At 34.6% G+C, this 72089-nt stretch overlaps 1 non-coding gene and 1 pseudogene across 1 annotated transcript; both read left to right on the top strand.

The window, feature by feature from the left end:
• The first annotated feature begins 53787 nt into the window (after positions 1-53787).
• LOC143638704 (small ribosomal subunit protein RACK1 pseudogene) lies at positions 53788-58272 on the top strand (annotated as a pseudogene).
• LOC143639562 (small nucleolar RNA SNORD96 family) lies at positions 57419-57497 on the top strand. The gene has a single exon (XR_013154711.1). It is a non-coding gene; the product is annotated as a small nucleolar RNA SNORD96 family (small nucleolar RNA).
• Positions 58273-72089: the final 13817 nt, after the last annotated feature.

Raw genomic sequence — 72089 nt, 5'->3', positions numbered from 1 at the left:
TATATTCATTTTTGGCCTCTGTGCTATTCCACTGGTCTGTATTTCATTTAGTTTATTGTAAGATCTCCTAATAGGTCTTTCTAGTATAAAACTGTTTTATATTCCTGCCCTTAAGAATGACTTCAGAATTATTTTTTGCTTACCAATCTTTGACTGAACATATGAATTTGACCTATGTCATTTAGGGTAAAGCCCTTCACTTTCTGAACATGTGAACAAAGGTGATCTTTATATTCATCCATTATTGTTTTGCATACAATATTTCCTCTGCCTTGAATGCCATTGCCCCAAATTTAGCCTGCCTTAATCCTTTCCTTTCTTTGTGAATAAGGTCAAATAATTCTCTCTGGGTAACTGTCATATATCCACACCCTAAGATAGGTTAGGATAGCCTGCTTGACCTGTTCATAGCCCAAAGGTCACATTTTATCATAATAAAAAAACTTATTTTATTAAAAGTGACTGTTTTCATTAATTGCTCTATAACAAGGCTACACTCCTTAAGGACAGGGTTTATAACTTAATTATGTTTTATCCCTAGTGCCTAACACTGTGGCTGATTCAATATAATTTTATTTCTTGAATAATATCATCAAAGGTTGACAAACTATTAGGTAATACAAGCAAGGGGAAAGAGTACCAAGGACAAAAATGATTCATAAAAACTGGGTTACTTTACTGCTAATAATAATTCTAATATGAATCAACTAATAAATCTGTAAAACTACATATTCTCTGAACTCACCCCTGCATATTCTAGTTCCTTAAATCTGGGATAGTTTCCAGGAATCTGCAGTTTTGCAAGTACTCAAGTCATTTTGACATGGAGTTTTCTGCATAAAATTTTGGAAAATATTAGTTTAAAAATAAAGTTTCGATGTAATTTGTTGTCTCAGTAAATTTTCTAAATGTCTGTTTCTTATTATTCATTGTTTCGGGTTTTTTGGCTTATTTGCTAATCTTTGGTGCACTTAAACACAATTCTATCAAATTTAATCTTGCAAGAAAAAGTCCAATCCACCTTCCAACATGATATTTGAAACAAAATAATTTTAACTCCTTTAAATTACTGGTATGGGTCTGTACTCCACAAACACATCACAAAGAATTAGATTCTCAGTCATAGACATCTTAAGCAAATGAAATTCAGAGAGTCTGTAGTAATTTATATATTTGAATATTATCCTCTTCAGTATGCTTCCAGAATTAGTTAAAATATTGAGACTAAATCCCCTTCAAATAAGGTCAAGTTAGAATGGACTTTTTGAAAGATTTAATAGTCTGCTTCTTCTCCAGATTTTAAGAAATCTAGAAAATACTACTGCAATAGCTATTTTAATGATTTAGTTGAGAAAGTTAACACCGATCTTCTTAAGTTCCTACTCAGTTGAACTAATGTCAATTTCATTTGTATATGATTAATGTCTAAGGTATTTATGTGTTTTATTACTTCTCTACCTTTTGAAAAGCACATGGAACCAAGTCTTGAAAGGAAATAGGACACAGATATTCTATGTTATGCTCAATATATATTTAGAAGAAATTCCCTTTGTAAACTAGGCACAATTATATCTACATGGAAGGAATTTAGTAGCTTTAAACACAAGTCTTTTCTGGCAAATATGAAAATAACTTCCAACTACATAAATGTTTAAAGAATAGAGTTGATTATTTTTAATATGAGAAAGTAGTGTTGATGGCAAATCTCTTTTTTTGGGGGGGAGCGGGGGAGTACCAGGGATTGAACTCAGGGGCACTGAACCACTGAGCCACATCCCCAGCCCATTTTGTATTTTATTTAGACACAAGGTCTCACTGAGTTACTTAGGACCTCACTTTGGCTGAAGCTGGCTTTGAACTTTCAATCCTCCTGCCTCAGCCTCCAGAGTCACTGGGATTATAGTCATGTGCCACTAGGTAATTCATAGGCAAATCTCTTTTTAATGTCTGGAATTAGACATTGTGCAATCAAAAAGAGGATTGTTTGTTTTTAGATACTTTACATAAAATTAGGCTGCAGTTTTATCAGGCCTTTTATCCTTTGTTTATGAATTCAAGTATTGAATAATCAAGTTTTGTTACATTGATCTGATTAACAAAGACAAATTTGAATATTATCCCACTAAGTAATTCATACTCATCAAAATTTCCCTTATTTTAGTCAAGAAATAAATTGTGAAATATAGACTAGTGAATTTAAGACCATAAAATGGAGATAAATAATTCCACTATAGAAAAAATCCAATTAAAAAAAGCAACAAATGGAAAGGAAAACAAAGGAATAAAACAAAATATCTCAAACACCCAAGGAATAAAAAAAAATATGTGCATAAAATGTAGGAAACTATATATGAAATTGATAATTTTCTAGGAAAGTATAAATTACCAAAAGCAACTCAAAGAAATATGGGATATCTAAAAAGACAAAACACATGAAAGAAAGATTTTTTAATATATATTTTTAGCTGTAGTTGGACATAATACCTTCATTTTATTTCTTTATTTTTTTATGTGGTGCTGCAGAGGATAGAACCAAGTACCTCACATGTGCTTAAGGAAACACTCTACCACTGAGCTACAACCAAAACCTGAAAGAAATATATACATATTTTTTTGTACCAGTGATATAGCCCATGGGTGCTTAACCACTGAGCAACATACCTAGCCCTTTTGTAGATTTTTTTAAAGACAGGGTCTTCCTGAGTTGCTCAATAAGTTTCTGAGGCTGGGTTTGAACTCTTGACACTCCTGCCTCAGACTTCTGGTTGCTGGGATTATAGGCATGTGTCTTGCCTGGCTGAAAGAAAGATTTTTAAGTGTAAAAATAAATTTCTTTCTAAAAGACACCAAGCTAAGAAAAAATGAGATATTTCATTTATTTTGTTTCTATGAGGCATTTTATTTCTTCAAAGAAGAGATCCTTTTCTATTCTATTTAATCTTTTAAAACATAGAGAAAGAATTAAATTATTCCAATATATCCTTTGTAGTTAGTATAGCCCTGAGGCATAGAAACAATAATTTAACTATAAGGAGATTGTATTCATGATCATACAAAATGGAAATGTGAAGATGACAGGCTAGAGGAAGACTGCATTCTGTGACTCCATGACCTGGGATTCAAGCAATGGGAATATGGTTTTTCTGTGAGTTATTAGAGGATGCCTGACAGATGCTCCTGTGCAGGAATCCCAACCACTGTGGCTGTGCATGTCCCCAGCACTCAGTGCTAGTGCAGGACTCCTGGCCACTCTCCCACACAGGACCACCAACCACGGTGCCCAAGCAGTAACATCAGCATCAGTGCCCATGTCGGATACCTGAGCACTGCCCACACACTGGACCTCTAGCCACAACTCCCTTGTGAACCCCCATCTACCAAAGTAGGGCTCCCATGGTCACCTATATCTTGGGACACTGCAACCACTGCCATAGTCCCCTACCCACAATAGCCTGCACCTGTGAACATGGGACAGGGTCTGGAGAGAGCCACTAGCCAAAACACTGAATGCCACAGAGTTGCATCTCTGAACATGTTACCCAATTGCACCACCAGGCTTGGCCTGACTGGACACCCACCTCCATCTTGGGACGCCTTTGTCACCATCTTAATTGGGGCAACTATGAGCTTGGGACACCTGATGGGACATAGTAGCAATATCAAGGTACATTTAGTCTCCAACTCCCCCTCTGCCCTGCAACCACTAACCCATCACAGTGACTGCAGCTATGTGGCTGGTCAGTAGCTTGCAAAGTCTGGCCCTGAACTGCCCAATACACAAGAGCTCTCCACACAGGTACACAGCCCCCAGAGCACAGTCTACAAAACCTCTGGAGAGAGATGTTCCTGACTAGGAAGTAGAAAGGGAGGGGGTGAGTGAGATATAGTTTAGAGACTAAATTAGAGACCAGGAATTGTGAGGTCTACAAGTGAAATAAGGAGCTAAGACCAGGTGCCCACATCTTAACAGCGGGCCCTAAAGAAGCTGCTTGTACCAACCCTCCCACCCTAATAACCTTCACCATCCTGAGGGTGGAAATACCAGCAAACAACAGAAAACCCCACCTATTGGATGAGAAGGGAAGCAGGAAACATACTGAATGCCAACAAAAACAATCCTTGTATCTTCCTTTAAGATTTTTTTTTGTTTTCTCTTTCTAATCTTTTCTCTATCTTCTCCCACCCTCACATCCCAACATTTGTAAAGCCAAATCACTTTTTTTCATATTTTCCTGCTACTAGTCAACCTCTTTCATGCTACCTAAGATATAATAACTCTATCTCCTCACCTCCTACCACCTCAATATCTCATCCTACACTTCATCCCCAGTTTTCTCTCCACCATCAGAAACTGTAGATCCATTAGCACACCTACTGTTTATATTGTAGATAATATTTGAACTTGCCATTTCTGGATATTGTGACACAACTATAAATGTCTTAAGAGGACCTATTTGGTTTAAGGCTGTATATTGTTTTTATTGGACCTGTTAATATTGATCTCCCCCTTAAAGCAGAGGTATTAGAACCCTGCAGGGGTACTATAAGCTTGTAAGGTAAAAACTATAACATCTTGGATTGGCAGTTGTAGATGGAAAGACTCATGAACAACATGAAAAACAAGGGAAGAAAGTGCCCCCAACAAACCAAGATATTACATTATTATTATGATGGCCAGCACAACAGAAGAAATTACAGAGAAGGAGTTCAGGATGTATATAATTAAAATGTTCTGTGAAATAAAAGATAATATAAGAGAGCAAATACAGGCAGCAAAGATCATTTTGATAAAGAGCTACAGAAGCAAATACAGGAAGCAAAAGGTTACTTCAATAAGGATATAGAAGTTCTGAAAAAAAAAACAGAAATCCTTGAAATGAAAGAAACAATAGATCAAATTAAAAGCTCAGTAGAGAGCATCACCAATAGATTAGATCACTTGGAAGACAGGACCTCAGACAATGAAGACAAAATATATAATCTTGAAAAGAATGTTGATCAGTGAGGATGGTAAGAAACCATGAGCAGAACATTCAAGAATTATGGGATAGCATAAAAATTAAAAATTAAGAATTATTGGGATAGAGGAAGGCATAAAGTTACAAAACAAAGGAATAAACAATCTATTCAATAAATTAATATCAGAAAAATTTCCAAACATGAAAAATGAATTGGAAAATCAAATACAGCAGGCTTATAGGACACCAAATGTGCAAAACTCACAACAGATCTACACCAAGGTACATTAAAATAAAAATTCCTAACATACATAATAAGGACAGAATTTGAAAATCCAAAAGAGAAATAAATCAGATTACATATAGGGGAGACTAATTAGGATATCTGCAGATTTCTTGACCCAGACCCTGAAACCTAGAAGAGGCTAGAACAACAAATACCGAGCTGTGAAAGAAAATGGATGCCAACCAAGAATCTTATATCCAGAAAAATGAAGCTTTAGAATTGATGACAAAAGAAACATTCCATGATAAACAAAAGTTAAAAGCATTTACAAATAGAAACCCTTCACTATAGAATATCCTCAGCAAAATATTCAATGAGGAGAAAATTAAAAACAATAATGAAAATCAGCAAAAGGAGGTATTATACTAAAGGAAACACAAATCAAAGAGAAAGTAAGTCAAGTTAATTACCAAAAATAAAGAAAAATGACTGGGAATACATATCATGTCTCAATAATAACCCTGATTGGCCTGAACTCATCAATGAAAAGACATTGACTGGCGGATTGGATTAAAGACCTTTAAAGAAAACCTAATACCAATACTCCTCAAATTATTCCATCAAATAGAAAAAGAGGGAACACTTTCAAACTCATTCTGTGAGGCCAATATTACCCTGAATTCAAAAGCAGATTATGCTGCTTTCAAGAGACTCATCTCATAGGAAAAGACCTCCACAGACTAAAGGTGAAAGGTTGGGAAAACACATACAACTCACATGGACTGTGGAAATAAGCAGGGATTTTCATCCTCATATCGAATAAACTTCAAGACAAAGTTAATCAAAAGGGATAAAGAAGGATATTACATACTGTTTTAAGGAAGTATACATTATATATATAATGTATGTTCCAAAATATGGAGCATCTATGTTCAACAAATAAACCAGAAAGCCTTCTTCTCAAGTTCAAGAATCAAATTGACCACAACACAATAATTCTGGATGATCTTAACATACCTCTTTCACCACTGGACAGATCTTCCATACTATAGAATTCAATAATACAATTAATAGCTTAGACTTAATAGACATCTTTAGAATATTTCATCCATCAATTATTGACTATCCTTTCTTCTCAGAAGCATATGGATCATTATCTAAGATAGACCATATATTATGCCACCAAGCAACTCTTAATAAATACAAAAAATAGACACTGCCTTGAATCTATTAGCTCATAATGGAATGAAATTATAAATCAGTGAAAAGCTGAGAAATAGAAACTACTCTAACACGTGGAGACTAAATAATATGCCAATGGATGAATAATGGGTTGCAGAAGACATTAAAGATGAAATTATAAAATTCTTAGAGGTAAATTAGAATACTCATACAAATCTCTGGGACACTATGAAGGCAGTAGTAAGAGGAAAGTTCATTGCATGGAGTTTATTCCTTAAAAGATGAATGAAATATTTGAAAAAACTTGACAGAAAAAAGTTGATTCTTTGAAAAGATAAATAAAATTAATAAACTCTTAGGCATGCTAATGAAGAGAAGGAGAGAGAAAACTCACATTACTAACATCCATGATGAAAAAGAAAATATCAAGATGGACACTTTAGAAATAGAGAAGATAATTAGAGATGTTTTAGAAAATTTGTACTCCAATAAAATAGAAAATACCAAAAGCATTGACAAATTTCTACAGTCATATGATTTACCCAAACTGAATAGGGAAAATATATACAAGTTAAACAGATCACTTTCAAGCAATAAAACAGAACCCTAACAACCAAGAAAATCCCAGGACCACATGGATACACAGCTGAGTTCTACAAGACCTTCAAAGAACAACTAATACCAATACTCCTCAAATTGTTCAATAAAATGGAAAAAGAGGGAACATGTACAAACTCATTCTATGAGGCCAATATCACCTTGATTCCAAAAACAGGCAAAGTCATATCAAAAAAAGAAAACTTTAGACCAATATCTCTAATGAACATAGATGTGATAATTCTCAATAAAATTCTGGCAAATCAAATACAAAAACACATCAAAAAGATAGTTCACCATGATCAAGTGGGGTTCATCCCAGGGATGCAAGTTTGGTTCAACATACAGAAATCAATAAATGTAATTCATCACATCAATAGACTTAGAGATAAGAACCATATGATCATCTCAATAGGTGCAGTGCGGAAAAAGCATTCAACAAAATACAGCACCCCTTTATGTTCAAAACACTAGAAAAACTAGGGATAACAGGAACATATCTCAAGATTATAAAGGCTATCTATGCTAAGTCCCAGGCCAACATCATTCTAGATGGAGAAAAATTGAAGGCATTCCCTCTAAAAACTGGAACAAGACAGGGCTATCCTCTTTAACCACTTCTACATAACACAGTTTTCAAACACTAAGCAGTTAGAGAGATGAAAGAAATTAAAGAGCTACACATAGGAGAACTCAAATTGGCACTATTTGCTGATGATAGGATTAGATACCTAGAAGACCCAAGAAGTTCCACAAAAACTTCTAGAATTAGTAATGAATTCATCAAAGTAGCAGCATATAAAATCAATACCCATAAAGCAAAGGCATTCATGTATATCAGTGACAAATTTTCAGAGAGGGAAATGAGGAAAACTATCCCATTTACAATAACCTCAAAAGAAAAAAATACTTGGGAATTATCTAATGAAAGAGGTGAAAGATCTACATAACGAAAATTACAGAACCCTAAAGAAAAAATTAAAGATGACCTTAGAAGATGGAAAGATCTGCCTTGCTTTTGGATAGGCAGAATTAATATTATCAAAATGACCATACTACCAAAAGCACTATACAGATTTAATGCAATTCTGATTAAAATCCCAACGACATTCCTCATAGAAATAGAAAAAGCAGTCATGAAAATTCATCTGAAAAAACAAGAGACCCAGAATAGCTACAGCAATCCTTAGCAGGAAGAGTGAAGCAGGTGGCATCACTATACCAAACGTTAAATTATACTACAGAGCAATAGTAACAAAAACAGCATGGTATTGATACCAAAACAGAGTGGTAGACCAATGGTACAGAATAGAGGACACAGAGACTATCCCACAGAATTACAATCAACTTATATTAGACAAAGGTGCCAAAAGCATTCATTTGAGAAAAGATAGCCTCTTCAACAAATGGTGCTGATAAAACTGGAAATTCAAAGTGCAACCAAATGAAATTAAACCCCTATTTCTCACCATGCACAAAATTCAACTCAAAATGGATCAAGGGCCTAGAAATAAAACCATAGACCCTGCATCTAATAGAAGAAAAAGTGGGTCCTAATCTCCATCATGTGGGATTAGGCCCCAACTTCCTTAATAAGACTCCTTTGGTGCAGGAATTAAAATCAAGAATCAATAAATGGGATGGACTGAAACTAAACCGTTTCTTCTCAGCAAAAGATACAATCTGTCAGCTGAAAAAAAGAGCCTACATCCTGGGAACAAGTCTTTACCCCTCACACATTAGATAGAGCACTAATCTCTAGGGTATATAAAGAACTCAAAAAGCTAAACACCAAAAAAAGTTACTAAATATATACAAATAATCCAATCAATAAATGAACCAAGGACCTGAACAGACACTTCTCAGAGATGATATACCATCAATCCATAAATATATGAAAAAAATGTTCATCATCACTAGCAATTAGAGAAATGCAAATAAAAACCACTCTAAGATATCATCTCACTCCAGTCAGAATGGTAGCTCTTATGCATACAAACAACAATTAATTTTGGCAAGGATGTTGAAAAAAGGCACATTCATACACTGCAAATTGGTGCAGCCAATATGGAAAGAAGTATGGAGATTTCTTGGAAAATTTGGAATAAAACCACCATTTGACCTAGCTATCCTAGTCCTTGGTCTATACCCAAAGGATTTAAAAACATCATGCTATAGAAACACAGCCACATCAATGTTTATAGCAGCACAATTCACAATAACTAAACTCTAGAACCAACCTAGATGCCCATCAATGGATGAATGTATAAAAAATGTTGTATGTATACTCAATGGAATATTACTCTATTACTCAGCAATAAAAGAGAATAAAATCATGGCATGGGGCTGGGGATGTGGCTCAAGTGGTAGTGTGCTCGCCTGGCATGCGTGCAGCCCGGGTTCGATCCTCAGCACCACATACAAACAAGATGTTGTGTCCGCCGAGAACTAAAAAATAAATATTAAAAATTCTCTCTCTCTCCCTTTCTCACTCTCTCTTTTAAAAAAAAATCATGGCATTTGCTAAATGGATGGATAGAGAAGATAATGCTAATTGATATTAACCAATCCCCAAGAAACAAATGCTGAATGTTTTCTCTGATATAAGGAGGCTGATTCATAGTGGGTAGGGAAGGGGAGCATGGGAGGATTAGATGAACTCTAGATAGGGCAGAGGCATGGGAGAGGGGAAGGAAGGGTTAGAAATAATGGTGGAATGTGATGGGCATTATTATTTTTTTATTGAGTTTTTTCACCACTGTGACAGAAGGACCCAATCAGAACAACTGTAGAGGGGGAAAGTTTATTTGGGGGCTCACAGTTTCATAGGTCTCAGTTCATAAGACAGCAGGCTCCATTCCTTGGGGCTCACACTGAGGCAGGACATCATTGCAGAAGAGTGTAGTACAGGAAAGGAGCTCACATGATGATCTGAAAGCAGAGAGAGGTCTCTACTCACCAAATACAAAATATATGCCCCAAAGCCAGGTGCCCAATACCCTACCTCCTCTAGCCACACTCTACTTGCCTTCAATTACCACCCAGTCAATCCCATCAGGAGATTAATTCATTGATGAGTAAAGACTCTCACAACCCAATCATTTATCCCCCAAACCTTCTTGCATTGTCTCACATGCAAAATTTTGGGAAACACCTCACTTCCAAACAATAGCATTCCACTCCTGACCCCCAAAAGCTCATATTCATCTAACAAAGCAAAATATGTTTAGTCCATTCCCAAGATCCCCCATGTAGCCAGGATTAGACAGGCAATCAGTATAGATAGGTAAATCCAGTCAGATCAGATCAAGGAGGCCAGTTTTAAGTGAGTCTGGCAAGGTGAAGACTGTCCCTGAGGGATTGCAATGTTAATTCCTTCAGAGCCCTTCCTCTACCTTTATCCAGTACCTGCTCCAACCTATTGCTAAGGCTACTTCATCCTGCCCTTCCACCTTAAGTCCAACTGTTTCCCACCTTTTGGCCCTCCCACCAAGCATTCCTGGGCCTAGTCAGGAATGAAGGAAAGAGAAAGATAAGGGGAAGAGGGCAGGAGAACAAAGGAAGCCTAGGACACATACAAAGAGCAGAACACATCGCTTCTGGGGATACCAGGATACCAGCTATGGCCCCCTTCTCCCTCCCAGGAGAAGTCTATGTTACCCCTTTTTAAATAAACACTGCTATATATGCTTGCCTCAATGTGCTTCTCTAATGTTCAAACTTCAACATGTGGGGAAGCAGGACTCCAGGACTCATCACTGATAACTGGCGGTATCATCCATAGTCTCAACAATTCCAAGATTGCTCAAAGTTCAAATCCAAAGCCTTCTCTGAGGTTCAATGCAATCTCACATTGTGAGCGTCTATAAAAAAAAAGCAATTTACAAATATGCAATATATAATGCTACAGAGTAAATATTTCCATTTAGCAAAACAAGGGCATAGAAAGAATGGATGGAACCCAAGGAAGATGAAATCTAGGTGGGCAAACACGTTCTGTAGCTCCATGTGTGGCATCTGGAGCACATGGCATCATGATGTCCTCTTCAAAGGGCTTGTGTAGCTTCACCTGAAAGGAAAGTGACCAGGACACTTGGAGAGACCAGGAGATCTTTATTGTGGTGATATCTGATTGACCAGAGAAGAAGAGGAGAGAGTGAGAGGGCCCAGCAGGAGACAGCTTTTATAGCCCTTTTCTGTGCTGCTTAAATCTAATAGGGTCTCTGGGTCTGCAAGTTGCCTTGTTGGCGTACAGTGATTGGGTCACACAGTAGTTGCTAAGGGTGTCATCTCTGCCTGCAAGCAGATTGGGCATGGGCTAGGCACGGGTTTCATATCCAAACACAATAAGAGGAAGTAAAGGGAAAAGGCACCAAATAACAGTCCCAACAGGAAGGGCTAAGGAAGGGTTGGTGTTGGGTACTCAGTTTACCCTTCAGCTAACATTTATTTAGCCTTTCCTGCAGCTAACACCACCCATCTGGCCTTGTTGGTTACAGCTCAAGTGGCCTTTTTGTTGGCTTATCTCTATTCAATTTCTGCTGCTTTGCTAGGACACATTATTGACAATTCTTAATCTTGGGAGTCTCCACTGCAGTGTTAGCTTCCTCCACACATCTCCATGTTTGCCCTTTCAGGAATTTCCCACAGGGAATCCAGCCATGCTGCACTTTTCCTGACCTCCCAGACCTGTTTTTGAAATCATGGTGGAAACCTCTATGACCCTCTAACTCTAGCATTCTGTATTCCTGCAGAACCAGCACTACATGGTTGACACCAAGGTCTACTGCAATCTTGAGCAATAGCCAAGGGACCCTTGCTGCAGGGACACTTGCTGCAGTAGCCTCTGAGTGCATGGTTGGCTGAGCATGTTGAACAAACTTTTTAGTCCCCCTTGTGCAAAAAGTACACTTCACAGGTCTCTTTTTAAAGAATTTTTACTTTTATTTCCTTAAGCCTGAGATGGCTGTGACCTTACTAACTCCTGAAAACCCTGAAGCCATCTTTCTTATTATCTCTGGACAAAGTCTCTAGCATTTCTTTAGTGGTGGTGGTAACATATTTAAGGACTGCAACTTCCTTACCCCAGCTTTATTCCCACTTTTCAAGTCCAAGTTTTTCAAATCTTTCTGCTACAGATTACCACTATAAATTTGGCTAAAAATGGCCAGCAATACCCATGCCACTTCCTGAATGTTATGCTGCCTAGATATTTCGTTTGCCAGATTAAGAAGTCCATCACTTTGAAAATTAGCTTCACAGAAAGTCTCAGGCAAAATGTAGACAACTTCTCAGCCAGAACATAACACGAATAACCTCTATTTCAGATTCCAATAAAATCCTCCTTTTCTGAATCCTCTTGAGCCCCTTCTTTACTGTCCATGGTCCTATTGACATTGTAGTCTTCTGACCTTCTATCAGAATGGGTCATCAAGCTCCACTTACAACAATCTAAAGCATTTTTAGCTTGCACAGGTAAATATCTCAAAGTTCTTCCCACCAACTCCAAAGTGCTCCAAAAACATCTGAACCACATGGTCTAGTCACAGCAAGGACCCCACTTCTGGTACCAATTTCTGTTTTACTCACCTTTTTCACCACCATAATAAAAGGACTGAACCTGAACAGCAGTAGAGGAGGAAAATTTTAGTTGGGGGCTCACAGTTTCAGAGTTCTCAATCCACAGACAGCAGGCTCCATTCCTTGTGGCCCCAGATGAGGTAGAACATCATGGCAGAGAGTGAAGTGAAAGGAGGCACCACACATGAAGATCATAAATCAGAGAAAGAGACTCCATTCATCAGATATAAGTATATACCCCAAAGGCACACCCCCAATGCCCCACTGCCCCCAGCCACATCCCACTTGCTCTCAGTTAACCCTCAATTAATCCCATCAGGTGGTGTTTCACTGAATTGATTAAGGCTCTCCTAATCCAATTTGAGGATAGCCTTAGGCCTTAGCCTAAGCAACTTCACTTTAGAAACTCCAGTTTGAAACCTGCAGTCCCACCAAAGCATGCTTAACAAAGCCCTCAAGTGTGGCCCTTAGGCATAAACAAGTCACTTCTCCCCATCCTGATAAACTCAGAATAAAGCCTCTGGGAGTCTGTGGCAAGGCACCTGATAAGAGGGCAAAGTGAAAGATCAGGGTGGAGACCACCAAACCAGATGTTTTAACCCCAGGGTAAATGATGTCACTGAGAAACCCTGTGGCAGCTGATAAGGATTGAAAGGGAAATCACAATCCCCAAAATTTAGTATAAATAATAGAACAAATGAACAGACATTCAGCCAGCCAATACTGATGTCCTCATACTGAGATCCTGATGAGGACCTGGACTGACATCCCAACTCTTCTCATCTGCCTGAACCTCTGCATTGTGCTCACCACTCTCACACTCTACAGCCACATCTTGACCCTGGGGAGAGCCACAACTTCTCCCTATGACACTTTCCTCAGACAGCCATCAGCTCCATCCCAGGAGAAACTTGCCTTGGTTCCTGATCTGATTACTAAGGTCTGAGTGAGTGTGCATCTGCTGGATTTAAAGCCTAAGGCTTGAGACTTTTGATCTGACACTTGAGCTTAGCATCCAGAGAAAATTGTCATTAGCCTGTCATGATTAAGTGTGTTTGCAGTGCTTAGAGTTAATCTAGAATTGTTTGCTGTGAATTGATTATTTCTATTGTAGAGCCTAGCATTAAGGATTGTCATTTTCTTGATTAAGAACCTATAGAGTGAAGTTATATTGAGTGACTTGAGGGAATAAAGCATTGAAAAGGACAGAAGTGCGTGAACATTTCTTTATTTCTCCCCTTTGACTACATAAGTCACACCTTTTGCCATCGTGACACCCAATCATTTCTCCTCTGAGAAATGCATTGTCTCACATGTGAGCTTTTAGGGGACACCTCACATCCAAATCATAACAGTGATCTTCAGAAAAAGCATTTCTGTAATTCTTGGAGATATAACTTGTACTAGCTGCTATACTTCATGGAATACCATATTTTACCTAAAAAAATAAATAGCTGAGACAAAACTGTTTATTCATAATTGATTACTCCATAGGAATTTTTGTCAATATATATGAAATTAACTTGACATGCCCAGGATATTATATGATAGTTGCTACTTCCAATAATAATATTTGATATTTCAAGCAAAAGTTAGAGTTCTGGAAATTTCATATTTATCCCATGACTATCAGAGCTCTCTAGTACTAAAACTTTCATCATGAGATAGGTGATATTAATAAATGTGAAATGGTATTTTCTTCATATGGATGTGCAGGTATCATAATATCATACAAGTAAAGAAAATAATCTATTCACCAACCAAAACATTCATTGATATGGTTTCAAATTTCATATCATAATTACCTCTCAAAAAATCCTACTTGTTAAGTTTTATTATTATACCAAAGAATATCCAAAATTATTTGAAAAGGCAATTAAAATACTGTTTATTTTTCAACTAGATATTTGTGGAAGGCTGGATTTTCTTTATGTGCCAACCAAAAGAGCATATTGTTATAGATAAAAGGCAAAAGGAAATATGATAATATCAGTTATTTCTATTAATTTAAACTTTAAAGAAAATTGCAGAAATATAAAGCAATATCAATTTTCTTAATTAAATTTCATTGGGAGAAATTGTGGTATATGTACACAATGGAATATTATTCAGACATAAAAAAGAATGACTTTATGATATTTGCCTGTAAATGGATAGATCTGGAGACTATCATGCTAAGTGAAATTAGTAATCCCCCAAAAACCAAAGGTGAAATATTTTCAGTGGTATATAGAAGCTAATCCACAACAAAGGAGGGGGGAAGGAAAGAGTAGGGAAGACAGTAGAATAAATCTAACATATGAAAACACCTAAGTGAACCCCATCACTGTGCCTTCCTATAAGAATGGGGTCCTAATTAGAATGAAATATAGTCTATGCTTGTATAGTTTCATCAAAATGGATTCTACTGTAATATATAGATAGAAGAACCAATACTTTTTTATTTTGAAAATATAGCTTCTTCATAACGTATATTATTTATGTTAACATGACATGAGTTTATTATTGTTATGTGTAATTAGATAATAATTTTATAATTTTTAATTTTCTAATATAGTAGATAGAAAGGGATATAATCCCTTGAAACAAAATCACTTTTGAGTGCTTAATAAATATTAAAAAAGCCAATGAGTCTTGAGACCAAAATATTTAAAAATTGCTAACCTAGAATATTGCTCTTAATCATCTCATAGTATTACAAAACACTATCATTTAGCCATCATTCTTCTGAATAAATTTAGGTTTTTGTCTTATCTTTGTAATAAATTGAAGTACAATTTTCGTTCTTCTAAGTATTTCCTAAACAGATCATTTTCTTGTGTGACCTTGTATACTGTATATCCCATTTATAAATGACCCCATTGAAAGGATTTTTTTCGTTTGAAGCCCTATTCAAATATAAGCATTCAGTTTCAGTGCCACCTGACTAGACATGAGCCCCACAAACAGAAGCCTTTTCTTCTCTGTCTCATTGTCCCCCTGCATTGCTGTATTCTTACTGCCTGGAATAACTTCCCAAATCCTCATCCCATTATTGCTTTTGTGGAAATACAGATTAAAATAATATCTGACCCATGGTATGCACTCATTGAATTATATATTGTTATTAGCATTATTACTTATTCTCTGGTTCAGAAATTCTTTCCTCAGCGACATACAATCTCCTAAGACACTCAAAGATATTCTTCATTTGTTACAGTGCTTCAAATGCCTAGCATTTCTTCTCAGTTCTTTATTTCAATCACCCTGTCTCTGCTTACATTTTTCATTTGTTCTTATATGCTGTATATTTCATACACCAGAGCTCAAAGAATTTAAATCATACTTGTCTTCAATTCCCAATCTGATAATTCTAACGTGTCATATGTGTGTCTGTTTGCAATGCTCTATTGTTTTCAAACTCTGTTTTGGGCCTTTCAGCATGCCTTTTCATTTGTTCTTCACACCAAGCATTGATGTACTGAAAGGATCTGCTATAAATAGTCCTTTGATAATATGGCAGTAAGGTGTGGGAGAGGGGAAATATTCTTTAATTCTGATTAGATCTCAGTCTTTCATAAGTCTGTGCCTGAGGGCTATGAATATGACTTTCACAGAAATGCTTCTTCCTTCACCCGCTAGCCCTTAGCTGGGATAGGACTACTGGAATAGACTGGAATTGGGTATTTTCCTCTTCTCTTTGAAAGGCTAAAGTTGACTGCAGTTAGATTTTTTTTCCTCCTCAGGTCAGTAAGGGTTTGACACAACCACAGCAGGTTAGGCTGTGGCTAGTGACTGCTCTCTCTGCTAGAAGCACATAGTGATATTCATTGTGAAAACTTGGTTGAGTCACTGTAGTTAAAACCCATACATCTGTGAGACCCTCCTTGAGGACTAGGGCCTCCTGGGGTTTTTAAGTTTCATACTTGTCCATACTGAGACTCCAGCAGGTTGTCAATTATAAATCAGGTTTTTCCTCTCTGGAACCCATTTCTGTGGAGATTTCTGCACCTGAGGTCCCCCCACCCCCAGAACATTGTGATTGTCTGTATCTCCTGTTTTGGGGAGCAGCAGTTTGCCCTGTAACCTCACTTCTCCTTCAGGTCTAAGAAGGGTTGTCCTATTTTAAATTTATTCATATTTTATTTATTACACAAAATGGCCCCTTCCAAGCTGTTTATGTATTGAAAGTTCCTTCTGCTTTTTTACTTAAAAATAGTAGAATTATTTGTACTTGCATATAAATATTATCAGGTTGTATATAATAAATCTTCATAAAAATTAAAGTATGCTCCTATAAAATCCAAGGAAATATTTTACAAAAATGCTTTCATTAAATATCCTAATGTCTATCTCATAAAATTTAAAATACTATCTGAAACAACCTAAAATAGGAACATACTAACTCAAAGATCTGAATCTAAAGTTCATTTTCTGCATTCTGCAACTGTTTTTCCTTGACAACACCTTTCTCTGTTCTGGGCTCCAATGTCCTCCTCTCTATAACTCTTAAAATCCTTCCTTCTCTAAAGCAACTATCTGAACAAATGAATCAAATGGTATCAATAAAACAATTAAAGATGTAGTAGGGGATTTGAACAGAAGGTGTTACCCAATTTTATAATCATAGTGATCTCTAGGAGCTAACATTTTAGGGGATATCTCATTGAAGGGTTCAGGTAGGTGTGAAATATTTGAATGTCTTTTGGTTTGAGGGAAATGAAAGAAACTACGCAGTATCTTGCACCCAGTGATATTCATAAGGGAATCGTTAGAGATGGATTTAGAAGGAATCAGATCATGTGGGGTACAGAAGGCAAATTAACACATAATAAAATTTACTATGTTAATTTTTAAACATACACATTCATGTTGTTTTGGAACCAGTCTCCAGAAGAGTTTTTGTTTTGCTAAACTGAAACTCTATTTCCATTAAACAAAAACTCCCCACTGACACTACCACCAGCCCTGACAATTATCATTCTAATCCTGTATCTATCAACTTGAGTATTCTAAGTACCACATATAAGTGGAAACATATAGTGTTTGTCTTTTTGTGACTGGATTACTAAACTTAACATACCATCTTTCTCTGTTTTCATCCGAGTTGTATGACATCAGAATTTCCTTTCTTCTTAAGGCTGAATAATACTGCATTGCATGTATAGAAACATGCTTTAGTTATCTAGAGTGGACACTTCCATTGCTTCCATCTTTTAACTGTTGGGAATAATACTTCACTGAGCATGGATATACAAATATCTCTTTAATACCCTGCTTTTGGAGCAGATATCCAAAAATGAAATCACTGGCTCATAGGCCAATTAATTCTATTTTCAAATTGTTCAGGAACCGCCATATGCTTTCCCATAACAGCAGCATCATTCCACATAAACCAACACTACACAAAGGTTTCAATTTTGCCGCATTCTCATCAATAATTTTATTTACTATTTTTTTTCCTGATAGTAGCCATCTGGATGGCTATGAGGTAGTGAACAATAATTTTGAGTGAATTAATGAGTGCTTAAAAATTAAAATGCTTCTTAGCAAATGTATCTTAATTCCTTCTCTTAATTCTTCCATTATTTTCTAGATAGCTATATATTTTATTTGCTCCATTATGTACTTTAATCTTTGTTTTCTTAGACTGTCTGAAAGTACTTCTGAAACTCCCCATATACAAGTAATTTTAGATTTTAGGACTTTTCATCTTTTCTTGGTAATCATTGTACAAAGATAACAGGATTACTCAGCTGACCTCCTTCACAGTCAGCCCATGGCATGTCTGAGTAGAATAAAAGTTTTAAATTGGCTCCAGACCTTGTTTTTCATGTGTAGGTGGTTCTACATCATTATGTTGGCAAGAATATATTTAATAAAATATAATGGATAAGATCCATCTTATGACTTTTCCAAGCCAGTCAAATTTTGTTTACTGAATATGCATTATAAAACAAAAATAGGGAAAAACATAATCTGTAGATGCTTTCTTTAGAGAGAATGAAATATTGCTTAAAATTATGCTGTACAGCCAAATAAAACTTGAAGATATTTATTTAAAAATTTCAAACAAAATTATTTCTTAAGAATCTGAGTAGTATTGCTTGTTTGCTTTCCTAAGTAGCATTATAGGTGAAACTTTTAGTTGAAAGTTTATTTGTAAAAGGAAATGAAAGAGTTTCCCATAAATACATGTTCATACAACAATTCTTCATTTGGGATTTCTATTTCCACAAAGCTATCAGTTGCCTCTAATCACTTTTGATGGACTATATAGAGGGACTTGTTATTTTAGAGTGGTAAATTTACTTTTCATCTCTATTTCTAGAATATGAATTCCTAACCAAACAAAAAATGTGAAGGGCTGATAAGATATTTGAGATAGTAGGCAAGGTGTAAAAAATGCCTTGCTCATGTTCTAAATATGCAGGGAAAATAGTATTGGGTCTACTGAAACTAGTAGAAAAGGTAGGAGATCAACTTGGAAACTGTAGTAATTTATGAATTATATACCAACTTGGAGTAATCTATTTCCTAAGACTTGGAAATGCATAATACCAACTAAGCTATTTTTCTGTGTGGATTTCTATTTAATTTTTGTTAGCAAATGTGCAGTATCTTAAAATGACATTTTTTTCATTAATGTACCAAAGAGAGAACTTAAACATATAAAGGAAATACATTTTAAAGAGAAAGTTATATATATATATATATATATATATATATATATATATATATAGAGAGAGAGAGAGAGAGAGAGAGAGAGAGAGATACACATTCACATATAGTCTGTATATAAAATATATAAGGTATATATTATATAATAAACATTTATACCTATAATATATAACACATATAAAAGTTGTGTTTATATATATATTTATTTATATAGATAATATATTTTAATATATTCAGCAGATTTCAATAATGATAAAGTATGTAGTCAAGTTTAGCCTAACCTAGGTAATACTCTCACAAGTTCACTTTGGTCAATCAGTACTGCAAAGGAAACAATAATGTGCAAAAAACAAGGTATAGAATGGTAAAAAATATTCAAAATTATGTATCTAAGAAAATTAATATCCAAATCATAAAATGAACTCCTATACCTCCATAGCAAGAAAAAAGAAAGCAAAGTAAATCATGGGCAAAGAATTGACATTTCCCCAAAAAACACATACAAATGACCAACAAGTATGTGGAAAAATGCTTCATTTCACTAATTAACAGGGAAATGCAAATCAAAACCACAATGAGATATTGCCTCACTCCAGTAAGAATGGTTATTTTCAAAAAAGACAAAAATAACATGCTGTAATAATGAGGAGAAAATGGAATATTATATACAGTATGTGGGAGAATGTGAAGTAGAACTAGTATCTGTCCAGCTATCCTACTTTTGAGTATACATTCAGAAATACTGAAATCAATATGTTGAAGGTGTATCTGTAGTTTAATGTTTATTTTGTAGTGTTATTCAATATAGCCTAGATACAGATCAAACTAAACGTCCATCGGTGGATGCATAGATAAAGAAAAAGGCGTGTGTGTGTGTGCACAAGCATGTGCGTGCACAAGCACATGCGTGCACGCACACACACACACACACACACACACCCTAATATACTATTAAGTCATAAAACTAAAGGACATCTTGGCATTTGAAACAACATGAATGAACCAGAAAGGCATTATGCTAAGTGAAATAAGCCACATATAGCAAGACAAATGCCACAGCATGTCACTTTTATGTAGAATTCAAAACAAACTCAGATGTGTAGAATGAAGAATGGAGGTTACTAGAGACAACTTGCAGGGCTGTGGAGATGTTGGTTGAAATACACCATTTGGTTAGATGAGTTCAAGAGATCTATGGTACAACATGATGATTACAGTTGATAACAATGGATTATATTTTGAGAATTACTGACAGTAGATTTTCAGTCTTCTTATCATAAAAATGTGAGGTAATACATATGTTAAATAATTCAATTGAGCATTTCACAATGTATACATATTTTAAAATATCATATATTTATATATTTATTTTTAACTAAAATAAAACAAAAATATTAATGTTAAATAAAAGTATTCAGGAACATTGGATATTAATTAATAAAACATAAGAAAAGTTTACAGATTAGAAGTATGAAATATCTCTGCAACTGGAAGTATAAAATTGATAATGGAAAATGAAGAATTTGTGCAGAAAAATTTCCAAAAGTACCATTGGTTCCCTACGTTCCAAACTTAATACCACTCACTATTCATCACTCCTCAATTACTCTGGAAGAAGTATGAAAATTAATTGACTTGGGAAGATGACCCAGAAGAGATCTGGATTAAACAATAACATACTTTAGAGGAAGAATGTATATAAATGAAATTGTCTAACCCAGTCTTCTTTGTTAGCTTTGACTGCCAATATTGTAACTTCCATAAAAGAGAGTGTAGCATTCATCTCTCAGAAGCCTTACTGACAAAGGAAAAGACCTAGAGAAATAATATTTGTAAATTCTCCAGTAAAATGTTAGGGTGCTAACCTGTTATCCTACATTAAAACTTCCTGTAAGCATTTCTCATACAAGAATGCAGAAATTCCAATGAACTTTGTTTGACTATTAGTTTGTGGAAAAAGTTTTTCAGAAGAGAAAAAGGCACATGACTCTGAGACAAGTAGGCTACTTTCTCTCCCAATTTTTAGTACTGGACCAATGATACAGAGATATTGCATGGGGAAAGGATATTCTTGGAAACAAAGACCTTTGAAGCATTCCTCAAAGGAATTTACTTTATTCAAAATGGACTGTGAGGATGTCCAGGGCTAATAGTAAACAATTAAGAGGGACAGGGATAGCTCCATGAGAGCAGTAAGTTAAACTATAGGCCAGCTACTTCACCAAACAAAATTTGGGAAAGAACTCTCCTTGGGTCAGATCAAACCTGCAAGACTGCCTTTAAAGAACATCACTGCCAAGTGGTCCAGAGTTAATTGGATCATACTATGGAGCAGTTTATGCTTAGGATATTACTAAAAATAATGAAGCAATCAGTGGCAATTAGTGTTACTTAATAACTGGGTTAATACCAACAAAGGTTAACAGTTTAACATTTAAAAAGGGAAATAAAGAAGCAAATAGTTTTCGCACTGCTAAAACCACTGTCATGGCAGGGTGAAAACATGCATGGCTCAGACTGTACCTTCTGAGTAGCAGCATTACAGTCTTCACAATGCAAAGGAGATAGACCTCTAAAACAGCCTATCCCAGTGACTAAACAAATGATCAAGGAAAACAAAAACAAGCTGGTAAGGGTGTGGATCAGTGTCAAAACTAACAGCAATATATATATTCATAAAGTAGATATTTCAATAAAAAATGAGACATGCAAAGAAACACTAAAACATATTAAGCAACATAAATTGCCTATGTAAAGATATACTTAACAAACATGAATGTTTGGCATCATAAACCATCATAAATTTGTTTCTAGAACTAAAGGAAAACTTGCTGAAATAAGTAAGGGAAGTTAGAATAATAATATATCATCAAATGCTTATATAAAATAGATAGAAATTATTATTTTTTAAAGAGAGAGAGAGAATTTTAATATTTATTTTTTAGTTCTGGGTGGACACAACATCTTTGTTTGTATGTGGTGCTGAGGATCGAACCTGGGCTGCACGCATGCCAGGCGAGCACACTACCTCTTGAGCCACATCCCCAGCCCAAGATAGAAATTATTAAAAGGAAAGAAATGTGCAATTGAAAGCTTAACAACTGAAATTAAAAATCCATCATATAAGGATCAATAGTACATTTGAACCAATAAAAGAATCATTAAACTTGAAAATAGGTTAATAGATTACACCATCCAAGATACAATAAATGTAAAAAAATTAATAAAGAAACAGAAAAATATGTTATACAATTAAGTGCACCAGCATATGTATAATGAGAATATTAGAAAGGACTGGAAAGAAAAAATGGTCACAGAAATAATACCTGAAAACCCTTATGTGATGAAAAGAGGGTGGTGTATATATACAAGGAAATATTACTCAGCCTTAAAGAAGAATGACATTATGGCATTGGCCAGTAAATGGATGGAGCTAGACAATATCAAGCTAAGGAAAATAAGCCAATCCCCCAAAACCAAAGGCTGAATGTTTTGTCTGATATGTGTATGCTAATTCACAATAAAGGTGGGGCTAGGAAAAAATAGAGGTATTTTGGATTAAGCAGAGGGGAGTGAAGGGAGGGGAGAGGATATGAGGGTAGGAAGGATAATAGAATGAATTGGACATTATTACCCTATGTGCATATATGATTACACTACTGGTATGATCCTACATCATGTACAACCAACAGAAGAATGAGAAGTGATACTCCATTTATGTATGATGTATCAAAATGCACTCTGCTGTGATGTATAACTAATTAGAACAAATAAAAAAAATAATTCAATGTCTTTGGTATATATTTTAGTAGTTTCTTTTTTTGTCTATTTTGGTATTATAAATTAAACATACACTTATATAATGACTTACTAATCATACTCCTAAGTATTATATGAGGGAAATGAAAACTTCTGTCTGTTCAAAGACTTGTCAATGAATGTCCATAGCATGCTGTTGACATAATATCCCCAAATTAGAAAAAAAAAGCAATATTTCTGTCAACTAAACATGGCATATGTATATAGTTGAACAATACTTAGTAACAAAAATAAATAAACTATAAATACAAATAATGATATCCTTGAATCTCAAGTATATTTATGTTAAGTAAAAGGAGCCAAACATAGGGGCTAGGAATGCAGCTCAGTGGTAGAGCTCTTGCCTGGAAGCCAAACCTGAAAGAGCATAGTATATAATTTTATGTATGTAAAACTCTAGGAAATAGAAATGCACTCTCTAGAAACAGAATGCAGTTCATTTGTTTCCTCAGGACAGGGGTGGGTATGGAGACTCACTGAGAAGAGGTCTAAGGGCACCTTTGGGGGTGTTTAAAATAATACGATATGTGAAAAAAAGAGAAAAATGCAACTTGTGTTCATGAAAAATAATTATCAGAATAAATTTCCAAATGATTCAGGTGCAGATTTAATAGAGACTTTAAAGTAACTATTTTAAATATTTTCAGAACTTTAATGGGAAATATGTCAACATAATAGAAAAAAATATATCTTCTATGGGAAATCCCTGCAGGAAAAAAAAATAGAAATCTTTGAAAATGGTCTCGTGGACAAACAAGATCTGAGTAGTAGAACACTGAATTGCAAACTCCACTGATGGGCTTGACAGTAGACTGGAGGTAATAAAAGAGTCAGTAAACTGAAATTGGATGTATAGGAACAATCCAATCTGAAAATCAAGAAAAATAGAAATTAAAGAAAAATTATAACAGAGATTCTAATTTGTGCCATAATATTAAACAATGAAAAATACAACTATTTGAATATCCAAAATGACAAAACTATGAGAATGGGTATCATATTTTTGAAGAAGAATCAATGCCTGATATTTAACTCACTGAGCCTCCAAAAGGATAAATGATCACAGAGGGACATAAATGTGTATGCACATCTGGTTTTATCTAGTCAAAGTGCTAAACATCAAGGAAAGAAAAAAAAAATTACAGTAATGGGAATTGAACCCCAAGGGCACTTTTACAGCTACACTTCCAGCCCAATTTGTTGAGGTTTGTCTAAAACTTGTGATCTTCCTACCCTTGCCTATTGAGTCACTAGCACTACTGTGCCTGACTAGAGAAAACAATTTTTAATGTAATCAGAGGGGAAAATCAGAAGACATAGTAGGGCAACAAAAATACAAATTGAGGGACTTCTCATCCAAAGAAAACTAAGGCCATGAAACAACTGAATACTACCTTTTAATAGCTAAGTAAAAGTAAAGGAGAACACTTGATCAATGCAACTTACCATTATATAGGAGTAAGAAATTCTGGAGTACACAGTAGGTTGATTATATATAAAAAAGTACCAGACTTCTCAATTAGATAATGATATCTATCATATAAGAGTAAAATAAAGACATTTTCACATATATGAAAGTTGAAATAATATGTCATCAGTAGACCTGCACTACGAGAAATGTTTCCTGAATATGATAAAAATTCAGACAAGGGAAATGACACCTGCTAGAAACTCTGATATCCAGGAAGAAATATATAACACCATAAAGAGTAAATGAGTGTGTAAATACAAAAGTTCCTTAAGAGAGAGAAATATAGGAGGAAAAGCCTAGATGATATGCAAAAAAAGTAAGGAAACATTATAACCATGCTTTAAAGAAAACAATTTCCCAGACAAAATTATATATTTAGTTTAACCAAAAATTGATTATAACAGAAAAGTAATTTAATGTTCGAATTAAAAAGGAAATTTCTCATGAACTCTCAGGAAGTCACTAAGGGATGTGTTCCACTGAATAAAGTTGCAAAAAAGAAAATAGGGGACAAAATATCCGGAAAAAAAGGCCTCCAAACATAGGAGAGAGATGATAGCAGTATCAAGACCCTCTATGAAAAATTCTGATATTGTGGATTAGGTGTGGGGTACAGATAGCCATATTTTTAGTAAGGTCTACATGATTCTGATACAAAGTCTCATTAACTACTGACATATAATTTGTCATTTGAATTTATGAAATCCCTTTGAATTAGGTAGATTCAACATGATTAGCATCATTTCACACTTCAATCAAACTCATGTATGTAATTAAATAGCACAACTAGGACTTTTGTGTTTTTATATATTTGAGAAATTTTCTCATTGCTAAAACACAACTGTAGAAGTATTTCTACAATTGCTGTTCTGATTTTCACCAGCATCAAAATCTGATGGGATATTTGTGGAAATTGTGAACTCCAGACCCTACCCAACTGAGATATTGGCTTAAGAGATCTGTGACTGTGCCCAGGAATCTGAATTATTTGTACATACCCCAGTTCATCTATAACACCCCCCTCCACCATCCTGAAAGATGTGATTACTTACAAAGAGTTAGAGTGAGCAATCATTGCGAGTACATAAGACCCCTTTTGTGCTAAGTACAGAAAAGGCCTGTTACCCAGAAAAATTATAAATAGGTGTCTTTGTTTTCTGTAACTAGAGTAGGAATGAGGAAGAGGAAGAATGAATTTCAGCTATCAGTTATAGCATAGGTTGAACAGTCATTGCTGTGCCTGGTAAAATCAAGTAAAATATTTGGGGAGGTGGAATCACATACATATACAAAACTTACACTCATGTTAACAATGATATTTATCTTTGATGGCTGTTTTGTTCAAATTTCATTGTAAGCTTGCTAAATATACATTACAATATGGTAAAAAGGGACAAAGAATAAAACTCACTTTATGGAAGCTTTCTTGTGCTTTGTGACTCTTGTGAATCCATTCTTTTCCCACTTCACAATTTAGGTTGTGTGATTATTGATATCTCTTTTCTTACATCCTCAATATTTCCAAAATTATATTTAATTGGTGCCCAAACTCGCTATTGAATTCAAATATATGGAATGTAAATCTCTTCACTTTGTATTTTCTCATTATTGCATGCCGTGTACACCTGTGACTTTTTGGCAATACATCTGATTTTAGCCTGAAAAAACATCTGTATATGAACACTACTGCACATGTTTTCTCATTTGCATTATTTTCTAGAAATCTTTACTCCTTAAAATTCACTCACAGCTTCATTTCAGTTATCCTGTGGGGTCTCAGGTCACATATTTCAATATTTTATTACCGAAAAATGTAAATTTAAACTAATAGTGTAAAGAGGAATAAAATACCAGGAGAATATCTTCTCTTAGAAATTTTTAGACATATTAGGATATTTGTAGAATAAATTCCCTCATTCATGTTCTAAAAATAAACAGTAAGTGAGTTCCTTTGGGTAAAGGTCAATCTGGTTTGTTGTTCCCCTTCCTGCTACTGCCTGAAGAATATAAACTCATATGCTAAAATTTGCAATTCCTTTAGTTTGAGCTTGAGAGATGCTCATGGTCTCTGTGTTTTTTACATTAAGACTGAAACAATACTATATTTTTTGTGTTTCTGTTTGTTCTCTCTTTAAAATTTTAAATAACAGATGGGTGTGGCTCAGTAGTAGAATATTTGCCTATAATACAAAGCCCATCTTTGTTTGCCAGCACCACAAATATAAATATACAGTAAAATATTTTCATTACTATAGTTTGTATGTTAAATATCTCCCCAAAGGTGCATCTTTTATACTTTTAGTCCTCTGCTTAGGGTTATTTGAATGTTTGTCTTTAAGAGGTGGGACCTACTAGTAGGTGAGCCTTCAGAGGGAAGGGGATTGGAGTGTCTTGGTCTTTTCTCTGTTTGCATCCTGAACATGAGGTGAATATTTTGTTCCATGGCATGCTTCAGCTATGAAGTGCTGCCACCCTACTAGAGGCCTAAAAGTAGTAGATCCATCCAGTCATATACTGGAACCTCTAACAGTGAGCCAAATTTCTATGTCCACTTATCTCAGATATTTCCATTGCATCTTACCTTCAAGAGCTCTGTAACCTGCTAACTGGTGTCCCTGCTTTGGACCTTGTTCCTCTTCAATCTGTTCTCAGAAGAACAGCCAGACTGATCCTATTAAGACATATGTTGGATCATATTATGTCTTCAAAAATTTTTATGGCTTTTCAACACATTCTGAGTGAACACCACAATTTATTTGAGATCAGATGTACCCAAAAAAATCTTCCCAATCCCTAAACCCTGTGGTCTCATTTGAGACAAGGGTAGAAGTTAGGTGATCAGTGTAGGTAATAAATAGTTGGGGTCCAGAGGGTAAAGACCAGTTATCAAAGAGAGAAGAAAGGGTTGCTAACAACTAACCTCCATGTTGGTGCTCCTAGGCACTGACATGGGGAGGAAAGGGAAGACAGTGCTTAATAAAAAAGGGGAGTTCTGAGGACTATAAGAAAAAACAAACTCTGTCCCTTCCCATGGACACCTAGCTCTGAGGCCCCTTCACTTTCAGAGAAATCTGATTCTATAACTTTCTTAAATGAAACTTGCTTGCTAGGTTTGCCTTAGCTGTTCTGTCGGTGCTCATTCTTCAACTTTAGGCAACATGGACTCCAAATCCTCTGGAGTGGCATCATTATCACCTACTATTTTTTATCTACTTCACTCCAGTATTCTGGTTTCCTTGAACACCCCACACATGCCCTGCTTCAGATAATCTCTGCAAATGTCTACAGAAATTGTAGCTGTAATTCATATTAGCAGTCTTTCTTCTCCTTATTTTCATTATTTCCTTATTTCTGAATATTTAGGTAGATGGATGGATATGTGGAGGAGTGGTTGATATTTTATACACTAGGATTATGCTTTTCAGTATATGGCCAGTTTAACATTGCATGGATGCCTTTTAACTACATTTATAAAATTATTAAAGGGTTGGGGATATAGCTAAGTGGTAGATCACTTGGCTAGCATGTGTGAGGCCAGGGGTTCAATCCTTGGTACCACAATAAATGAATTAATATTAAATAAATAAATAACTGTTAAAACTTTTCATTAGCATTTCTTCAACCAGAGTCTTAAAAATATCTCTACCCATACATTTATCATTGGAAAAAGAATCCTATCATTCTCTCTCCATATTTTCCAACACAAACAGATCTCTGCATCTACGTAGGTAACAACTACAATTATGTGATTCTCTATTTTCATTGTACTATCTAACTCTCACAGACAGTTTAATCAACTGTCATTTTGGAGAATAAATACTACATTTCTTATAATTGAATTTCCTGAGAAATAGTAGAAGGTAAAATATTTTTTGAACAAAATGATTAATGTAAAAAAATGATGCAAAACTGTGATTGGAAGAAGTACTACATTACCACTTTGGTGAAGCCTTCATTTTTGGCTATTTAGCAGAATTTTTTATGTTCCTTTAATTGCATTCTCTAATGGATGTGTAAAAAGTGTCCTTGGAATAGAAATCCCTATTTTATTTCTCTCTGAATTCAAAAAGTTTGTTCATTGTTGATAAAATAAACTAAATCAGTAAATGACAAACAGAGCAGTCCAGGAATTATGGAGATGGGGAAATTAAATATATTACTATAAAATACACAGAAAAACAAAATATTAGAATGTGAGCATGATGCATGATGTAATACTGCCTCCGCATTTGGATGTAGTTTAACATAAAACACAAAGAGACTTAAGTATTTGCTCCAAGGTATTTCATATGGATTATCTCATTTGATGCTTATAATATCATTATTAAAAGTACAGAGCTGGTATCTTTAGCCTGAATTTACAGAAAGGATTTTAAGACTCAAAGAAAGAACATGATCTGTAGAAAGGGCATTTGTCTCACAAGAATGAAACTTGCTTTCTATTTCTGACTGTCTTCTATGCTTTAAACCCATTATTAGTTTCAACTTCCTCATCTGTAAACTAGAGAAATGAAGTGATATAACCTCCTAACCTTCTCATGTTATAATTTTACAACTTTGTCAGGGTAACACAGTAAGTTCTTGACTCAAGCACTGTGTGACCTCAAGCCTACCACAATTCATTCTACATATTATTATTTTTTTTTTTTTGTGCTCAGAGCAGAAAGATCCTTGTTCTCTTGATGAGATAGAATAACATCAGGTACTGATGATAGTTGTGACTGAAAAATCTTAAGTCATGCTTGGTATTATGAAATTTCACAATTGGGAACCAAATAAAACCCTTTTTTTTTCAGAGTAGAAATTAGAAGTTTATTAAAGGACAGCAGAAAAGACTTCTCCCAGAGGAAGAAGGGGACCCAAAAGGTGGAATCTGTGGAAGTGCAGTTGTTTCCCCTTTTTATAGTTCTTTTTTTTTTCACATGACATTATTATTTGTAATAATAACTATAATAATGTCATGATCAATTTTCTTCTTTTTTTATTTTTTTTATTTTTATTTTTTTATTTTTTATTGGTTATTCAAAACATTACAAAGATTGCAGAATCACATCGGTTACACATCCACATTTTTACATAATGCCATAATAGTAACTCTTGTATTCTGCTACCTTTCCTATCCTCTACTATCCCCCCTCCCCTCCCCTCCCATCTTCTCTCTCTACCACATCTACTGTAATTCATTTCTCTCCTTATTTTTTCCCATTCCCCTCACAAACTCTTATATGTAATTTTGCATAACAATGAGGGTCTCCTTCCATTTCCATGCAATTTCCCTTTTCTCTCCCTTTCCCTCCCATTTCATGACTGTGTTTAATGTTAATCTTTTCCTCCTGCTCTTCCTCCCTGCTCTGTTCTTAGTTGCTCTCATTATATCAAAGAAGACATTTGGCATTTGTTTTTTAGGGATTGGCTAGCTTCACTTAGCATAATCTGCTCTAATGCCATCCATTTCCCTGCAAATTCCATGATTTTGTCATTTCTTAGTGCTGCGTAGTACTCCATTTTGTATAAATGCCACATTTTTTTTATCCATTCATCTATTGAGGGGCATCGGGGTTGGTTCCACAGTCTAGCTATTGTGAATTGTGCTGCTATGAACATCGATGTGGCAGTGTCCCTGTAGTATGCTCTTTTGAGGTCTTCAGGGAATAGTCCGAGAAGGGCAATAGCTGGATCAAATGGTGGTTCCATTCCGAGCTTTCCCAGGAATCTCCATACTGCTTTCCATATTGGCCTCACCAATTTTCAGTCCCACCAGCAATGTACAAGAGTACCCTTTTCCCCACATCTTTGTCAGCACTTGTAATTGTTCGACTTCATAATGGCTGCCAATCTTACTGGAGTGAGATGGTATCTTAGGGTGGTTTTGATTTGCATTTCTCTGACTGCTAGAGATGGTGAGCATTTTTTCATGTACTTGTTGATTGATTGTATGTCCTCCTCTGAGAAGTGTCTGTTCAGGTCTTTGGCCCATTTGTTGATTGGGTTATTTGTTTTCTTATTGTTTAATTTTTTGAGTTCTTTGTATACTCTGGATATTAGGGCTCTATCTGAAGTGTGAGGAGTAAAAATTTGTTCCCATGATGTAGGCTCCCTATTTACCTCTCTTATTGTTTCTCTTGCTGAGAAAAAACTTTTTAGTTTAAGTAAGTCCCATTTGTTGATTCTTGTTATTAACTCTTGTGCTATGGGTGTCCTATTAAGGAATTTGGAGCCCCACCCCACAATATGTAAATCGGAGCCAAACTTTTCATCTATCAGACGCATAGTCTCTGATTTGATATCAAGGTCCTTGATCCATTTTGAGTTAACTTTTGTCCATGGTGAGAGGAGGGGATTCAGTTTCATTTTGTTGCATATGGATTTCCAGTTTTCCCAGCACCATTTGTTGAAGATGCTATTCTTCCTCCATTGCATGCTTTTAGCCCCTTTATCGAATATAAGATAGGTGTAACTTTGTGGATTGGTTTCTGTGTCCTCTATTCTATACCATTGGTCTACCCTCCTGTTTTGGTACCAGTACCATGCTGTTTTTGTTACTATTGCTTTGTAGTACAGTTTGAAATCTGCTATCGCTACACCTCCTGATTCACACTTCCTGCTTAGAATTGCTTTTGCTATTCTGGTTCTTTTATTTTTCCATATGAATTTCATGATTGCTTTATCTATTTCCACAAGAAATGCCGTTGGGATTTTGATTGGCATTGCATTGAACCTATAGAGAACTTTTGGTAATATCACCATTTTGATGATGTTAGTTCTGCCTATCCATGAAGAGGGTATATTTTTCCATCTTCTAAGATCTTCTTCTATTTCTCTCTTTAGGGTTCTGTAGTTTTCATTGTATAAATCTTTCACCTCTTTTGTTAGGTTGATTCCCAAGTATTTTAGTTTTTTTGAGGATATTGTGAATGGAATGGTTTTCCTCATTTCCAGTTCAGAAGATTTGTCACTGATATACAGGAATGCCTTTGATTTATGCATGTTGATTTTATATCCTGCCACTTTGCTGAATTCATTTATTAGCTCTAGTAGTTTCTTTGTAGACCCTTTTGTGTCTTCTAGGTATAGGATCATATCATCCGCAAATAGTGATAATTTAAGTTCTTCTTTTCCTATCTTAATGCCTTTAATTTCTTTTGTCTGTCTAATTGCTCTGGCCAGTATTTCGAGAACTATATTGAATAGAAGTGGTGAGAGAGGGCATCCCTGTCTAGTTCCAGGTTTTAGAGGGAATGCCTTCAGTTTTTCTCCATTTAGAATGATGCTAGCCTGAGGCTTAGCATATATAGCTTTTACAATGTTGAGGTAAGTTCCTGTTATCCCTAGTTTTTCTAGTGTTTTGAACATAAAGGGATGCTGTACTTTGTCGAATGCTTTTTCTGCATCTATCGAGATGATCATATGGTTCTTATCTTTAAGTCTATTGATGTGGTGAATAACATTTATTGATTTCCATATATTGAACCAGCCTTGCATCCCAGGGATGAATCCTACTTGATCATGGTGCACAATTTTTTTGATATGCTTTTGTATTCAATTCGCCAGGATTTTATTGAGAATTTTTGCATCTAAGTTCATTAGAGATATTGGTCTGTAATTTTCTTTCTTTGAGGTGTCTTTGTCTGGTTTCGGGATCAGGGTGATGTTGACCTCATAGAATGAAATTGGAAGAGCTCCTTTTTTTTCTATTTCTTGAAATAGCTTGAAAAGTATTGGTATTAATTCTTCTTTGAAGTTCTTGTAAAACTGCTGTATATCCATCCGGTTCTGGGCTTTTCTTGGTTGGTAGTCTTTTGATGTCTTCTTCTATTTCCTCACTTGATATTGGTCTGTTTAGGTTGTTTATATCTTCCTGACTCAATCTGGGTAGTTCATATGTCTTAAGGAATTTATTGATGCCTTCACTATCATCTATTTTATTAGAGTATAGGGTTTCAAAATAATTTCTAATTATCTTCTGTATTTCTGAATTGTCTGTTGTGATGTTGCCTTTTTCATCCGGTATGCTAGTAATTTGGGTTCTATCTCTTCTTCTCTTTGTTAGCGTGGCTAGTGGTCTATCAATCTTATTTATTTTTTCAAAGAACCAACTTTTAGTTTTGTCAATTTTTTCAATTGTTTCTTTTGTTTCGATTTCATTGATTTCAGCTCTAATTTTAATTATTTCTTGCCTTCTACTGTATTTGCTGCTGATTTGTTCTTCTTTTTCTAAGGCTTCAAGGTGTAGTGTGAGGTCATTTATTTGTTGGCTTTTCCTTCTTTTAAGGAATGAACTCCATGAAATGTATTTTCCTCCTAGTACTGCTTTCATAGTGTCCCAGAGATTTTGATATGTTGTGTCTGAGTTTTCATTTACCTCTAAGAATTTTTTTAATTTCCTCTTTGATGTCTTCTGTAACCCTTTGTTCATTCAGTAGCATATTGTTTAATCTCCATGTGATGTAGGATTTTTCCTTTCTCATTTTATTATTGATTTCCAATTTCATTCCATTATGATCAGATAAAATGCATGGTAGTATCTCAACTCCTTTGTAGTTGCTAAGATTTGCCCTGTGACATAATATATGGTCTATTTTTGAGAAGGATCCATGTGCTGCTGAGAAGAAAGTGTATCCACTTGATGTTGGGTGGTATATTCTGTATATATCAATTAAGTCTAAGTTATTAATTGTATTATTGAGCTCTATGGTTTCTTTATTCAACTTTTGTTTGGAAGATCTGTCCAGTGGTGAGAGAGGTGTGTTAAAATCTCTCATGATTATTGTGTTGTGGTCTATTAGACTCTTGAACTTGAGAAGAGTTTGATGAACGTAGCTGCACCATTGTTTGGGGCATATATATTAATGATCGTCAAGTCTTGTTGGTGTATGGTTCCCTTGAGCAGTATGTAGTGTCCTTTTTTATCCCTTTTGATTAACTTTGGCTTGAAGTCTATTTTATTTGATACAAGTATGGACACCCCTGCTTGCTTCTGGGGTCCTTATGAGTGATATGATTTTTCCCAACCTTTCACCTTCAGTCTGTTTATGTCTTTTCCTATCAGATGCGTCTCCTGTAGGCAGCATATTGTTGGATCTTTTTTTTTTTTAATCCATTCTACTAGCCTATGTCTTTTGATTGGTGCATTTAAGCCATTAACATTTAGGGTTACTATTGAGATATGGTTTGTATTTCCAGCCATATTTGGTTATGTACAATACTTAACATGATTTGTTTTTCCTCTATGCTTAGTTTTTCCTTTACTGTACTACCTCCTGCTGTTGGTTTTCATTGTTATTTTTCATTTCCTCTTCCTGTAATGTTTTGCCAAGGATGTTTTGAAAATCTGGTTTTCTAGCTGCAAATTCTTTTAACTTTTGTTTATCGTGGAAGATTTTTATTTCATCTTCAATCCTGAAGCTTAATTTTGCTGGATACATGATTCTTGGTTGGAACCGTTTTTCTTTCAGCGTTTGAAATATGTTGTTCCAGGATCTTCTAGATTTCAGAATCTGTGTTGAAAGATCAACAGTTATCCTGATTGGTTTACCCCTATATGTAATCTGCTTCCTCTCTCTTGTGGATTTTAAGATTCTCTCCTTATTCTATATGTTGGGCATCTTCATTATTATGTGTCTTGGTGTGGATCTCTTATGATTTTGCATATTCGGTGTTCTGTAGGCTTCTAGTATTTGGATTTCTTTTTCATTCTTTAAGTCTGGGAAGTTTTCTAGTATTATTTCATTGAATAGATTACTAATTCCCTTGGTTTGGACCTCTGTACCCTCTTGTATCCCAATAACTCTTAGGTTTGGTTTCTTGATGTTATCCCATAAATCTTGGATGTTCTGCTCATGGTTTCTTAACATTCTCGCTGAGCTGTCTATGTTCTTTTCAAGTAGAAAAACTTTGTCTTCGTTGTCTGAAGTTCTATCTTCTAAGTGTTCTACTCTGCTGCTAATACTCTCATTTGAGCTTTTAATTTGGTTTATTGTTTCCTGCATTTCCAGGATTTCTGTTTGTTTGTTTTTTATAACCTCGATCTCACTATAGAGTTGATCTTTTGCTTCTTGGATTTGTTTATGTAATTCATTGTCAAAGTGATTTTTCATTGTCTGAATTTGATGTATAATGTCTTCCTTGAGACTCCAGATCATCTGAAGCATGTATATCCTGAACTCTTTGTCTGACATTTCATCAGCTTCAGATATTACTTCATCTAATGTTGAATTGACCTGTATTGTTTGTGGTCCTTTCTTTCCTTGTCTTTTCATACTGCTCATGATTCTTTCTAGCTTTGTGAAACTGTTGTGCTAATGTTTTTCCCCTTATATATTTGTATTGTTCTTGTATAGCTCCAAAATCCCTCTTTTGCAGAGAAAGACAATGTTAACAGATCCCAATATCAACAGTACATTATCTAGGCACAAGTTTTCATTATTAATACATTTATAGTTAGATTCTAAGACTATAGATATTGGTTTTAATTATTACTTAAGAATATATTCCTTAGTTTCATAAAAGGTGTACCATATCTGGTGACATATAGAAAACTTAATTTCAGACGAAGGATGTTATACTTAGAGGGAAAGGAGTGAGGGTATGAGGTTAAACTAACTTAGCACCTTTGGAGAACTCTAACCACTAGGCTGGTAATTTATGGAAGAATGTATATATTCAACCTCCTATCTATTTAGATAGTTACCCTATGTATAGATAGCAAAAGTTAGGAGATTGAAAGTGGGATAGAGAGAATACAAATTTAAAAAAAGAAAAAAATAACAAGGAAGAAAAGAGGAATAAGAGAAGGGAAAGGGAAGTAAGATAGGAATAAAGAAAAAAATGGGGGGTGGAGTATATGCAATTCCTCTATATTATATGACTTTGGTAATTCGGTTGTTCATGTACAGTTCTTGATTTCACATATGCTGAAGTTGTGGAAGAGAGAGAAGAAAAGAGAAAGAGAGCAAAAAAAAAAAAAAATAAAAAGTCTCTCAGAACACTGTTTTCCTTGCTTCCAGTAGGTGGCGTTGTCTATTCCTAGTTTGAGCCTCTGTATTCAGGGTGGTGGGTATAGCCAGTGTGAAGGGAAATGAGCTACCACCTGTATCTTCCCTACTCTAGTCTCTGAGGTAGAAACCAGGTGCCTCTACAGTTGTTGTTTTGTGTTGATAGCTACAATCCCCAAAAGCTTGTGGGAAATATTTTGAGTTATCGCAGCTAAGGGTGGGGGAGTTGGAAACCGGGTACCTGGATCAGCCGCAACTGTGCTGGTAGCCACACCCCCTTTGATGGGTTTTAAGGGTTGATGGGCTTCCTGGAGACTAGCACTGGGGGGAGGGCCGGACTTCCTCCTCCGGTCTGGCTGTACGCCTGGCGCGTCTTCCTCCTCCGGTCTGATAAAACCCTTTTTTGTTTTCAATAATTTTTGAATGTCTTTAGAGATTCTGCCCTTGACACAGATGTGACAAACACATGGTACAATCTCTCCTTTCTATGGGAAGCATCTGCAGAAGCATTTTCACTTTCAAAGGAAGATAGTCCATTATATCAGACTTTATCTCAAGAGCTTTATATGAAATTTCTCTCTTAGTATTTTGTTTGAAGAAATAAATGTGTATGGCCTGTTGCCTTGCTTGGTCTTCTTGGTGGGGGGAACAAAAACACTGAGACACCTATTGGACCATTAGTGAAGGGTTATTTCTGTTTGCTTGCTTGTTTTTTGTTACTAGGGACTGAACCCATGGAAGCTTTACAGTTATCCACATCTCCAGCCCTTTTATTTTGAGACAGAGTCCTAATAAATTCCCCAGGTTACCCTTGCCATCTTCTGCCTCAGCCTCCCAAATAATTGGGATTATAGGTATGGGCCTCTGTGCTCAGCATGAAGGGTCATTTCTGTGAATAAAGACTTCTTGAACACTACTAGGAGAGAATTAGCACCACATAACTTAGGAAAATGGTAGAATAATTGCTTATCAACATGAAGACATATATCATGCCTTTGGAGATAAGAAAATTTGGCTTTAAATTGGTCCCATCATTTCTGAAGGAAATTAAGAAAGATAAAAAGAGATTTCAAGGAAAAAATTATCCAAGGGGTAGCTAAGAGTAACATTACGTTCATCTGCTTTTCCAAAGGTTTTTCACCATAACATACTTATTCCACATCAACTGGGTTTGCACAACTACCTCTAAAAGTTAAAAACAAAAGAAAACAAACAAAACCCACCTCACTCTCATGGCAAAATACAATGATTTCTACATTCATGAATATTTGACACTTGTAGAAATAATATGACATTTTTGTGCCCTTGAATTACATTTAAACATGATTGGGAAAAAAAAAGAAGAGTAAAAAGCTGAATTTGTAGTTTGAATTTCTTTGCTGAATCATGGTTTTATAATTCAATCTGTTCTTGCTTTGCCACTGATCATTCCTATATGTTTAAATGAGAGGTGACTACTTACAAAAGGAAGTCAAATTTTAAGCATAGCTTTACAGTATCTAGGTTGCTCTTTCATCTTGGAAAATTGTTATTTATTTTACTCTACTCTTTATGACTAAGGTATTGTTCCTCTCATTATGAAATCTAATACTGTGTTGGTGCAGAGATAAGAACCATACTGCTAAACTATTAATGGAGAATCCATGTTGGAGTATCAAAACACTTGAAATTATAGGGTAGAGGATGGGAAAAAATACTTCAAAGACTACTCTGTATAGCTATGTCTGTTTTTGTTAGTCTAGAAAGGATGTCTAGACCACTTTGTAATCATGTTCCTCTAAGAAACAGAGTAACTAGTGATTTCTAAAAAAAAAAAGAAATAAACATATTTATGCAGATTTTCTATTTGTAATTGTCTACCTCCCTAGATATTAGAATGAACATTAGATTCATTTTCTTTCTAAGAATGAGAATGAGCATACCTTTTGTTGATGTCCTTTTACTTTGTTCTTAAGATATCTTAAATTCCGAAGAGATCTTAAATTTTTATATCCTCATTATTCCTTATAGTTAAAGTTTAATATATTTCTTTGTTTATAACAAGAAATGGCCTACATTCTGGCAATTCAGAGAACTTTCCTAAAATGCTTCTCTAGTAAGAGAAAGAGCTACTGTATTCATTTATTACAAGTAAAGCCTATGCATAAAAGTGAAACTGAGCAAACTAGAGTAGCGTGCCCCTCAAATAGCATAATTTTCAAAAAGCTATGATAAATCTTGCATCTTGTGAGTTCCTTAATGATGAGGAGCTATTTCAAAGTCTGTACCAGCTCTCCTTTTTTTTACAGGCAACACAATTTTCACAGCTTGCCTTAACCAGCTGTGAATTCCTCCTTCAAAATACCAATGTTTTTGAGATAATTTTTCACTTTGGCAACCCATTCACTTTGCTTTTACCTGACTTTAACTGAATGGCATACCACAGATTCTCATATGTTGATATTGACTGTGCAGATGCTGGTGTGGGGATGGATACTGAATTGCTAGTGTTTATTTATCTATTGGCTAGTCATACATGTGGCATAACTTCTATAATTCTCCCTTCATTGTTGCAAGTAATTACTCCTGGGATCTAATTAGAGCAATGATTTCTACTGCAAGCGGTGTTAATGTCATGTATTTTATCTGGTATCAGTAGGAATCCATGGCAATAACTAAATTCAAAGGTTTTGATTTCCTATTTAGATACAGCTAGAGGTCAAGATTTAATTGTGTGGAGGGCAGGTAAAACTATAATTCCACATTACTTATTTTGCTCCATGGTCTCAATTTATCCTAAAAACACTAAAGCTTCTTATTCTCACGCTGGGATCAAGTGTTGAGTGTCTGGTATCAAAATGGAAAATAGTCCAGAGTAATTTCCTCACGTGTGCTTCACTGAGAAATCCACAGAGCTTCTGTTGACTGTGTCCCTGACACCACCAAAGCACCAAGGAGTTTGATAATATAAGCAGATTGTGTGCTTTTCCTCCACAGGTACAATAATTTGGAGTCAAAATATTCGAAGTGATTTGTTTCTTTAGCAGGAACATGTCTTCCAATTATTTATATCCCATTCATTCATTTATCCAAGAAACGTTTACTGTTGTGTGCCAGACACTGGTCCAAGTGTGGATGAGACAGCAGTGAACAAGACTACGGAGGCCTAGCAGTCATTTAACTCATATCCCTGTGGATATACAATAAGCATGGAAAAATAATATTGGATGGTAAAATGTGCTATGCAGGTCATAAAACATGAAAAATACATAAATGAAAAACACATGACTTACAACAATGTCTAAATGTATTTATAAAAGTCTAAGTATATCAAAGAGGTCTTCTGGGTTTTATTATGTAAGGTTTTAAAATTCACTTGCAAGATGAGAAAGCAGATACAAACACAATCAATCACATTTCTAGACTGAACATATGCCTTTATTCCCTATTGAAAAGCAGCAGCCATCAGTTCAACAATGAGATGGAAACCAGACATGTCAGAGTAGACATTCTATTAACTTGCTATTTGTTGCTAGATACAGTGTCACAGAAATGTCTTTGCCAAGCAAGTGTGTCTGATCCTATGGTACCCATATGCAGGTTTCTAGGGCAACTTTACTACAGAGATGACTCCTTCCTCAAGGAGGGCAAATGAGTAAGTTGACAGGAACAGAGGCAATTTCAAGCTGTCTCACTGTGGGTGCCCCTCACTTGTTGGGGTCCTGCTTTGCTTCATTTTCTCAGTTTCTTGTGAGCTCTGTTTGATGGCTCTTTCTGTGTTAGTAAATGGTTTATTATATTTGATTTCTGCTTGCTTCCCTTGCTTTCTACCTCATTGCTGTCCTGACTTTTATTTGTCATTTGATTTCCCTAGTTCCATCTTTTCTCCTGGCCCCTTTTCCCTTTGGTTACCGATCCTACTACTACTACTACTACTACTACTACACACACACACACACACACACACACACACTGACACAATCATTATGACATAGGCACATGTCTATATGCAGATGACCTTACAGACCATGTCCAATAGTATTTTAAAGTCTTCACAGAAAAATGATTTGAAAATCTACTTAGTGTTAAAATATCCTGTTTTTTTAAAGATTCTTTTCAGATGAACACAATATCTTTATTTATTTTATTTATTTTTATGTGGTGCTGAGGATTGAACCCAGTGCTTCACAAGTGCAAGGCAAGCACCCTACCACTGAGCTATAACCACAGGCCCAAAAGTTCCTGTTTTGATTTACTTTTCCTACATCAACTAAGACAAAATTCTGCCATTTGAATTATTATTGTTTCTCATGCTTACCTTAAATTTTTCGCAGTCTTGGAATAGTCTGTATAAAACTTGAATCTATTCATCTTCTTTCTCTATTAGCTAAAGATGTAGAAAAGACTCAGGTCTTGTCTCAAACACTATTCTGGAGCTCATAATCCAGAGACAATTTTTCCCATGGGAGACAATTGGTTATATCTGGAGACAATTTTGTTTCTCATAACCTGCAGACAGTTGCTAGCACCTTGTAGTGGATAGATGCTGGGTAGACATCATAAATTCCACCAAACACTCTACAGGTGTTATGGTTTCGATGTAATCTTCTTCAAAAGCTCACATGTGAGAAAATGTAAGAAGGTTTGGAGGATAAATGATTGGGTTATAGCTTTAACCTAATCAGTGAATTAATCCCTGGTGGGATTAACAGAGTGGTAACTGGAGGCAGGTGGGATGTGGCTGAAGAAAGAAGTACATTGGGGGTGTGGCTATGAGGTATATATTTTATATCTGGAGAGTAGAGTCTCTCTCTCTGCTTTCTGATCATCTTGTGAGCTGCTTCCCTCTGCCACACTCTTCTGCCATGAAGTTCTGCCTCATCTTGAGCCCCAAGGAATGGAGCCTGCACTCTATGGATTGAGGCCTCTGAACTGTGAGCCCCTAAATGAATCTTTCCTCCTTTACAATTGTTCTGGTAAGGTTCTTTAGACACAACCAAAAAAGCTGACTAAAACAATGGGAAACACCCCTGAAGGCAGGAATCATCTGACTTCAAATGTCAGCAGTAGCAATGCTGAGGAACCCTGATATATATTAAAATAGGTTGATATACGACATTATTCTTCCAGAGGCTTATGTAAAGCTTGCTCTTATCTTAGAAATATATACTTTATGAATACCTTAGAAAATGGAACATGGAAAGATGTGTTTTTAATAGGGGCTTGTATATGAGAAGAAAAAAATTAAGAAACATTGAAATGTATGAAGTATATTGAACTATATGTAAATGTTGTAGTTGTGACCTTACTAACACTAATATACGGTGTATATGTAATTTCTATATAAATTGGGAGGTTCCTTAAAACCAGCTGAAATATATGATTTAACTACATATTCCTTGAGATTTAAAAAATACTTTTAGTTTTGGAGCAGCATTTAATGAAACTGTACATTTTAAATTCCATTTATCAACATATAATATAAGCAGTTGTTTTCATTTAATAGTTTGGTCCATGTATTCATTTGATTTTTTACTAATCAGAAATGAAGGAATCATTTGTTGACAGGTGCTAGAGTGAGATGAAAGAGCATTAAAAAAAAAAAAACAGGAAGGGGGCTGGGGTTGTGGCTTAGTGGTAGAGTGCTCGCCTTGCACATGCAAGACCCTGGGTTCAATCCTCAGCACCATGTAAAATAAATAAATAAAATAAAGGTATAAAAGAACCCAGGAAGGTATTCTCAGAATTACATGGTATATAAAGGTATAACTTAGAAGTGTCCTTTATATTTCAAATAATATTTTGAAATTAATTGAATTCTAAAAACATCAACTAGTGTTGGTGACTATATGAATTATATTATGATTGCTGCATTCTGGATAAATAATGAAATAAAATAGTTTAAATGACTGTTCTACTTTTATATATCAAAACTTATGTTAATGGGATATTTTTCTTATATTTATTTATTTATTTATTTATTTATTAAACCAAAGGCAAGGTAAATGCTTTCAATAGAGAAATACTTGGAACATTTACACCTTTTGAAAATAAAATCAGATGACTTAACAATTTACTGTCATGACTTTGGAAGGTATATGATGATAAAAACTTGTTTTTAATGGGCTATATTTCAAAATTTTAAGACTCAGGATGATAACTTCTACTTCAAAATTTTACATGAAACTACTATAATTTGTACAAAATCCATTTTATGTCATATCCTTTTTTTCTGAAGGAAGATCATTTAGGTAGATAAGTAAAAAAATTATGTTATAATGCTTAGTGGCACAGAGAAGTATCACTGTTTACACACAGCATTACATTTTCAAGAGCTAGCTATGGCACTTTGGCCAAGTTACAAAGATTTTCAATTAGTATTTCCAAAGCACAGAGATGCTCTGTGAAAGTTTTAAGAGTGTCAAGTTACTGTTTTCCCTTAGTCTTAAGGCAGACAGAGCCTTTTGCCATAAACAGTGCAATATTAATATTATCAATTTCTGTGTCTTCTGGGTTAAAAAAATTGGGAAATACATTATGTCTGAATTTCAATTTTTATTGGAAAAATGATATTGCTGTAAGAACTAAGACTAATATTTTATCTGAACATAGTAAAAATTCAAGAGTTGTAAATTAATTTTTGTAGTAAAGATTCATAATATAGTAAGTTATAAGAACCAACTATGTGGGGCTGGGGTTATGGCTCAGTGATAGTGTGCTTGCCTAGTACTTGTAAGGCACTGGGTTCAGTCCTCAGCACCACATATAAATAAACAATAAACAATAAAACAAATAAAAAAGTATTGTGTCCATCTACAACTAAAAATATTTAAAAAATAACTATGTAAGATTCTGAACCTTCATACAAAATGAAGAGTATGGGAGGGAGAATCATTTTAACTATATAATTTTTTGTACAATTATTTTCATCATGTGCATGCATTACTTTTAAAAACCTAGTGCTCATTTTTTTTTAAGAAAGGATACAGGACTTTAGTGTTTTCTCAAAGGAATTTTCACAAGGATATTCTTTTCTTTCTTAGTTTTCACTTTCATCCTCCGTGGTGCTTCCTCCACCAGGTTTTGAAATCAACCAGAGAATTTCCATTGTTGAGTGAGTAGCTATAGGAAGAAGACAGTTTATTTTGTTCAATGTCTGTTTTATTTTTTCTGACTAAAAACTCTAATGCCATGCTACTTCACCAGTCTATCAAGTTTTCCATTACCTCTGGCTGTGAATTTGACAACTTTCTAGGCTTAATTTTGTTGTCAGTGAGAACATATTTTCTTAGTTGTGAGTCTACTACCAACCTTCACTTCCTGACTTCTTTGTTGGTAGTGGCATAGAAAGAGCTTATAACAACAGCTATACTCCTTACCTCCTGGACAGTTATTCTACCTAAAATTGAGTTTATGTATTGGCTGCTATAAAGTTTTCTAATTTTGAAGATAGAACCTGGACTGAAAGATATACACCTTATCCTGGCCAAAGTCTAGGGCACCTTGGAAATAAAAAAGAAGGACAGACAATTTCATCTGCATGCTCTGGAATTTGGTTTCTTGTTTATTTTTGCAGTGCTGGGAACTAAACACTGGGCCCTGTGCATGTTAGGCAGGTGCTATAACAATGAGCTAATATCCCATGAAACCTGGAATTGGAAAACTCTTCTGTTTATTTAGGACCAAGGTAAATTTTATTAATTTTTAATATTCACCCTATAATGTGTGCCAGGCACAATGACACAGGTAGAGGAGACTAGGGATAGAATTCCACATTACCTTGACCTTAGGGAGCTCATAATTTAGCCTATACCAGAAAAATATGGGAAGCTTGTAAAAATATACATTTTATGTGATTCCTGAGAACTCAAGAATCTGCATGATTTATAAGAATCTCAGATAATTCTGATATAGATTATATTTTTAATAATTCTGATATTTGATGATACTTTTAGGATCACTATCTACTAGGAGACACAGCTAGAAAAATCAACAGAAACTTGGGACTAGGAATGATTATGGTGTTCAGTGGAGAGTGAAGAAATATCCAACTGCCCCACTGGGTCCCTTTTAACAGCATGAGGATGAGAGGAAATAGGGAAGGTCAGGCCAGAATATCCAAGATTTTGGACAGCAGCCTAAGGAAGCTGAAATAATTTAGATGCCATAGAATTTGAGCCACACCAAATAGGCCAATGATGAACCTTTAGATGTTTTAAATAAAAGGCATTTTAGTAAGATTTATATTTTATGAATTTTTTTCTGGCAGTAAAGTCTAACATGAATTGAAACAAAAGGAAATTGAGAGTATCTTCTAAATCCCAGGTGCATTTGCTGTTAGTTGTCCAAATATGGGGTGATAAGTATTCCAGACTAGGGAGGTAGCCGAGACAAATATAAATGGTATGCATTAGAAAGAATGCCAAGGAGTCAAAGAAATACAGAGGATGAAGGTGAAAAGAAAAGATTGTGAAAGGGCTCTGCAGTTTGGTAATAGGACAAAAGAAAAAAATAAGATGTCATTGACTGTCATGGAAAAGTGGTGAAGGAGAACTGATTTCCTAGAAAAATGAAGAGTAGAATTTTTGAAATATTTTACCTCAACTGAGAAGAGAAATATTTAAGTAGAACTCTTCTGATACCAATTAGAGAAATTAGCTACAAGTTGAGAAAAACAAGTGTGCACCCCCAGGTACTAATTATGATGACATGGACCTAAACTACAATTTATCTGTTAGATTTTACAGTAAAACTTCAGTGTTAATACATTACAAACAATCTTTAAAAATTATGCATTTTTGCTCTACTATAACAATTTAAAAACTGTAAAGCAAAAATGCATATTTTTCTTAATCTCCTTTTAAGTTGCTGTTAAAACACTAGTGTGGGTGTTCTGTAAAAACCAACACAATGGGGCTGGGGATGTGGCTCAAGTGGTAGCACACTCACCTGGGATGTGTGGGGCCCTGGGTTCGATCCTCTACACCACATAAAAATAAAATGAAGAAATTAAAAAAAAAAACACAATGGTTTTGGAGAAGGCATTTTGCCTCGCCTGACAGTTTCTTTTGTCAAAGAAGGTAGTATAGATATACTCTCTTAATAGCTAGTCAAATAAAAACCTCTACCACACTGAGGAATTGGAAACATACAGAATTTCCAAGAGCAGGGACAGACTGTGAGGAAATAGGTAATAATGATGAATGGGACTGAAGATGATTGATTTTTAAATAGCTAATATTATTTACCATGTATTTTGGAACTTTACAGGAAGACAAAAAAGAGCCCAATTATTCTTCATTGAAATGAAAGAATAAAGAAGTTTAATCAGAGGAAGTGAACATATATTATTCAACTAAATTACAGTATGTAAATCAAAATGTATTTCTTCTACATATTATAAGATATGCAATATCAAAATTTTTCAGTCTTTCAGGAGATCTGTGATGTCTCCTCTCAAATAATGAAAATATATCTGTTATGGTTTGGATCCAGAAATATCCTTAAAAAGTTCATGTTTTGAAAGCATGATCCCCATTACAGAAGGTTCAGAGGTGTGGTTTTCAGGCAATAATATTAATTATTACTGCACCAATGGATTAATCTAGTGGATGAGTGAATAATTTATATGGACTACTATTGGTAACTGTAGGCAGATGGGGTGTGGCTGGAAGAAGTAGGTCTCTGGATTTGCCCTTGGGAAATATATATTGTCCCCAGGCTACATACCCTCTCCTCTCCCATCCTATCCCCTCCCCTTTTCTCCCCTCTCCTCTCCCCACCTCTCCTCTCCCCACCTCTCCTCTCCCTACCTCTCCTCTCCTTTCCTCTCCCATCCCCTCTTCTCTCCCCCTCCCCTCTCCCCTTCCTTCCCTTCTTCCTCCTCTCCTCTCTTGCCCCTCTTTTTCTCTCTGGCTATCATGAGCCAAGCAGCTTTTCTCTCTCATTCCCTTCTACTATGTAGGACATGGAACCAGGAAGATTCCTGGTTCCATGTCCAGCTTTTCTCTGCCTTGCCTTTCTGCCTCACCTCAGGCCCAGAGTAATGGAGTTGGCTGGTCATGTATGGAAACCTCTATAATGTGAGCCAAAATTTCCTCCTTTAACTTGTTTATGTCAGATATTTGGTCAGAGCAATGAATATTGACTAATATGCTATCTGAAAGGAAGCTATGTGCTAATTGAGTTTTAAGTCTTCAGAGACCAATAAGCTTTATATGGACCACTAATCTCTTAAAAAACATATATAATAATACATCCATCAATAGATGAACCATTTGCCATTCACTAGAGAAATCTAGAGAAAGGTTTTCACAATAGTCTGAATTGGATATTTAGGTCAAGAATAATGAACATCATTTCCTCAGCCAAATAGATATAATTTATAATTTATATTTAGTTTTTGAAAAAAAAACAAAGTAAATAGCTCAAAGGTTTAGGGGCAAAAATTCAAATCCACATCTTATATATTATGAGGATTCTGCCAACAAATAACATTTTCAGTGAGTATTTACTTGGATAAGAAAGGACCATGTTAAGGATGGATTTTCAAGACTAAATACTCAAAAGCAAATGGAGTTTGATGTGGTAATTGATAAACAATGGGATTATTTTTTTGTTGTACAGGAAAATGTCAAAGTTGATTGTTATGGTTTAGATATGAGCTGTCTCCCCTAAAGTTCACGTGTGAGAAAATGCAAGAAAGCTTAGAGGTAAAATGATTGGGTTATGAGAGCCTTAATTAATCAGTGCATTAACCCCTTTATTCTGGATTAACTGGGTGGTCACTGAAGGCAGACATGATGTGGCCTGAGGATGTGGATCATTTGGGAGAGTGCCTTTCAGGTTTTATATTTTGTCCCTGGTTAGAGGAATTATTTTTCTCTGCTGCCTGGTTCCATATCCTGAGCTGATTTCCTCCTCTAAATTCTTCTGTCATGATATCTATCCTGAATTATATTGAGCCCTGAGGAATGGAGCCCACTGTCTATGGATTTAGACCTCTGAAATTTTGAGCCTCAAAACAAACTTTTCCTCCTGTAAAACTGTTCCATTCAGAACTTTTGTCAGCAGAAAAGCTGACTAAAACAGTGATAGTGAAAAATCCCCTATAGAGGCTATTATGTTCCTTGGTAGAAACTCTGTGATGTTTTCTGCATGACAGTTGGGAAGATGATTAATCATCTTCTAGAATTAACTACAATATTTTGAATAATTATTTAATTACGTCTCAGCATGTATAAGCTGAATTACAACAAGCTATATCTTTATATATGGCACAATAACAGTCATGAACAGTGGAACATACCTATAATCCAAACTACTCAGAAGGTAAAGCAGGAGGATCACAAGTTTGAAGCTGACCTTGGCAACTTAGCAAGATCCTGTCTCAAAATTTAAAAAAAAAAAGTGTTAGAGAACCCCTAGGTTGAATTTTACTACTGAAAATAAAAAGTACAATAAAAATCAATGTTGCATTTACTACTATATCAGTAGTTTGGGAAATTTAAAGTATTTTGGAGTGCATTGGCTATGAGAAAATGCATTGACCATATATTAAAAGTGATTCACTTCCAGTGTAGTCTATAGACAAAGTAGTCTTTGCTTCTAAAAGCCCAACATATCAAGATCAACTGCTTCTGTCGAAGTGTATTGGTCACTTAAAGTAGCCCATTTTATCTGGCTACAGGTTTCAATCCCTGAAGATAATTTTCTCACTGCTGTCTAGTCCTTGAAATAGCAGTTTGAGAGGACAATTATACATTTCTATGATTCAAAGACAACCAAATTTGTCTTTCTCATTAGAAACCTGATGTAAGATATGATTGGTAGGGCTGGGGTAGCAGCTCAGTGGTAGAGCACTTGCCTGGTATGTGTGAGGAACTGGGTTTGATCCTCATCACCACCTAAAAATAAATAAAAAACCAAAGGTATAAATAATACAATAGTGGGCTGGCTTTGTGGCTCAGTGGTAGAGTACCTACCTCACATGTGTGAAACCCTGAGTTTGATCCTTAGGACCACATAAAAATAAATAAATTCAATAAAGATACTGAGTCCATCTAAAACTAAAAGAATATTTTTTAAAAAATACACTAGCATTAAAAAAAAGATATCATTGGTAGAGTGTTCCCCACCTCCACCCCTTGGAGCAACATCACCAAGGATAGCTTGTAAATCCAAGAGCATGAAAAGAAAATGAATTTTAGTTAATTTTACTCACCTACTGCCTTTCTCCAGGGAGACTAGTGCTATTGTATTGAGAAATCATAGATTAAAAAGGGCCCATCAGCAAATGAGTATGCAAAACCTCTGGCTTCACATTGATCCCTCTCAAAACAAAAGGGTGAATTGCATATCAGACCTCTGCTAATATTTCCAAAGCAAAGTTGGTGTCAGCTCTCACACTTCTTGTTTATGTGTATTCTTTCCTATCTGATATTCACTGAAACATATTGCTATTATACTCTTCAGTTTAATTCTAAAAACGATCCTATATTTGACAACTTTATCTCTTTGTCATTTTTTTAAAAAAACTATTTTAGCATTAATAATGGGTCTTTTGTTGTTTTGTAACAGTAAATATATACATGATAGAAAGATGATATATATTAGAATATAAGCTCCAGAGAACATGGATTATATGCTTGTCTGCTTACTAATATATTCAAAGTATCTGGTATTTAAAAAGTGTTCAGAATGAATGAAATGAATGAAAATTTGAAGATACAAGTGAAATAATACTTTGTATAGAGCTAAACATTAACATCAATAATAAATTAACTTTTCAAGCAAAGTTTAGCATTTTTTACAGGGACTAATCATGCCTATTGGTATATTTTGTTTAGTGTTACAAAGTATTAGTTGTTCTTTATATCCTAAGGAATTTCCTTTCAGGAAATTTATTATAATTATTGTTTCAATACCTGTTATCAGTTATTCAGGTTTTCCTCCTTTATTCACAGTGATATGTAATCTTCAACTAAATTTTAAATTTCAAATGAATCAGAATTCTCTTATATTATCTAAATGTTGCTGCATCACAAATTCTCTGGTGGATCAACTCATTGTGTTTAGGGAGAGTTAGTCCACTGAAAATATGCTCTTTCTGTAAGAGAAGCTAATCAGCCTTCTCATTAATTTGAATTGTGACCTCTATCACACAATTGAGAAGGCACATTTACGTTTTAATGCTTGGTACATATCGGTCATATTTCCTACTTAAAAGTCAAATTAGATCTGATTGCCAATTCCTTAATACACTGGATAGCTACATAATGCAAATAAATTAAAGCAATAATATATCTCAATTTATTATAGCTTCCTCCCATCTCTTGTTACCAGTAACATATGGCCCACTTCTTTTGTTAAGTATTTTACTGCCAGTTATAGCATATTCTTTTCTTCTTGTATATTTGAATTAAGAGAAAAATGAAGGGCTGGGGATGTGGCTCAAGCAGTAACATGCTCGCTTGGCATGTGCGGGGCACTGGGTTTGATCCTCAGCACCACATAAAAATAAAATAAAGATGTTGTGTCCACCGAAAACTGAAAAATAAATATTAAAAAATTCTCTCTCTCTCTCTCTCTCTCTCTCTCTCTCTCTCTCTCTCTCTCTTTCTCTCTTTCTCTCTCTCTCCCCTCCCCTCTTAAAAAAAAGAGAAAAATGACAAGCAGCAAAACAATACATTAGAAATCTCCTTCCTTTCATCATGTGAAATGAAGAAATCTACTTCTTGCTTTAAGGTATATTACACACACACACACACACACACACACACATAAATGTTTTTGAAAATTCTAGCTACTTTATATTTTATATTACACTCAGATTTTTTTGCGTGTACAAGATAAAGAAGTAGAATTTCAATATCCTAGTTCTAGAAATTAATGCTTATGAAAGGAACAATAATTATTCAATTAAATATTTATCATGCAGTTTGATATAAGCTATATATGAGTTATGTGTACAATTTCATAATTTGCTCCATCGACATGCAGCAATGGTGTTTAAAAATTACTATGCCTTTTTATCCTCCCCAAACTTCTATGTATAATCTTTTTTTATATAATCAACAGTAATATGTGCATAGTTAAACCTATGTACTCATTCAGCATATTCTTTACTTTTATCTATGTTCTTAAGAAAATGATTTCAGGCATGTGAGGAAGGTTCATAGAAAAATGCTATTGAGGGCTGGGGTTGTGGCTTAGTGGTAGAGAGCTTACTTACTTTGTGTGAGGCACTGGGTTCATTCCTGAGCACCATATAAAAATAAATATAGTTATCTAATGTAAAAATATTTTAAAAGCTATTGGCTGCCAGGGACCAAAAGGGAATTCTCCTTCAAAGAATAGCCTGACAGTTACAAGAAACAGCCCCTTGGGAGACATCTTGCCTGAGACACCCCTGCAGCCATCTATCTCCCTAAGACATCCTGCGGCCATCTGTCTTCCTGAAGCATCCTGCGTTATCTCACCTTGTGAAGACTTCTAGCAACTGCCGATAAGAGAGCTTTCCCCATCCCCAGCCCATAAATACCCCTGTGTGAACAATAAAAGTTTGCAGCTTGATCAGAACTACTGTCTTGCTGTCATCTCTCTGTGTCTCTTGTCCCTTCATTCCTCCCCATCTAGGTTCGCTGCCCACGTTGATGTGTCCTGCCAGTCGGGACAATTGGCATTTTTCAAAAATATTTTTTTTCTTATCTTTAGGAGAGCTTTCTGTAAGGATGAACATGGGGAAATCCTTCCATTATTTGTTTCAAATTTCCATATGACTATACATACTTTTCAAAAATCATTCCAAGAAAATAGTATCCTTATTATCCAAGGAAAAACAGGACACAAAAATTTCACTGCAGCAGTATGTATAATTATGAAAAAATGGAACCAATATGAAAACAAATCATAGAATCAAGAATATCATTCCACATATATACTGTAGAATATACTATAGTCATTAAAATGAAAATTATAACTATTAGCATAGTTAATTGTGAAAAAAAGTAAATGAAAATTTGTATCTATGTTGTGATAACATACCTGTCAAAACAAGGTATGTATACACATGGAAACAGGAAACAAGCAACTATAAACACAGATTAAGTTGTTAAGACGATACAAAAAGAATTTTTATTTTTAAAAAGTTTCTGCTGTTACTGTGATGAAAGTGTTTTATTTGTTAATATATTTTGAAGTTTCCGTGTAACCACAATTTCCCTAACCAACTGCTGATCATAATAGGCTGTAATTAATGTATTGTTTTATCCTATTTAGCCTTTGGTGTTAAACTCGGGCAGCATTCATGGGCTGTTAAGTTTTATGTCTCTATAATGACAGAACAGCTTCTTAAAGCCTATGTGACCTCCAAATAGCTAAAAGATTTGTTTAGATGCTTTGCTATTAAAGAATACATAATACAGCCCATTCCTTCAACAAGGGAATTTATTTGGGCAAATAAAATGTGTAAAAGGGAATCATCTACATGATATTCATTTTTCTATATTACATAGATTGAATGGGACCTAAGTACCTTTAAAAAACTTGAAAAAATAAATACATGATTAATTGTAATATATTTTGCTCTGTCACAAAATTCTAATTAGATTTAGCTTATTCAAGTTTAATTTAATGGAGCTTAATGTTTTCAGCCTTCAATCCTCTGACATTGGCATTATTCTAAACCTAGCTCATATACAAATATTACAAATTGTTCCAGTATTGCAGGTCTATGTTCAAAGACATAGAGCTTTATAAATTAGTTTATTAGCATGCTTTTTTTGTTGTTGTTTTGTTGTTTTCTTGGTACTAGGGAATGAATCCAGGGGCACTTACCTACTGAGCCACATCCCCAGCCCTTTTTATATTTTAGTTACAGACAGGGTCTCACTAATTTGCTTATAGCCTTGCTAAGTTGCTGAGACTGGCTTTGAACTCATGATCCTCCTGCCTCAGCCTTATGAGCTGCCAGGATTACAGGTGTGTGAGAGGGCACTCTTTTTTTTTTTAACAAGACAGAAAACAATATCATTGTGAAAGGCAGAATAATGTCCAAAGAAAAATTACTACATCCTAATCCCTGGAACCTGTGAATGTTTTACATTACATGGCACAAGAGACTTCCAGATATTATTAAGTTCAGATTCCTGAGATAGACTATCCTGGATTATTTGAGTGTACTGAATGTACAAAAAAAATCCTTATGAAGGAAGGCAGGAGTGTCATAGCAATCTGAGGATAGAAACATAAATCAGAGGAGAGAGAGATTTGAAAGTTCTATGTTGCTGACATGGAAGGTGAAGGAAGGAGCCTCTACTATATGTAGTTTGCAGAATCTGGATGAGAAATTGGATCATCTCCACACACACACACACACACACACACACACACACACACACACAACCTGCAGAAGAAACAAAGACCTGATTACATTCTGATTTTAGTATATTGAGACCCATTTCATATTTCTGTCCTTCAAAACTGTAAAAGTATAAATTTGAATATTTTAAGCCTTTAAATAGATGTTTGTTATAGCAGCAGTAGCAAACTAATACAATCTGTTTGAGATTGTGTTCCTGAAAAATTAACGAAGAAAACATTTTGATGTTCATATTATAACTTATAAGTATGCTGGGGGAAATTCAGTATTTCAAGGTAGGCAGTGAATGATCCAAATTTAAAGCAGACTCCTTTCACATGGTAAAATATCCACCTAATGCTAACATGTTTGGTATACTTATACTGTTCTTTGCCACATTTTTATAACACAGAAAATGTTAGTATACCCCACATAAACAACACAATTTGCCTAGACAAGTTGGAAGAGTGTGAGATTCCAAATTTTTAAGATATAAAATTGTAGGGTAAATGTTTTAAAACTTAAGTCACAGAATATTGGTGTTGACAACTGATATTTTTGTTGTTTAATATGTCCATGAATTTCTTGTGTTCTTCCTTCATGACGAAATCTTTCCCTGATGTGCAGAAATACTTTCCCTGATTCTTCTGGATTTTGAAGCTTGCCTATGAAATTAAAATCCCCAGTAGCCAACAAGTCAGAATGATATGGAGTTCTGATATGAGTGACTATGATTTAGAAACCCACTGTTTACCAAAAAAAGTATACCAATAAAGAAGGATGTTAACAGTGGCAAGGAACAGTGCTTATAGTGAGACTAATTAAATAAAACACATGAGAAAGATTTTTTTTAAAAAAGGATCTGAACCCCACTGGAAGGGGAAGTTCTGATTAGGAAAGCATGGGTGGCTCTTTCTGGCAGTTAGAATAAACTTCTTTTTCAAAGTAGCCTTCGGGCATTTTCAACTTCTGACCTCCCCCACTACTCTCCAAGGAAAGGAAATTAAGAAAAAAAATCTGTCGCTCTAGACATTTCACCCTTATACAGAAAAGGCCAAAGTTTACTCTCTAAGTAATTTCATGAAAATAATATTTGCTCATCTTACAAGTAGCAGCCTCAAATTTGTGTTTTTGCTTGCACCATAAAATAAAATATACAAGAAGGCTCTTACAACATTTGGCAAATGCTTTCTATAGATTCTACTTTATACCAAAGTGCCCAGCTTGTGAAGTCAAAATAACCATTGGTAAAAGTGGGAAGTAAAATAAACAGCATTGAAAAATATTTGAAATATTTATTTATTACAACAACTCTGTTTTTCATCCTATGTTCATTTACTAACTGGGTTGTCAAACACATATCTATGATTTATACTAAGGTAAAATTGATCAATTAGCTAATAAAAAATGTGGCATATATCATGGTTCAGAAGTTCTCTTCACCTTAACTGGTGTGTCAGTTTTTCATTGCTGTGGTAAAATATATGAGAAAAATAATTTATAGGCAGAAATGTTTATTTTTCTTCATGGTTTCAGAAGTTTAAAATTCATAGTCAGCTGGCTCCTTTGCTTTGGGCCTGAGGTGAGGTGCAGCATCATAGCAGAAGGGCACGGTAGAGAAAAGCTGCTCACCTCATGGCAAGCCAGGAAGCTAAAAGAGAATGGAAAGGGCTGGGGATAAAATATATGCTTCCATGGCATGCCCCTAGTGACCTACTCTCTCCCTTTAGGCCTGGTTCCTACAGTTTCTACCACCTCCCAATAAAGCTCTAACATAATGAATATGGATTCATCCACTGATGAGATTAGAACTCTCAAAATCCAATCACCTTTCCGACAGCCCCACGTCTAAATATTGATACACTGGTGACCAAGCCTTCAACACATGCAAACTTTGAGGGACATTGTAGATCCAAACTTTAACAAATGTCGAATGCTTACTGCTGTCCTTTCTGTGTATAATGATTAAGCCAGTCACAGGTAAGAAATAATAAAGTTGAACAATTTGATGAATATGTATTTTGAACCAAGCTAGTGATTAAGGAAGGAACAAGAAGTATTCAACATTGAACTTATGCTGATTTGATCATGTGATATGGCTCTTTAGGGAAATATAAGAGCATGCCTTTGCAGTACAGATAAATATGGTAGTCCAGTTATTCATTTCTTTCCACAAATGAAGATTTGTTGACTCAGAATTGGCCACTAGTAAAATATATCTCTGATTAACTATGGTAATAATCATGTTTTCATTCTTATTTGTTTAATATTTCTTTTATAGTTATTGATGGACCTTTATTTTATTCTTTTCTTTATATGTGGTGCTGAGAATCAAACCCAGTGCCTCATGCATGCTAGGCAACTGCTCTACCTCTGAGCCACAACCCCAGCACTCATTCTCATTTTTAAGTTGACATTCTTTTAGTTTTTATCAAGTTCATTGAGGTATAATAAAATGTATTCATTGTAATGGTGCAGTTTGATTAGCATATATATAGGCAGAGTATATATTTATTCATTTATAATATATATATATATATATATGAATATACCATATATATAAATAAACATATATGTATGTATATATATATGTGTGTGTATGTATACAGAGAGAGAGAGAGAGAGAGAGAGAGAGCGCTATCACTACAACTTAGAAAATGAATATTCCCATGACCTCTACAAAATATATTCTTGTCCTATTTCAGTCATTTATTCTTTCCCCACAGTATTCAAGACCTTGTCAGCATAGATTAGATCTAAATTTTCCAGAATGTCATATAAATATTAAGGAATATGGCATATATCTGCTTGGTTTCTTTTGTTCAGTATAATAACTTTGAGATTTATCCTTGTGGTTGGGTGAATTGAGAGTTCACTTTTATTACTGAGCGGTATTCCATTGTATATATAAATGATAGTTTATTCATCCACCAGTTGAAGGGCTTTTGGAATGATTCCAGACTTTGTTAATAATGCTATTATGAACATTTATGTATAGATGATTTTGTGGAAGTGAATTTATTTCTCTTCTAGGTGTGGATTTACTGGGTCATATAATAAGTCTTTGTTCAAATTTGTAAAAAGTTTCAACTTGTTTTCCAAAGTGGATTTATTAATTTACAATACCACCAGCAATATATGAGAATTCCAAGTTGTTCCATCTTCTTAGAAATACCATTCCATTCTTACTGATTTTAACCATTCTGATATGAATGCAGTGATGTCCTTTATGGGTTTAATTGCCAATCCCTGCTGAATAAGAATATTAAGTATTGTTTCCCATTCTTATTGGCAATTTTTTATATCTTGTTTGTTAATAGTATACAAATTTTTCATTTGATTTTTATTTGGTTTGCTTATCATCTTTTTTTATTATTCACTTGTAGATACTGTATATGTATTCTACATAACAGTCTTTGCTAAAAACATGTGTTGTGGATATTTTTCTGTATATAACTTAAGTTTTCACTTTCTTAATTATGAAATATGACTGATTTATTTAGGTATCTGTTTGCTATTAACAAGTCTAGGCAAAGTAATCAATGTTGCTTTCAACCTGCTTCTGTTGATAATGATAAAAAATCCTAAGACCTCTAAATTTTAGAGTAATGAACTGTAATTGAATAACATTTTCTTTTTTAAAAAACTTTTTTGTAGTAGTAGGTGGGTAGAATTCCTTTATTTTGTTTCATTTTTATGTGTTGCTAAGGATCAAACCCAGTGCCTCACACATGCAAGGCAAGTGCTCTGCCACTGAGCTACTGGCCCAGATCCCTTGAATAACATTTTCAAGAACTCCTGAAAATAACTAGGCTCACATAGTTAACATTAGTATTTTTTAGACACATTATTTTTTTAAATAATGTTGCTTTATTATACCTGTATTTTATTTATTTATATGTGATGCTAAGGATTAAACCCAGTGTCTCACACATGCTAGGCAAACACGCTACCACTGAGCCACAACCCCAGCCCCAACATTGGTATTTTTAACTTTACATAATAAACAAAATCTTCCTTTCGAAAATTGTCTTTGCAAGACTATAGAATAAAAGATCTATTACGAGGGTACAATATTTGTGGTTAATTATGATATTGTTTCCATATTTCTTTTAAACTTGAAACAAGTATGTGACTGAATTCATATTTTAAATATAAAAAATGTGTAAATGTGTGTGTTTGTGTGTGTGTGTGTGTGTGTGCAGGCATTCAAAACTGTAAGTATTAACACATTCCACAGAGGCATATTATAGAAGAACTGTTAATTTACTTAGCACTGGAAATATTTTATGAATTTAAGAATGTGTATACATGATTAATGATTGCATCTATAAGCAAGAGGATATTTCAGCATTACGTGGGTTTCCACTAATGAACATATGAGAGTACAAGAAAAAAATAATCATGACAATACTAAGCATGAGGACTGACTTATTCTTATTTCAAGAATTTGAGAGAAAATTCCAGTGAGTACAAGACCTATGGAACTAATGGAAAACTCCAACTAATTAGACAAAATAATAATTTAAAAGCCTGCAATAAATACAACCTGATAAAAATTAAATTATGAAGATTTATTTTACAAATACACACATCTATTAACAATAAAACCCAAAGTTAGGCTGCCCTTAGATCCTTAGATTTGTCCTATGCAATACCAAATATAGGAAAACAACCCTTTCTTATTCACATATTTAAAGGCACTGAGAAAACAGTGATGATTAGGGAATCTGGTGGCCTGGCTTGCAGAGTAAACTGAGAACACTGAATAGGCTTTTTGGGCAAAACAAATATTGAGGTTTTTGCCATATAAAGGAAGAAGGTCCCTGAGTCAGTGAGAGTATAAATGAACTTTCTGCTAATCTGGGCTTGTGAAAATTTTGAGTGTGAAGTTTTCAGACATGAAGGAAGTTTACTCAAAACAAAGTGGTAAAAAGGGAAGTTAAGTTAGTTGAACAATATTAAACTATTATGATGCAAGTTCATTTCAAATATTAGGGTGCTAAGAAGTTTTTGAAAAGTTCAGCTTTGGCCTGGGAAATGTAGCTCATTGATACAATACTTGCTTAGCATGTACAAAGTTCTGGCTTCAGTCCTCAGCACTGTAAAATTATTTTTTTAAGAAAGTAAAACAAAAGTGGAACTTCTATTGATAGAGAAATTTAAAACTGCATATGAGTGAGACTCTGTAGTATTTGTTTTACTATGCCTGGCTGATTTTAATTAACATAATGTTCTCTAGGCTTATCCCATGTTTGTGCAAATGACAGAATTTAACGTTTTGTGGCTGAATAGTATTCTATTGTTTACATATGCTGTATTGTCTTTATTTGTTCATCTATTGATGGCCATTTAGGTTGATTCCAGGTCTTGCCCATTGTGAATAGTATTATAGTAAACATGAGATTATAGATGTCTTTTTGACATGATAATTTAAATATTAGCATTTTTTAAACAATGGCTATGATACAAGATTTCTAAATCTAGTTGAATAATGTTCAAATATAAAAGTAGGAGCAATATTGCAATGTGTAACACTGAATTGTTATCTTAGAGTAAATGTTTGAATATTATCTTGGATTAAAAAGAAAACAACCTGGTGATGACAGATGACATTGTCACCCAATCCCCACAAGGAAATGAGGACATGTCCTGCAATTCTGAGTGGATTCTCTAGCATATATGCAGCCAAGAACTTGCTGTAATCCAAGCCACATCTAGGTTATGTGAATAACATAACCACTGGGTCAGGAACAAGGGGCACCACCACGAGACGATTTGTAGGCCATACTAAGGATGTGCTGAGTGTGGCCTTTTCTTCTGACAACCGGCAGATTGTCTCTGGATCCCGAGACAAAACCATAAAGTTATGGAATACTCTGGGTGTTTGCAAATACACTGTCAAGGATGAGAGTCACTCGGAGTGGGTGTCTTGTGTCCGCTTCTCACCCAACAGCAGCAACCCTATTATTGTCTCCTGTGGCTGGGATAAGCTGGTCAAGGTGTGGAATTTGGCTAATTGCAAGCTGAAGACGAACCACATTGGCCACACCGGCTATCTGAATACTGTGACTGTCTCTCCAGATGGATCCCTCTGTGCTTCTGGAGGCAAGGATGGCCAAGCCATGCTGTGGGATCTCAACGAAGGCAAGCACCTTTATACACTAGATGGTGGGGACATCATCAATGCCCTGTGCTTCAGTCCCAACCGTTACTGGCTCTGTGCTGCTACAGGCCCCAGCATTAAGATCTGGGACTTGGAGGGCAAGATCATTGTAGATGAACTGAAGCAAGAAGTTATCAGTACCAGGAGCAAGGCATAGCCACCCCAGTGCACCTCTCTGGCCTGGTACGCTGATGGCCAGACCCTGTTTGCTGGCTACACAGACAACCTTGTATGAGTATGGCAGGTGACCATTGGCACTCGCTAGAAATTTTATGAGCTTCACAAATAAAAAGAAAAAAACTGGCTTTCTAAAAAAAAAAAAAAAAAAAAAGAAAACAAAAGTAAAATGCATGCATGTTGAAAGAGGTATCAAGGACTAAGTATTAAGTAATGAGTTCAGCTAAATATGGAGAAATATCAGAAAGTTCATTCTAAATGTAATCAAAAAGTTCAATAAAACCACAAGATATTAATTGAAAAAAATAGCTATGGGTAAATGGCACAAAGATTGATAGAAGAAAGAGAGAAAGAGGTGTGGAAAGGGAAGGAGAAGGAGAGTACTGGAGTCTGAATTAGAATAAGATGTATTCCATACTTATATAATTATGTCAAATCATATAAAATGAACCAAAAAAAAAACTTCAGTAAAAATGTAAAAAATTACTTTACATTGGAAATAATAGTAATTTAATAAAAATAATCTGGATTCTAAATCTCAGATTATAATGAAATCATAAAGAATAAATGGGAATAATAAAGGTGTATTATTATCTTCATGTATCATATGAGGCAGTTGAAATTATAATTAAATTTTGCATTCTGATGGAGACATGCATGCTAAGGATTTTGCTCTATTAGCAAAATGAGAAATGAAAATTATGTTTTCTAAAATACTGGGAAAGATGAAAGTAAATAAAAGCCAAAGGAATTATCAGAAAACAGAGCCTGTTGAGGAAAAACAATAAAAATGAAAACAAAATAAAATAAACGAGCGAAAAAGATCAAACGCATTTGTTATGACAACAAATAAATGGTTTTATATCCCACTTTTGAAACTCTTGTTCACCTACTTACTTACCATTTTTTCTTTTTTGTGTGTGCACAATGTACCTGTCATAGTGCCTGAATGTGCATCAGGTACTCTCTATTGGCACATCCTCCATGAGGTGTAAGGAGAAATGTAATCTTGAGGAAACAAATAAGAACACACTTTATACAAGAGATGAAACTAAAACAGTTTGACCATAACATGTTTAATAAAAAATTCAAAAATTAAGTGTAAAATCATATTTCACTATGGTTATATCCTTAGAAGAGATGTTAGAAAATATGGAAGCTATTAGCACATATTATATTCCTATTCCTATTGTAGCTTTCAGCAATGACTTGTGTATGTGAGCAAGGCCGAAGGTGAACTGTTTGGGAGCCAAGTGATAAGAAGATAGGGGTTTTACTAAGAGTTTTTTTTTTAATAGATTGAGCATTAGTAGGAGTTGGACACTGTAGCTCAAGTAAAAGTAGATCTAAAGCATGTCCAGTAAGACGAGAAGAAAAAGAGGGAGACGGACAATACTGGGTAGCATATTCTCTGCCACCAATATCTGGCTCCTCATTAGACTATACTACCTAAATCCAAAGCAATAGTCTGAAAAATCAATAATGCATGAAAGGACACAAAATGCATATGAAACAATATAAAGTACACAGCATCACCTATTATTTATCCTTTCCCAATTTTTTACCTGAGTCTAGTAAAGTAAAAAGACTTTCTTTCCAGTTTGGAGAAATAATTTATATAATACTATGAGGAAATAATCAGATAAATCCAAAATGTGAGATCTGTGGATTCAACTTGACATGACTGCAGTAATCTTGTGTTGTAACTGCCATGATTGTCCCTGGATAACTCTGGTTGGTTTATGATGCATAGTTCCCCAGCACACTATAAATAAAACAATTAGAGTGGTATATTGAGCTTTAGGACCAGACCTTGGGGTGATCATTGCCAGGAATGTGCCTGATGTCTTTTATATTAGCTGAGGATATCCAGGTACATTCCAGATTGAATGAAGTCAAATTTATCTTGAAAATTTGAAAAAAAAAAAAAACTACTTCTGATAGAAATCACAGGGATCTACCTGGTCTTGCTATTGCCCAGGAACATGTTCTATTAGTTAAGTCCCTAACAAATAGCATTCTGTGTAATCCTAGATCTGTCTGCCTCTTTCTTCAGTTCAGTTTCAAAGCAACTTCAGGATTATTCTCTTCTACTGGGAACAGGTTGTCCTAGAACAAGGATATTATACAAAATAAATGGAATGATCTCTTCAAAATGTCAATGTCATAAAGTCATGTTGTAGACTAATGAAACCAAAGATACATAATGATCAAATGTACTGTGTAACACTTGATTGGATTCTGATATAGATAACTAAGAGATATTTAGGCTTCAATGATGGATTTTAAGAAAATGATTATATATCAGAAAGTATTCAGAATTTTTGAGTAGTCAAAGAATGATAATATGGTTTTGTAGTTCCATAGAAGGATAATTTTAACTTTGGAAGAACCACACTGAAGTTTAAGAGATGAGTGTCAGAATTCCTAGGACTTGATTCCAAATGGTTAGGAAAAAAATCTACATGTAGATAATACATGTTTGTGTATATCCATCTATCCATATATATGTGAGAATGTGTACTTACCTAAATCAAAGAGGAAAATGTTACTATGAAATATCAACAATGTCTATGTGAGAACTCATTATTCCATTTTTAAGGTATTCTTTATTTTGGAAATATTTCAACATAAATTTAAATATATGAAATTATTTTTATTATTTTTTTATTGGTTGTTCAAAACATTACAAAGCTCATGACATATCATCTTTCATACATTTGATTCAAGTGGGTTATGAACTCCCATTTTTACCCCAAATACAAATTGCAGAATCACATCGGTTACACATTTACATTTTTACATAATGCCATATTAGTGACTGTTGTATTCTGCTACCTTTCCTATCCTCTACTATCCCCTCCCCTCCCCTCCCAACTTCTCTCTCTACCTCATCTGCTGTTGTTCAATTCTCTCCCTTGTTTTTCCCCCCTTTCCCCTCACAACCTCTTATATGTAATTTTGTGTAACATTGAGGGTCTCCCAAGGAGGAAGAGCATAAGGAAAAGATTAACATTAAACAGAGACGAGTGGGGGGAGGGAAAGGGAGAGAGAAGGGAAATTGTATGGAAATGAAATTATTTTTAAATGCATAAGGATACTTTCAGACCTCTTCAGGGTACAGTAAATGGGAATAGACTAACAAACTACTGTAAACAGAAACAAAACTAGACAAAGTATATGAGGCTACAGTTTTAATATGTTAAAAAAAGAAGACTCATTATAGGAAGAAGTGAAACAAAAGAAGTAAATTCAATGATAGTCTGGTAATATATCTGGAATTATCTCTAGGTTACAGTACAGACAAGGCTATCTCAAGAAGAAATTATCAGCGAGTTGAGGAAACAAAGATTGGAAATTGGGAAAACAGATACATAAAATTTGAGAGAGCAGAATGCTAAAAGGGACAGAGCTATGTGGACAAGTATCTCCAGAAATTATCAAAGAATCACCTTTGAATCTCTTACTGTGCAATAAGCCAAGCATGTGTAGGATGGATTCCAAGAGCTCAAAGAGTAAATGGTGAGGTGAAAGCCAAATGGTTCCTAAATGAACACATTCCTAGAAATTTTGAGAAAAGCTAGTGGGAAAAATTCTCATTGTCCACTTTGGGCATTTAGTAGAGATCCCATCAGGAGCAAGTATTAGTAATAGTACTATCCTACTAATGGTGTAATGTTTAAAAACTATCCTTAAAATAAATTAAGATGTTTCAAAAACATCTTCTGCAGGAACATATTTGCATGCCATAATTCCTAAATTAATGCAAAAAATCCTCAGTACTGAAAAATAAATTTCAAAGTATCCTCTTTTAAAACAACTTTACTATATTAGTTGATGAAACAGGAAACTACATAACTATAACTATAAAAACTGTAGTAAATAGAACAGACTCTGTATTAACCCAGTGATATTCTGTAAAACAAGACTAAGATGGAAAGTGGACAAAAAAGAAAAAGGTCATTAAATTAATAGATTATTAGAAACATTCGAAGATGCTTTTCTCTTTGCAGATGGAACTTGTAGGAGTGATTTGACTTGTAAGAAATACAACTATAGGAAGGCTGTTTTAAATAATTACTTTTGCCACTGCCTGACAGTGACTTGGATTTGGATTTCATTGTTCTCACTAGAGTGATTTAGCCACATTATGATTTCATTCTGGGTATTTTAATGGTAGTGATCTTAAATACACTTATTTTTGTCTTGATGGGGAAGTTAATATGAGAAAGAAAAGGGCAAACACTTTCAAAAATATTTTAGTTTCATATTCATTAAAAAGTATGGTGGACTCGATAAAAGGGAATGAGAGGGAGGGTGAAGGAACAGAATATAAGATGAACAGTGGAATGGATCTCACCTAACTTGCCTATGTACATATTAAATAGCAGAAAGATCAATAGAATAAAAAGAAGGTAATGGGGGATGGGAGGACAAGAGGAAAATGGGAAACACAGAGAACTAAATTAGAGCAACATATATTCCATGCCTTTGAAATTATTTCAAAATGTACACTAATGTTCTCTGTAACTACAAAGAACCAATAAAATGGGTAAAAAGTAAGAGAATGTAGAAGGTTTATACCATGCCTAACATAGAGAAGATACTCAGTGGATACAGGGTAAATTTACTTTAATTCAGTTGATAGACTTTTAAAGAATTTTTTAAAAATTTATTTGTTATTTTTAATTATACATGATAGTAGAATGTATTTTGACATATTATACATACATAGAGTATAACTTCTCATTCCTCTGGTTGCACGTGATGTAGAATTACATTGGTCCTATAATTCTATATACACATAGGAAAGTAATATTCAATTCATTCCACTGTCTTTTCCTATTCCCATTTCCCCTACTTTCCCCTCATTCTTCTTTGTCTAATCCAAAGTACTTGTATTATTTGCTATCTCCACCTCCATTATTGTGAATTAGCGTCTGCATATCAGAGAAAACATTTGGTCTTTCATTTATTTCACATAGCGTGATAGTCTCCAGTTCCGTCCATTCATCAGCAGGTGCTATAATATTATTCTTTCTTATGCTGAGTAATATTTCATTGCATATATGCCCCACGTTTTCTTTATCCATTCATCTGTGAAGGACACCTAGGTTGGTTCCATAGTTTAGCTACTGTGGATTGAGGTGTTATGAACATTTATATGGCTGTGCCACTGTAGTATGCTGAATTTAATTCCTTTTGGTATATACAAGAGGAGTGGGATAACTGTGTCAAATGGTGGTTCCATTCCAAGTTTTCTGAGGAATCTCCATACTGCTTTTCAGAGTGGCTGCACCAATGTTCAGTCTCACCAGCAATAAGTCAACCTTTTTCACCCATATACTCACCAGCATTTATTGTTACCTATATTCTTGATAATTGTCACTCTGACTAAAGCAAGAAGAAATCTCAGTATAGTCTTAATTTGCATTTTTTAATTGCTATTGTGACTACTTCTGATGTTAAATTGGTAAAACATGTAGTGACTGCTTGGTTTAAAAAATGCAGATTTTGCCGTGAAACCCACAGCTTGTTTTGTAGTACACTACTATCTTGACAATCTGGAATGATATGTATTTCAATGTATGTGTATGTATCCACATATATAGCAGTATACATACATATTTTAATGTTATTTAGAATAAGTGCATTTTTTTAAATGGCAAGGTGAAGTTTACTGGATAAGGAAAGATCTGTGGAGTTGAAATCAAAGGGCTAAAATATCATGAACAGTATGCCACTTTGGCTTATGAAAGTAGGCTGATTTTGTGTTTCCATTTTTGTTTCTTATTACTTTGGGATTTATTAGCATCCTTTTCCTTTCCTTATTGATTTGTAGTTGGAGAAAACTGACACCTGATTCTCAATTGATGGCTATTTCGCAGTAATTATATTTAAATTCTAAAGGATATGTACATGTTACCAAGGTGGCAATGGTTAGTACAACTATCTGGTCTGCTGGAGGGTTCACAAAGTTAATCAGACTCATTTCTTATTTATGACATAAAGAATCTATTCATCACCCAGAGTTCTCTGGACATGCAATTAGAGCTTGAAGAAAGAAATGCTTTACTAACTACATCTTATGCCTACAATTTCCATGCAGGTGAAATGCCCTGTTTCCTGGGTTGGCGTACATTTATTATGCTACTGTTATGATGATTGATTTATAGGTAACTTTTAAGAACTAAACTTTTGGGCCTGGGATGTGGCTCAAGCAGTAGCGTGCTCGCCTGGCATGTGTGCGGCCAGGGTTTGATCCTCAGCACCACATACAAACAAAGATGTTGTGTCCTCCGAAAACTAAAAAATAAATAAATATTAAAATTCCCTCTCTCTCTTACTCTCTCTCTCTCTTTAAAAAAAAGAAGTAAACTTTAGTGCCCTGTGTATAAAATATACCTTCTGAAAATATAAATTTATCTTTCGTAGAATCCAATCTCCATTATATTATAGTTAGAAGTGAAATCTGCTATTTTCCAATTTTGATGTTCTTTTTAAAGTATATTTGGTATCAGTCAAGTTTCAATTTTCAATTTGGATATTTTTATACAACCTGTAGTCTTTTGCAAAGTCTTGAAGTGCTCTGTGTGTCTGAGTGTAACTGGGGCAGGGGTGGGAGAGGGAGAGAGAAACCAGCAAGGGAGGAGTATACAGGTAATTTTTAATTTTATAATTTTGATTTTCATTCAAGATATAGTTTAAGAAATTGAGAAACCCAAGTTAGTCTATTCTTTCATTCATTTCTTGACTTTTCATTTATTTATTAAACATTTATTGCATTCATTAAATATTTCTTAAAAATCCTTAATATGTCAGCTACAGAAATTCACTGCAGATACAGAGATGAATGTGACAAGACCCTCTTTTTAAGAAACCACTCATATAGTGAGGATAGACAAAGGACTAGAAGATATCACAATGTGTTTTGTCATAAGAGACAAAAGATTTGTAACTCATTTTTGTATCCAGAGTAGTGGGTACTATTTCCTCCATTTAGTGTATCTGAGGTTTTCTGCAAGTACTTTCCCTTCTTAATCTTAGAGTGTCATGATAACAATAATTGGTAAAAATGGTTTAGGAATTTGAAAAATGCTCAGGCATGTAGAGAATAAGGTTATTATTCATGGCTGAGATTATATGAACAGGGAGATGGGGGAGGGGAACATTCCAACTATAACAACTCCCCAGACTTGACTTGAAATCCAAGAACTACAATCAAAATTGAAATGTTTGGGGACTGGGGTCGTGGCTCAGCGGCAGAGCACTTGCCTCGCACATCTGAGGCCATGGGTTCCATCCTCAGCACCACATATAAAAAAACTATTAAAAAATAAAGGTATTGTGTTTTTTTAAAAAGTGAAATGTTTGAATGGCATAAGATACAAAAATTATGTTTTTTTCCCAGTTGTGTTCATATCTAGAGTTAGTCCATAGGGCATTTCAACTCAGAAATCTTTTAATTCTTCTAATAAGTCCCCAGTCTAGAAAAAATACTTTATTTTTTAATAGTGTTTTATCTTCATCCCATTCTCCCATTATTTTCAAGGTTAACTTTCGGCTTAAATTATCATATTTTACCATTTGTTTTTTTCAGTCCTCAACAATTCTGCAACTTTTACCATCTTTTGTATTTTGTAAAGAATATGTAATATAGTTATATTTTTTTCAATATATGCCCTCTGTTTCCCAAACTAGATTGTCACCCCTCAAAGGTACCCTCTAATTTTCCTCCAAAGTTTCTAATACTCACATGTACATTCATTTATTCAACCAAGTAGCATTGATTGAGCATTCATGATAAGCTGCAGTTGTAAACTTATAGTATTGCAGTATTATCTATCTTAACCCCTTAATAACCATTTAAGGGAAGCACTATTATCACCATTTTACTGAGGCTGCTAGAGGCTAAATCACTTTCTCCAGAGTAACCAAACGTTTCAGTTGTTGTTTCTTGACCTGTCCAGCTTTATAGACCCAGCTTCTGTTTTAACATAAATCCTACAGATATGTCTGTCTTGCATCATCCTGGCTTGATAAATTTTCTTGCACTCCATTAGCCAAAGGGGCTGACATTCTACCATGTCCTGAGAACCTTCTTCTCCATAGGAAGCATAATGCTAACATGTAGTCTGTCTTACTCACTTGCAAATTGTTTTGATTGATTTGTTTCCTTCTTACCAATGTGGTAGGAAAAACTCCTTCATCTGGCAGATTTCAGCTAGTATTTTGGAATGGCAAAACAAAAAAAAAATATTTAACCAAAAGTACCATTTTTGTCAGCAGATGTATCATTCCAAGATGTAATGACACATATTTCCATAGGAATAAATAAATATCTTTCCATAGGAATAAATAACCATGTTATAAACTATTTTTGAGGGATATAAAACTAATGTCAGAAAGTCTGAAATTTTGGATAAATGTTTCAAATAGGATATTGAGCTTTATTGTTTTAAATGAATGTGATCTATATCATACAAAAATCCATATGCTCTAGATGGGGATATAGTGTTCCATTTTCTCCATTATTATTTTATCTTTAATTTCCTGGTCCAAAGGAAGGAAGTAAAAGGAAAAATAAGATGCATAACTGGTCTTATGATATCCCTCTCATATTTTTTCACTGATATTAGTGAGAAGAGTAAATGGAAATTAAGATTCTTCCTTCCCCAAAAATAATATTAATAAGGTTGCATTCCAATGTCATGAGAAAAAAAGGGAAAAAATTTAATATCAGCTTGTTTTCTGCATATATTTGTCAGTGAAGATGAAATATTGCTTGGAGAGTTGAAATTCTCAACATCGCAGTATTCATAGTTCTGATCATTAATTTCTGAAGCAGAGCATGCATAATTTGTGATATATTTTTGCCTAAAGAAGTCTCCCCCAAAACCCATAGAGAGACCCAAAATATGGCCAGATTCATCAAATAGCTGTACTGTGTTCCATTCAAACCTTTATATGTTTTATTTTTCAGTGATTCCTGAAGCACTCTTTCAAATTCCAAAGCTGACTTAATGAACTCTTTGAACATTGGCACAAATTAATATTAATAATAATGAGCTCACTTGTGTTTCATTAGTGGATGATTTCATTTTGCTTATTAAAAATGTCAGTGTCATTCTGGGAGAGAAAAAAGTGTAAAACGGTCATCACAAAATAACAGAACAAGGGTACCAAAGATATAGGTGCATTTAGAAAATTTTCCTTTAGGCTTCCTTTCCTTCAAAGTGTTTCTGATCTTTAGGTTTATGCAACAGTCTGTTGACTCTTGGCAGTATAAGGAATTATTTAAGTAGGATGTTATAGAGAGTTATCTAAACTCTGAGTCTTAGAGATCAAAATCTCAATCTTAGCTCTTAGTTCAGTTGCCTCTCTAAACTCCAGTTTCTTCATCTGTAGAATGGAGATGGCATTTTGTACCTAACAGTGAGGGAAAAAAATTGAAATCATGTATATGAAGATCTAGTCAACAACAGGGAATTCATATCAAATATAATTTGATCATTCCTTTGCATTCAACTGTGATGGGTTAATTGAAGTGACATGATTTTTTAAAAAATGGTATCGCAAAGGTTTACTTTGCTTTAAATCAGAATTGGAAAGAACCTTGGAAGTAGGTTTAAGCCTTACTTGAAATATGTTTTCCAGCAATAGTCTCCCCAACTGGTAGTACATTATGGTTTGCTTTGATACCTGCAGTTAGGAGAAAACTACTGCCTTCTGAGATTTTCAATTCATTGTTTAATAACTGTTGTTAAAAGTGACTTTTATTTCATCTATTTATTCAACAGATATTTATTAATCACTGAACAAATGCCAAGGTGAACAACGCTTGTCCCTCTGAACCTCACAAGCTGATAAGAATGCACTGTGGTTTGCATTTCATTTTAGCTTTTGAGCCAAAGTAGGGTAAATGACCCAGGGACCCACCTTCTTCAGCCACACTCTACTTAATTACTTTACCACTCAATCCCTATCAGGGGATTAATGTACTGATTAGGTTAAGACTCTCATAACCCAATCATTTTATTTCTAACCCTTCTTGCATTGTTTTATACATGAGCTTGAGGGGAACATCTCACATCCAAACCAAAACACAAGGTCTAGATGTTGTGCTAGATACTTCACTCACATTATGTTTTTAAACTGGTAAAACAACTCTAAGGAGCTCAATGTTGTCAATCAGTAGTGTCATCTGTAAAATGTAGGAAATTGACTTATCCAGGGTCATGCAGGAGGTAGCCGAGGTACTCCCTCTTGCACCCTGGGCCTGAGTTTCCATGAATATACATTTAACTCTGCCCAAGAGTTAAATGTCTTAGTAGAGAATTAATAAATCTATACTTAGTACCAATTATGTGCCAATCACTGTGCCAGATGCATCTAGAACTTTATGCATAGCAATCACTTTAGAGCCTTATGAAAATATGGATTTCAATTCTGTTGATCTGGAATTGGCAGAGGTGAGAGTCTGCATGTCTAACAACCTGTCAGGTAATAGCCAAAGCAAAGAGAGAGTCCAAAGAAACCTTCAGATGTTTTTCAATTTGGCTCAAAGTTTCACAGGTTTTGTTCATGGTAGGCTGACCCTGTTGTTCTGGGCCTAAGGTGAGAAAATACTTCATGGCAGAAGGGCATACTGGAAGAGTGATGCTCAGCTCATCTATCCAGGAAGCATAGACAGATGCTACATACAAAATAAAATCCCTAAATCATGCCCCCAGTGATCTAATATCTCCATCCATACCTTACCTTCCTACCGTTACTACCATTACAGTAATCCTTTTAAATTACTAATTCATGAAATAGAGTAATCCATTGATGAGTTTATAGCTCTCATAACCTAATCATTTCAATTTGAACATTCTTGCATTGTCTAACTTGAGCTTTTGGCAGCCCCTCATATCCAAACAAAAAAACCCCAAACACTTCAAACTCAGTTTTTACTGCCTTCTAGGGATGGAGAAAGGAAAATGTATGCTTTCTGCATTTTCTCAAATGTCCTTCAGAAACGATGATAAAACACAGAGCAATACCTTAATAATTTATTTGGGCACAGATGCTTTTATGTAATTTCAGTATCATATCTGAAAGTAGTATTGGCAGTTCATGGGAGCCAGGTTGAAGGAAACTGGAATCTTTGTAAACTATTTAGGAAATTAATTCAATACTTCATCTACTACCTTAGCTTTGTTCAAATTATTGTTCTAGTCACTTACAGATACAACTTTGAGCAAGACAGATGTAGATGCTTGCCTTTATGAAGCTCTCATTCTTTTGGGAGATGACGAGAAATTAGTAAAATATACAATACTGGAGATTTTGATAATTGTTATGAAGAAACTAAAGCAGAGAAGGTGAAGAGATAATAAATAGGGGAAGGTGAATTTTATTTAGGGCAGTCAGAAAATGTCTAAGAAAGTGTCACATGGCTAAAGACCTGAAGGAAACAAGAGAATATGTTATGAAATTATCAAAGTTATCAAAGGAAAGAAAGTCTTTGGGACACAGTGAAAAGCAAGTATAAAAGTCCTGAACTGAGGTGGGAGCTTTCCTGATATTTTCAGTAAACAGCAATAAGACTTGCTGGAGGATTGTGGGGAAAGAAGAAAAGACTAGTCAAGGTAGACCCAGACTGCCCTACATAAAAGCTTAAATGCTCTTCCTAATCTCTCTAACACCTTAGGCAAAGTACACAACCTCTATGAATATAGTTATAATAATATCTATCTCATAAGTTTGTTATTGAAGTTGATCATCTGTTTTGAATCGACTATTGTGTGCAATGTGAGATACAGGTATAACTTCATTTTAAAAAAAGTAATCAATTGTTTGTCCATCCTCACTCACTTTTCAGTAATATCATCTCTAACATACATTTCAAATTTCCATGTATGTGTAGGTCTTTTTCTGGGCTTTTACTTTTTTTTTTGCTCCATGGATCAGTGTCAGTCTAATGGTGTCAATATCATTACTGTCTTAGTATCTGTATCTTAACAGTAGAATGTTTACAGTCACCTTATTTTTCTTCTTTTATAGCATCTTAAATATACTTTTTCCTTTGTTCTTACATACAAAATTTACAATCAGATTGCCAGTTTCCTTTAAAATCATTTTTGGGACTTTATTTGTATAAAATCTATAGAACAATTCAGGGAAAATATCCTCATGATATTGGATCATCTTTTTTTGAGTATTTAGCTCTTTAATGTACTTCAATACCTTTATACAATTTTTCCACAAATCTTAGTCATCTATTGACAGATTTATTCTGAGGAAGTTTCAGTATTCTGTTGATATTATGGAACCTAATTTTTAAACGTTTTATTTATTTTTTTGTAAATTTGTTTCAAGAATATGGCATGGTGCATGCTTGTAATCTCAGCAACTTGGGAGACTGAGATAGGAGGATCATGAGTTCAAAGCCAGTCTCAGCAACTAAGCAAGGAAACAGATTATAAGGAGAATGTTTCAGGTGTTGCATCATTAATAATGATGTTTGAGAGAGATTCTGAATAGATAACCATTTTTCAGGTTAAATATGTTCTTTTCTATCTGTAGGTATGCCATAAGATGGAACATTCCTCTTGTTTGAAAATTAGAAAGGAATAGGCCAGTATAAACTTAAATGTCTGTTACTCAGTATTTTCAAGAACTCCAGTGATATTCTTGGATAATTTTGAACATTAATTTAGCTTCTGTAATAGGTAAATATTAATTAGTCCCTGGAGCTTAAAAATTATAAAACCTTGGGTAACAAAATTCTTAAAATTGTGCAAAGGGGTTAAGTTGGTAGAGGCAGAAGAAGGTTCTAATTACATCTCATGTTTCAGCAAGGCTCCTGTGTATTGTTTATATGTAAGTATGCACTTGTAGTTACTCAGTGATGCTCCATTATGAATTAATAGTGTTCTCTGGTGACTAGGCTTTTCACTACATTTCTATGTAAACCAGCAACTCATAATAATGGCTCTGCCTAGATCCAAATGTCATGAATGGTAAAAGTAAGATTAGGGAACATCATTTAAGGGCAAATTATACTAAGGAAATCATTCTTATGCTTCCTTGAAATTTTAATTATCCAATTAGATTCTGAATTTTAACAACTGTTTACCTTAAAGAAAATAATACAATTATGTTCAGAACAGTTATTTCATGAAAAATAAAACTATAGGAGACTACAAAATTCTGTCTTGTGATTTACAGAAAACAAGGATGAGAATATACATTAAAGAGAAAATTAAAGAAGATAGAAGTTAATGTGTAAGGGGCTGCAAAAGGAGTCAAAACAGCATTAAATATAGTGGGGAATAGATTTGATCTTTTTTCTTTCTAAATTACTTTTCAGTTCCCATCCCAAATGTTTCATGTCAATATTTTAGATGGTACATTTTAAAATTCATCAAAGTAGCTACATATGGCACAGACCCAGTTCATCTGGAATCCACAAAGTTCAAAGACTTCATATTATCATCTTTAGAATGCTGGGATGCAAAGAGCAAGTGAAAATATTTTGAAAATGTCGTCCTTAACATGAAATACCCTTCATTCAGGGAATATTACGGTGGTTTTTTTTTTGAGATGTTTACCTATAAATCTGAAAATTTTATTTTCATATAGATAACAATGAGGTCTAGGTTTTCCAGTAGGCTTTCATTCTATGAACAAGAATTTATTAAGCACCTACTATGTTCATGTGATGAATCAGTCAAAGTTACTGTCTGGTAGATCTAAAAGTAGACAAGGAAAGATGAGTACACAGAAAATTGCAATGTAACATGATAAATATTCATAAAGATAAACAATGAGGAGTGTGAAAATACTAAGGATGATTCAACTACTTCTGCATGACTGTGGCAGAGTGTACAGGGAAGACTTGGGAAAGGCTCTAGCTTATGAATAGGATATTCT

This window comes from Callospermophilus lateralis, chromosome X (assembly GCF_048772815.1).
Source record: "Callospermophilus lateralis isolate mCalLat2 chromosome X, mCalLat2.hap1, whole genome shotgun sequence".
In the NCBI taxonomy this organism is placed as follows: Eukaryota; Metazoa; Chordata; class Mammalia; order Rodentia; family Sciuridae; genus Callospermophilus; species Callospermophilus lateralis.
This window is presented reverse-complemented; position numbering and strand designations above follow the sequence as displayed.